This window comes from Canis aureus, chromosome 19, assembly GCF_053574225.1.
Source record: "Canis aureus isolate CA01 chromosome 19, VMU_Caureus_v.1.0, whole genome shotgun sequence".
In the NCBI taxonomy this organism is placed as follows: Eukaryota; Metazoa; Chordata; class Mammalia; order Carnivora; family Canidae; genus Canis; species Canis aureus.
The window spans coordinates 20840482-20910917 of NC_135629.1; the positions used below are offsets into that span (position 1 = coordinate 20840482).

Sequence of the window (70436 nt, forward strand, 5' to 3'; positions counted from 1 at the left end):
ATAAAGTACATAAAGGGAGGAGTAGAGAATCGACTCTTGGGGCTGAGTCTTTATTTTTTGGGGGGGGGGCTGAGTCTTTTTGGCCTGAGCTCCTCCCCTTGTAGCTGATTCTGTGCCTAGTTGTTGGGTGATGTGACAAAGGCCACTTGGCTGGCGAGGGGGTCTGGGGGGGTCAGTGAGGAGGATGGGCGGCTGTGTAGCTTGGCAGTTGGGGCAAGGGTCAGCGGACTCGAGATTCCCACAGACCTTGCTGAGATCCTGGCTTCGTTACCTCTTTGTCGTGTCACCTTGGAAAAACACGTACCCTCCCTGAGGGTTCACTTCCCTGTCTGAAAAAGGAGGCTAAACAGAGCCACTTCACTGGGTGGTTGTGGTGTGATAGAAGAGGTGCCTGTGGAGGGTCTCTGCTTGGGGCCTGGCACAGGGGACACGCTCGGGGAAGGTTTCTGGGTTTATTTGTATCTGTTGCCTCCCAGACACCTGAGGTGGCACTGGTGTCAGAGGCCGGGCCTACGGAGGTGCCCCATGAGTGTTTTTTTAACTGAATGACAATTCCCGTTTTCAGAGGCTTAAGGGAAATGACTTTAATGCTCATAAAATGGCAGACGTTCTGTCGCATGAATGAATGAATGTTTTTGGTGGTGAGGCTGACTCCCTCAGAAGCAGACTCTGAGGTAAAGGTTTGAGGGGAGCCCCAGAAACACTGGCAGAGGTGTAGGGAAATGAGATAGGGAAGGGAAAGCAGCCAAGAGAAGACACGGTAATGAGCAGGTTGTTGCCACGGGCAACTGGCCTCCGTGCCAGCGGGTCCCCTGGGAGACCGTGTGGAACACACCTCAGAATCGTCCCACTTGAGGTGCGAGGCAGCAGCATTTGATCCCTACCTCCCCACTGTCATTGCTTGAGGCTGCTCCTGGGGGGCATGACCTGCATATTCTTTGCGTGGCCAAGCTTGCTCCTGAGACCAGAGGTTCTCATGGACAGAGGGTCACAGGTGCTTGCCTGAGAAGCCTTTGGATGTCAGCAGACGTGAGGGCCCAGGGGACAGAGGTGAGGCAGCAGCTAACTCAATTGATTCAATTTCGGTCCCTTGATCCTGGATGCCCTTCAAGGCCAATATGATTCTCTGTATTGTCCGGTCCTCCTGTCCTCCCCTCTGAAGTCCCCATCTTTCCCAAAGAAAGATGGGTCCAGGGCACCTGGGTGGCTCAGTGGTTGAGCATCTACCTTCGGCCCAGGGCGTGATCCTGGGGTCCTGGGATCGAGTCCCACATCGGGCTCCCTGCATGGAGCCTGCTTCTCCCTCTGCCTGTGCCTCTGCGTCTCTCTCTCTGTGTCTCTCATGAATAAATAAAATCTTTTAAAAAAGAAAGAAAAAAGGTGGGTCCTTCATGAGGAATCCTGCCACAACTGGTGCCTTTTCCAGCTCTTTCTCCTCAGTGCTTCTAGAGTAGGACATCCTTCCCGAGGCTCTGAACAGTTGGGGCTGGCTGGAAAATTGGTGTGCTGGTCTGGGAGGAGCTAGTTTGCACAAGGACATTGAAAATGTGTTTTGGCTAAAGGGGCAAGGAGGAGGTTCCTTGTGTGGGTGTCTGGAGGCTGGGCATGAGGCCACTGGCTTTTGGCTTGCCTACCCTACCTTTCCCCAAAGGCTCAGAGTCCTTTGGAAGAAGGGGCTGCCTTGGGAACTGAGGTCACTGTTCTGGGTGAGATGAGGGGATACGCTGTCCGCTCAGTATAGGACGGGACCCCTGACATTCACCCTGGATTTGCAGTTAGGCTTGGGTTCTGATCCTGCCTGTGTCACTCTCTGGCTGTGACCTTGAACACATTACTGACTTCTCCAAGCGTCATCCTTCTGCATCTATGAAGGGGTCCAGTTGGGCTTACCTACCTCACAGGAGAAGGCTTGGAAAGGAGAAGCAGATTCTGGGGAGCGCATAGCCAGTAAGTGGTCCACCTGGGATGGGAATGCCTGTCTGGGTGACTCTGGGATTTGGGGTTCACCAGGAACACAATAAAAAGAAAGTCCTCCTTTATTCTGAATAGGAGGAAGAAAAAACTAAGCCGAGAAACTCATCTAGCGTGCACGTCAGAGCGGTATGTGAAGAGGGCAGGAGAACTCTCTAGTGGGACAGGCAGTGTGATTTGCTAGACCCTGTGCAAAATGGAAATACAGGGCCCCTTGTTTAAGAGTGACTGGGATTTCAAGGCAGGAACAGCGCTTATTAAACTGACCTTGGGGCCCTTCTAAGTGCTGACCCCATAAGACTGCTTGGGTGGCATGGCCTTGCAACTGGCCCCATTTCCCTGCTTCCAGCAGCTAGTGGGTACAGATAGGGCTCCCTCTGGTAGGATGGGTGAGGGGCAAGCTCCAGCATCAGGTGAGCTGGGTTCCAATCCAGGATTCCAGGCTTCCTAGAAAATGACCTCACACAACTTCTTAAAACCCTCTGAACCTCAGTTTGTTCCTCTGCAGAATGGGACCGGCTTCTTTCCTAGGAGCATCGTCAGGCAGAGACAAAACCATGCAGATAGAATGCTGAGCACAGTGCCTGGCGCAGAGACCCAGCAATACCGAGAGCTGGGGTAGTCCCTTCCCCCTTCCCCCTACCCCCACCCCCGCCCCAGGCACAGACCCAGGGGGCATGCCAGGTCCCAGTGGTCATTACTTGTGTCCTGCTCAGCCTGGGCTGGAATCGTGGAGGCTGCAGTCGCCTGCTCTGGCAGCCCTACCTCCCCTCCCCATCCCCCAGGCTTTTAATGAGTTTAGTATTTTCATCAAATCATTCTTCCTACAACACAGGGCTGGGGGAGGCTAAAAATAGCTCCCTGAGTCACATGATGGTTCCAAATGCGGAGGCTCCCAGCAAAGGTACAAGTGCGACTCCTTGTTTCCTAGGAAATGAGAGTCATTGTGATGCCTGACGCCGGGCCGCTGCCAAAGCCGGGGCTGCTTGCAAAGGCACATTGTTTCCTGTGACATCCCTGCGTGCCTGCGACAGCAGAAGGCAGGGGCACGGGGTGGGGGGTAGTAGAGCCCCAGAACTGGCTGAGCCCTGGCCTGGTGCCCTCAGACCGGAGCCAGAAGCTTCCCGTGCCTTCAGGAGTAGGAGCCCCCAAGGCAAGTGCTTCATCACACCTGGACCCCCCTTCCATGGGGAGCTGGCAGGGAATTGCTTTGCCAGCAGGAGAGCTGGGTTTTCTCTGCTACCTACATTCCCTGCCCCTCACTCCCCTGGTCAACAACTCGCAACTAAAGGTGTCTTATTGTTTGGTGGGGGCGGGGGACACCTAGCTGGTTCTGTCCCAAGAGCACGTTTTAAGTTCAAGCCACATGTTGGGTGTCAAGATTATTAAATAAATAAATCAACTTTTTAAAAGGGTATTTTATTGTTTGGTAAGGAAAGCAAATCTGTTGACAAACACTCCCCCGGGGAGCCTTGCCAGGCTCCTCCCTACCCTCTCCTCCCACTATCAATCCAAGATAACCCCTCGCCCCCTATCTCAGGCTCAAGTGCATCACGGGCACCTGGAGGGCTTGTGAACATATGGGATGCTGGGCCTCCACCCGGAGTTTCTCATCCAGTAGGTCTGGAGTCTGGCCCAACGATGTGCATTTCTCGTTCCCACATGATGCTGATGCTGTGCTCCACAGACTTTGAGAACCTTGTCCTAAATGCTGCGGTCCATGTTTTTCCCAGTCCCTCCTCCTCTTCCTATTCCTCTCTCACCACTTCGTAGCAACCCGAAAGCACATTTAGTCCCCAGTGCCCTGGCCCTGCACTCAACAAGACTTTCTGGCCTCTGGGCCTCGGCTTTGGGCCTCGCTGCCTGGAGCACCCTCCGTCCCCCTTCTCAATGGCTAACTGCTACAAAGTGCTTTAAGTATAAGTACTGAGAGCGACCGCTTCTTGAACAGGAACCATACATGCTTCCCTCTTCAAGATTCTACGGAGATAAACACTATTATCTTCATTTCACCCACCATTATTACCTCCATTCTACGGTGAGAAAAGTGACATTCAGATGGCCAGTCACAACCCTAAGTCACAGAGCTAGAAGACAGAGCTGGCATTCCTGGTGGCCTGAGTTTCAAGCCCACAGGTGAGTCACAGCTCCCATGACTCCCTCAGGAAGGCTTTTCTAGATCTTTCAGACTAGATAGATCTTGTACACCGCCTTGGAGACTTTGTACATGGGTGTCTTTGTCAATGTGCTGACAGCCTTGCAGAACAACTCCAGCTGTTGATGGGCCTGTCTTCTTGCTTAGACTATTTGTTGTTTAAAGACATGGGCTTTGTCCTATTCATCCCTAGTCATTGGAACAGGCTCTGGCATTAGTAAATGCTCAATAAACGCTCACCTCTTTGCTGAGTTACTGAATAACGGTTGCTAAAATGTTCGTTGAGTAGGTGAATAGGTGGTTGGTGCCTCAACGCTATTAAGTGAGTATGTAAATAGTGGGTGCTCATTGCTGAGTAAATAAATGAGATATTAAGTTCTCTACATATGTTGCTTGAATGAATGCATACATGAATAAATAGTAGTTGCTACTAAATGTTTGCTGGAGAAATGAATGAGTATAAGCGTCTGTTGCCTGGCTGGATGAGTAGATGGGTTGCCTGGTAGATGGATGGGATGGGTTGGGTTGGAGGTGGTTGGATGGTAGATTGGATCAATAGGTAGCTTGATATATAGATGGATGGATGGGTGAATAAATGAAAGGATGGGTGGGTAGATGGATAGGTTGGTGTAAGGATGGATGAATAGATGAAAAAAATGGGTGGGTGGGTTGGTGAGAAGATGGATATTTATCCAAACAAGTTGGTGGTTGGGTTGGATGGGAGGCAAGGGCCAGATTTTGGTATTTTTGGCATGGGGGCACTCTTTGTGTAATGCCACTTTTGCCAGATAGATGACAAAGAGTGAGTTATTCATGGAACACCAGGGCAGGTGAAGTTGCAGCCAGCAGGGCAGCCTGAGGGTCCTCTGGGCCATGACTTGGAAAGCCAAATGGATGATGCATCATGAATGTTGCAAGGGGGCTGTGGAACTAACTGTTTTAAATGTCAGGATGTCGCCCAGCTGTGAGATGGGGGCTTGACGTTTGTCATGTTCCCGAAGCACTCGTTTTAATGACTAATTATTTTCCCTCTTCTGACATGGCTCCTTGGGAGGGGAGCAGGGAGCTTGGCTGGAAGCCTCAGACTTGTGCTCCGAAACTGAATTCACTAATAAGCCAGAATGAATTAACCCCTACCTGCCAGGTGGGAAGCAGAAACTCGAAGGCCCCAGGCCCAGGCCCAGCCAGATGCTGCTCAGCTGGAAGTCCCTTCTGGGCTGGCTGGCAGCTTCGAAGAATCCAGAGCATCTAAGCCAAAACCCTGGTGGATGTCCAAAGATCTGGAAGAAATGCAGGTTGTTGGCTTCAAAGTTATTTGAGTTTGATCTAAATGAAATGATCAATGATTTGTTTTAAAAAAAACAACAACAGTACTTACTGGGGTGCTTGGCTGGCGCAGCCAGTGGGGTGTGTGACTTGTGATTTCAGCTCAGTCGTGATCTCAGGGTTGTGAGATGCAACCCGTTGTTGGGCTCAGCACTCAGCATGGAATCTGCTTGGGATTCTCTCTCCCTCTGCCCCTCCTGCTTGTGTGCTTCTCTCTCCCTAAAAATATATAAATAAATCTTTTTTAAAAAGCAGTACTTCCTATGTATGGGACATTGTAAAAATGCTTTACCTAATTATTTCATCCTTTGAGGCAGAGGTTTTTCTCATAACCTTCCCCATTTTACAGACGGGGAAACTGAGGGACAGTTTTCACAATGGTTTTAAAATGTGCCTGCAAGTTCTTTGCTCCCTTCAGGAGGCAGAGTCTAATTCCCTTCCCCTTAAATATAGGCTGGATTAGGACCTCGATTCTGAGGAGTGGAGTAGAATAGGGATGACCGTGTGACTTCTGAGACCAGATCACGATGCCGGAGCAGCTTCCTCCTGGCTCTGTCTCTTTTGAGATGTGCATCTTTGGAGCCTTAGACCTTCATTAAAGAAGTTGGGGAGCCTTAAAGCTCGTGTATTCTAGAGAGTGGCCGAACCGGAAGGTGAGCCAGGCAGGCTGGCTGAAGAGCCACAGCTCCAGCGGTGAGGAGCTCCTGCCCTGCTCCTGTCTTTCCTGTATAATCCACCCATGCACGAACTGGCAGGGCACTCATCCCAACCGTGTAGGTCTGCAGGAGGATTCAATTAGACACTTCTAGTAAAGCACAGGGTTCAGCGGTTAGAACGTAATAAATTCACTAATGGCAACCCTGTCCTTGTAGATACTTAGCTGTAACCTTGCCATTACCTTCAAATTGCTCTTGCGCGCACATCCCCACTCTAACATGTCTGCAGATGGATTTGGTGCTGCTACTCTGGGTCCAGAAAGCCACTGCTTCTCTCTCCCTGCCTCCACTCTACTTACCCGTGCCAGCCCACCACCTCCTGCCTGCCCCGCTGGAGCAGCCTTGCCACTGGTCTCCCTGCATCAGTCCTGGCCGCTTTGGCTTCTGCTCAGCGCCTTCGCCAGAGAGATCCTGATGAAACTTGGCACCTCACTTCTCTCGTCTGCCTAGGACCTTCTGAGAACAGCCCATCTCTCCCAGCATGGCAAACAAAGTGCTTTCGATGGCCTACAAGGTTCTATACAATTTCCCCATCAAACACCTCCTTGATTCGGTAAATCAAGTAAATTCACCATTTACTTAGTCCAGCCACGCGAGCTACCTGCGGTTCCTAGACCAAGCCGCGCTGGCGCATCCTGCCTCGAGGCTTTGCATTTGCTGTTCCCTCTGCCGGAATTGCTTTGCCTGCTGGTATCCACACGGTTCACTTCTTCACCTCTTTCAGGTCTTGGCTGAAATGTCGCTCTCTTACTGAGGCCTCTCCTTACCACCTATGTAAAATGACAAGTCCCCTTCGCTACCCTCCTTCCCCTTCTAGTTTTTCTCCATGGCACCTACCACCATCTTACACACGCATATCTTTTCTTACTCTTTTTTTTTTTTTTTTTTAACTATTACTCCCTCCACTAGGACATAGCACATAAGGACAGAGATTTTTGTCTGTTTTGGTCACTGCCCCTGGGGAGAGCCGCCTCGGGCTCATGGTTGGTGCTTAGTGCATCCTTGTCAAATGAATGAATGAATGGCTGTTGGCTGCCATCAGGGAGGCCAGGGAGGAAGTTACTGAGCTACTCGAGGTCAGGTCAGACTGTGCAGCAGAGGCTGAGATGGCTGGGCTATGCAGTCTGCGGGTGGCCCCTGGTGTTCTGGCCTGTGCAGGGAGCTCCCGACCCTGGAGATGCGGTGGGAGATATGCCTGTGGAGGAAGGGGAGATGGCATATTGGTACTCGATAAAGTGGGTGGCCAAGTGATGTCTAGATTAGTGGTGGATGTGAGGACAGGAGAGGAGGTGGGAAGTCCAGCATGAGAAAATCCTGGGAACTCCCAGGGAGCAAGTGAGAGTAGGTCCTTTGGGGGAGTGAACGGGGGGTGGGGGAACAGAGTCCTTTATTCTAATGCCCATGGGGGTCAGGCGGGAGCACCAGGGAGGCAAATAGAAGTGCCCACAACCCTGCTGGGTTCCATTGGCTTATTGCCATGTGGAAAGACAGGCCTGGGCTTGTAAGAGCTTCTAGTTTGTTGAAGGGAGCCAGAAATCTGGGTTTTTTATGTGAAATTTCTTGATTTTTGAGGCTGTTTATTTCAACTATGCTAAAGGGTTGTATGGACCCAATAATCCCCATCTGTGAGCCTGACTCAGCCCATGGCAATCTGTTGACAACCTCTGGGGTATGATAGTGAGGGGAAGGTCTAGGGGCAGAACCTGGGGAGAATGGGTCCCAGGGGGTGCTCTCTGGCCAAAGGCACAGAAGGTAGGAGTTCTAAGCAGGCAGTGTGTTGGGAGCACTGAACATCATTGAGAGGACCACGGCGTGAGACTGGAAACTTGATCTTCAGGGGATTGCATGGGGGTTTTAACAGAGTAGGTTTGTGTAATGATACAGGCAGAAGTCAGTTTTCTCTGGGTGTGGAGCTGTCCTTTCTGTTCCAAAAGGTGTCCATTTTCCTTATGTGCAACGATGAAGGGGAGACAGATGGAAATTTCTTTGTTTCAGGCCAGGGCTGCAGGGACAAATGAGCCAGTGGGAGGGAGTCCAGGTCCCCCAGACCCTGGGAGGGAGACTGCACTGCTGACCTCCGGCTGAGGCCTCCTGGGGGGTTACCTATGGGGACATTGTGACATTCCTGTTGATATCCAGAACAAAATAGTGAGGTTGACTGCTCCCACCCCCACCTCTTGTACCGAATGCTCACCCGCACACCTCAGTCCCTGAACCTGCATGTGGCTGTCAAAGCCTGCAACAGCACCACCCAGCAAAACTTCCCATGTCATTGCCAGCACTCTCCACCTGGGCCGCTCAAGATGGAAACCACCAGCCACCTGTGGCTACTGCACAGGTGATGTGTGTTTAGTGTGCCTCAGCAGCTGGATCTTTGATTTAAAGTAATTTCAGTTTAAGTAGCCTTATGGGGCCATTGGCTGCCATAGTGGACGTGCAAGTCTAGAGATTTGGAAGAAACCATCGTGATTATAGAGACAATACTCCTCCCTGCCTCCTTGCTTATTCTTCTCCAAAAGCAGGGAATGCCAACGGGGAACTGAGTTTCCTGGTGGGCATGGGTGTGATTGCCTCCTCTCAAGGCCTGGATGGCCAGTGGAGGCCTGGCCTACGTCCTCAGAGCCTGTGTGGCAGTCTTGGCTCTTCTCCAGGCCTCATGGGCATCTCTGACACTCGGGTCTTATCAGGCCAAGCAGACAGCAGAACATGAGGCCAGGGCTCAGTGGGCTGGAGCAACCCACGTGGGTTCTGGGCCTGCCTCTCATGCTTCAGCTCAGTTACCGCCCAAGGCCTCCGCCTGCCTGGGCATTCAGCCCAGCTCATAATAAAAGGGCCACTTTTAGTTTCCTTCCCTGATCGCTCATGGGAGTTTGTCTCCCAAAGGGACTTTGTGGGGCAGGAGGGTGTATGGCAGAGGGGAAGGAGGGTGACTCTGGTTTGGCAGGATCCAAACATTCCCGAGTTTCTACAAAATTTGCATCTAATAAGGTCTCAAGCCCCTCACAATGGTTATTTTAAAATTTGTCTTCTGGTATTCTAGTTTTAAAAAAAGAACTTTGCACATAGTATATAAACGTATCCCCTTTGTAAAAGATTAAAATAATTCAGAAGTTCTTCCCTATACATAGAATTAACTATGGCCTTCCTCCCAGTCTTCCTTCCATTTACACACACACACACACACACACACATGCACACCAGTGGGATGTTCTTTCCCTCAGAGGAATCCTACTGTACACAATCACTTGTTCTATGACTTGGGGTATCTTCCCATATCTGTTCATGGAGGTAAGCCCCATTCCTTGTTGACTGCCACATAGTATCCATCTGCTTATGTGTAGTGTGGTTTAGGTAATCCCTCCCTATTGATGAATATTTTGGTTTTTAGAGGCTTCATTTTTTTTTAAAGATTTTATTTATTTATGAGAGACACACAGAGAGAGGCAGAGACACAGGCAGAGGGAGAAGCAGGCTCCATGCAGGGACCCTGATGCAGGACTCAAGCCCAGGACCCCAGGATCACACCCTGAGCCCAAGGCAGATGCTCAACCACTAAGCCACTCAGGTGCTCCTCCTTGAGGTCTCAATAGCATCACTATGTTGCAGTGGACATTCTTGCCCGTAAGCATTAGCACACACACACACACACACACACACACGTGACAGGGAGTGGGGTAGACTGGATTATGGTTCAGCAAGCATTCCCTCCTCCCCTACTCCTAACTTCATGGTGGGGAGTATGTCTCCGTCCCGTGGTCAGGCTTGGCCACAGGGCTTGCTCTGCCCAATGAGATGGGGGTGGGAGCAATGATGGCCAGGTCTGAGCTTAGGCCTTAAGAGGCCTTGAATGTTTTCTGTTTGTCCCTCTTGTGCTTCTGCCGGGAGAACCTCATTCCCTGGGGAGCTGCTGGCAGGGGGAGGAGGATGGGAGACACAGCTTGGAGCCCGGCCCAGCCCTGCCCTGCCCTGCCCAGCCTGGCTCAGCCCAACCCACCCCTCCCTGGCTGCACTGCAGACAAGTAAGCCAGAAAATAAATGTTTGTTGTTTTGCGCAGCTGAAATTTCAAGGTTGTTACACAGGAAAAGTTGCCTGACATGGGGGCGAAAACTGGGAGAGCTTTTAGCATCTATCAAAATGTTTAATGAAACGCCCTTTGACCCAGTGTTCTACTTCCAGGTGTCTAGCCTACCGAAACACTCCATATCGAGACACAAGAACAATGATATTTAGAGCAACTCCCGCTTTGTAAGGGAGGGTGTCCTCCCTGTCCCGTTTGATGGATGGGGCTGTCCAGGCATTGAGCTGTGAAATCACTTAGTGGCTCTTCCAGGGTGCCCGGGAGGGAGGGGGGGTGGGGGAGAACCGGGAAGCCTCTGTGCTGGGCCTCCCCTCCACGCAGAGAGGCAGCCCCCGGGGTCAGCAGCCCGCACAGCTGCACGTGTGTGGGCACCACCTGGCCCGGCTGCAGCCACAGGTCACAGGCTTGAGAGCCTGACAGTTTTATCATCTTGGGAGCCTTTCCCGAGCTGGACCTGCAAAACCCCCCTCACCCTTCCCCCGCCCCCAGCAGTTCCAATTCCTAGAGGGCTATGGGGGGTGCAAGATTGGCTGGCAATACTCCTAAGATAGAATGCCTGGGGAAACAAGAATTTGTCCTGGGGTTGATGTTGACCGTTTACCATTCACCCCCAGACAGTCAATCCCTTTTCCCGAAGAGCTGCATTTCTCAGATGCTTTTGTCCCTGGTCCTCCAGGGGCCCCTTGGACGGGATCTCGGGAGAGCTCCCTGGGTACCAGGATGCTCAGGGCCGCGGCAAGGGGCTTGCCTCCTGGGCGCCTGCCTCCTTCCTCGGCCACTGGCAAAAGGCCGAGGGGAGGAAAAGTCACTCCGACACAAGGACCTGCGGACACCTCTGCAGAGAAATTCGTCTTTTGTTGGGGGAAGCCCAGATGGAATCTCGGAGCTGGGAAATAGACCTGTTTGCCTGCTGTCCCCACTCGCCTCTCGGGTCATCTGTCACTGTTAACTCAGTGCTGATAATTCTGTCGAGTTGGAGCACTCGCCCGGCTTGGCAGCGAATTGAGTTGAGAAGGAGTTTTTCCCCAGCAGAAATGTGCTGTGTCCATGGTTATCTGTGCGAGATGCTGTTGTGGGAACGTGGAGGCTGTATCTAGGGGGTTGGGGCCATCAGGGGCTTTGTGCCCAGCTGAGATTATAGGCCTCAGCCTGCAGGGCCCGCCAACCCACGGGGGAGAGATGAACCAAGAAAATTGTGCTCATCAACCATCCCTGGGTGTCCGTTAGCCCATCCAGAGGGAGCTGCTCCATCTCTCCATAGAAGGCAATGGGGGGGGGGGGTGCTCAGTCCTCTTTAGATGGCTGCATACTATTCCCCTGTGTACCTGTGGTATGGCAGCAGGGATGCTGGAGTAGATGACTGTTGGTCGAATCACCGTGAGCACAGGGCTGACTGTCCACAAGCTGGTTTGTGGTTTAGGAGGTGCCGGGTACGAGGTCCTGCTCGACTGGTACACCAGCATTCACCTCAAGGTCAGGCATGGGGAGGGGGAGTAGCTCCTTTCATCCTAGGAGGTAGGTCCCATTATCACTAATTTACAACTTTTGCTCATTTGTAAATTGGTGATAATGGGACCTACCTCCTCAAATTGAGGCATAGAGAAGTTAGGAGTCTTGACAAAGATCACACAGCTACTAAGTGGCAGAGCTGGGATGCAAACCCAGGCCTGACTGACCCCAAAGGCCACCATTCCTGTAACTACCTCTGCCGACCCCCAACCACCTGTCAGATGTACTTGGGAAGTTTGCTGAAGTCCTGCTGCTGATGGGGAAGCTGAGAGAACACAACTGTTCTTTAGTCCCTAAATCGCTTGGGGTCCCAGGTATGACAATAACCCTTGCTGTCCACACTTGACCACTTTACGTGGCCAGGGTGGGTTTCTGGTTTTGGGCAGCAGTCAATCCAAAGCCCCTGACTTTTAGTTTGCATCCTTTTTCCTTAAAATAAGCAGATAATTGAAGCTGAAGCAAGACGCTCAGCTTGACCTGCATAATCCAGTTGCCTCCTAACTGGACTTGCTCTGCCCAAGGGAAGCCTTTGCCCTTCTGTCACCTGCTTGGAGGTGGTCCCTGTCAAAGCCAGAACCCTGGACACCAGCAGCAGCTCTTACTCCACTATAGTCAGAGACCGCAGGCCTGGTGGGAAGCTACCCTTCTTGGTCATGGGACACTCGTGGGGGTGCAAATGTTGCCAGCTGAGTTTTCATTGGCCCCAACCTCCTGTAAGCAACCTGGAGCACAGGAGGGCCAGGCTGGGGTGGTCCTTCTGCCTGGCAGCTCCTGGCAGACGTGCTGCATGGGGCTCCAGCACACTTGCTCTTCTGCATTCAGCACGCCCAGGCTGGGCCAACACTAATATTTACTTTTGCAGGCAAGGCTGTGGCTCTGGGCTGTTTCCCGTCCCCGTGGTTCCCCTGGGCCCAGGGGATGGATTTGCAGGGTGGGGTGTTGGGACACAGCTTGTGTGGGCTGAGCGGGAGCCATGGGAGATGTCAGGCAGGGAATTAGATCCAAGGCCCCAGATCGCAAAAATAACTGTAATGGTAACAATAACAATTATTTATAAAGTACTTGCCATATGCCAGATGCTGGGATAAGTCTCTCCTATGTATTTTGGTTTCCATCTCACCCCACTGCTCTAAGGCAGGTGTATTAGAGTTTTACGGGCTAGAAACCAGAAGCAGTGGACAGTAAGGAGCTGGTCCTGGTTCACACAGGTACTAAATGAAGGACCTCGGTGGCCAGCTGAGCCAATGAGCCTTGGGAATTCTAAAATCAAAGGCCTCCACGGGGTGGGCAGTTTAATGCAATGAGCGAAGCCTGGGAAGCTTAGGGCAACAGTGAGAGGTGGGGCCTAGAACACACTGGAGAGGAGAGCCCAGTGACACGGTCAGTTGTAGCCACTTGTTGCCACCAGGACAGGTGGCCCCAGTGGCCCCGGCTTGTCTGATTTTCAAGAGGAAATCTTAGCATGTTTGTTTCTGTAATCAGGGAAAATACATATTTAAATATCTACAGGTTTTTGTTTGAAGTTTTCCAGTTTCTAAATGTTGGCAACACATTTCTTAAAAAAAAAAAAAAAAAAGAGAGAGAGAGAGACCATACGAGGAGCCAAGTCAAACATGGCTTGGGGTGATAACTCTGCTCTCACTGCAAAGCCCTGCTTGTTCACCCCTGCACTCTGCTTCCTCCACACATGAGGTAAGAGGGAGACGGGCTCAGAGGCCCCCAGTCTGGACCATCACCTCTGAGCCACTCTGGGGGTGCATGCCTGGGGACATGGCCACCCTTGGGTCCAGACCCTCGGAGGGCCGAGCTCTGGCTCACCTCCATCTGTCTGGGAGCCATGAAGAGGAGGGCCTCCTGGCCAAGGGGACATGCCTGCCCAGAGCTCACAGCCCTGCTCCTTGAGGGGCCTCTGAGGACCCCAGAATGCCCTGCCCCCAGGGCCTTAAGCCCACTTGGAGGACCAGTGTATCCATTCCCCACTGCTGTAAAAGAAACCACGTCAACGTCATGGTGGGAAGCAACGATCCTGTGGGTACTACAGTCGCCCATGGCTCGCAGGCTGGGTCAGTGCAGCGGCTCTCTCGGGTCTCCTGACACCCGGTCAGAGGGCAGCCTGCTGGAGCCCCGGGCGCGTCACCCGCATGTCTGCAGGCCTCTGACCGTCGGCTGAGGCCTCAGCTGGGGCTGCCGCACAGGACACCTGCACACAGCCTCACCTTACCGTGAGGTGACGGGTTCTGGGGGTGGGCTCCCCATGACGGAAACTGAACGGAGGCTGAATGGCCTACGTGACCCAGCCTTAGAGTCACATCTGCCATTATTTGCTGGTGGCAGAGGAAACAACAGGCCGCCCAGGTGGAGGGGAGGGACGTGAACTCTCCCCCAGGTGGCAGTGGGGCCAGATTACGCGGTAAGAGGGGCCTATGGAGGGAGAGATGTTTCCATGGCCACTCTGGGGAATATTTTCCGTGCTAGCCAGCTCGTTTCCCTTCCCTGCGGTCCCCCTGAGGACAGAGCTGCGGGGCAGGAGGCAGAGGGGGCGCTGCAGGATGGCAGTGACGGCCCGGGGGACAGCCGGCTGCGCACACGCCGGCACACCAGGCCCTCTGACCCGGGCAGCGTCGAGGGCAGGCTGCGTGAGGGTAGGGCAGGCCCTCGGCGTTTGCTTTGAGGCGTTCCCCACCGAGAGCCACATATGGACCAAGCAGAGGTCAGCTCCTAGGGGGCCGGCGTGACGGCCACCACTGAGCAGGAAGGGCCACAGGGAGGAGAAGAGAGACGGAGATAAATGACTCGCTGTGTGTCCCTCAGCCTCCTGGAGAACACATCTTGACTGAGGTGTGGAAAGGAGGGTTTAGCACTTGCCCGGTGCTGTGAAGGATACCACAGGAACTTTCCTTGGGGGACGGGACAGATACACACAAGCCAGCCATCAAATGATGAAAGTTGCAGGGGAAATTTGGGTCAAATGGAAAGGCTTTGGGTAGCCCGGGTGGCTCAGCGGTTTAGCACTGCCTTTGGCCCAGGGTGTGATCCTGGAGACCCGGGATCCAGTCCCACGCTGGACTCCCTGCATGGAGCCTGCTTCTCCCTCTGCCTGTGTCTCTGCCTCTCTCTCTGTGTGTCTCTCATGAATAAATAAATAACATATTTTTGTTTAAAAATGGGAAGGCTTTATAGAAGGGAGAAGTTAGAACACAGTCTCCATCCCGCCTGCAAGTCCAAACTGCCTGGGTGAGCTTGCAGAAATACCAATGCCTGGTGCCCACTCAGCTCCATGCTGATGCAGGGCATCCCTTGGTGGCCAGTGTGCGGGGCTTTACAAAGTCTCCCCAGTGATTCTACTATGCAGCCAAGTTTGAGGTCCACTGAGCCAAAGGCAAAGGAACTCCCAGGTCTTACTGCAAGAATGGCCTCAATGCACAGGGAGGCCAAGGAAGCAGGCCAGGTGGACAAAACAGCTGGAGCACAAGAGGGGGGTGCATTGCAGCAGCAGGGAGCAGTGTAACATAAGGTCAGACACTCTAAGATGTGAGTATTGGTAATAGAAAGAGTAAATGTTGTCAGGCACGTACATCTCTTAGGATAGAGCCATGCTGGGAAGTAGAGCTTTCCAAAGGCAGCAGTATCAAAGCAGTTCTTTGTCCGCCTCCCCCTGCAGACTGTAGGCTCCCTGAGGGCAGAGGCCAGGTCTGGCTTCCCCTGGAACCCCATGTGCAGCATGATGCTCCACATGATATGGTCCTGGGAGTGTTGGGGTAAACGTGAATAATTCTGGGCCTACTCTAGAGCCAACCAGACTCAGGTGTGGTAGAGATTGTTTGATGGTCACCTCCATAGGAGCCTCTTCTCTCTCCTTTCAGCAGAAACCCAGCGTTAATGGGAGCAGAATTTCCAGACTCTTGCAGCCCTGGGAAGCCATGGGATGCAGTCTCACCAGCCACGCTGTCTCAGGCTGGGTTCCCCGAAGCACAGTCTTTGAGATAAAGGGCTAAGAGCCAGTTTATGTGGAAGGTGATTCCAGGAAGGGTGTGTATGGAAGTGCGGAAATGAGACAAGGGAGAAGCCAAACGTGGAGTGGGTAAGGGAGAGGTTATTGCTAGTGACAATGGGGTTCCATCCCACTGGTGGCCTCTAGGAAGAACAGCCCCAGCTGTTTCCACCAAGGGAAAGAATGCTTGGGTATCTGTCCATTGTTGATCGAGGCCACCCCTGGGCACCATTAACTCTGACACTTCTAGCCTGCTCTGTGTGTTGATCTGAGTAAGCTTCTGGGGCCAAAGGAAGGTGTCTATAGAAGGAGATTCTATGGTGACTGGGTGATGGCTGTCAAGGGGATATGGGAGGGGCAGGGACAGAAAGCATCAGTTGTGGCAAAGGACTTCCAGAATAGCCTCACAGAAGAAAGGTTGACTCAGCTGGTAGGAACCCTTTTGTTCATGACCTTCTCACTTTCCTCTTGTTTAGAATATAGATTTAATGGCTGGAACTGTGGCAGCCATCTCATGTCCAGGTGGCAAAGGCCAACAGAACCATCAAGATTTCATTCTGTTCTGACATGTTTTAGTTAAAACAATTTCCTACTAGACATTGTTATCTAAGAAAAACCAACCTAGGGATGCCTGGAAGGCTCAGTGGTTGAGCGTCTGCTTTCGGCTCAGGGTGTGATCCCGAGGTCCTGGGACCCAGTCCTGCATCGGACTCCCCACAGGAAGCCTTTTACTCCCTCTGCCTATGTCTCTGCCTCTCTCTCTCTCTCTCTGTCTCTCATGAATAAAAACAATCTTTTAAAAAGACCCAAAAAAACAAAACAAAAAAACTCCCAATCTCTTTATAGTTTAAAGCAACCATTAATACTTGGATTTCATGTTACTTGCAGCCTAACTCAATCTCACTTCAATAAATCATAAAAATTGAAGAATGAATAAATTGAATTCTGGGCAGAAGGTGGGGGCGGGGCGGAGAGCACTTTTGCTTACAGAGATATCCAGCAGGTTTGACTGAATTCTCAGACGGTAAGCTCCTGAGGGCTACATGATGATTATTTGTGCTTATTATTTCATCCTCAGCTTGTACAGAGGAGACTTGCAATAATTATTTCCTGAATAAGTAAATGGCCAGTGATCCTGAGGGAGGTGAGAGAGTTGAGGATGCTCTAGACCGATTTGAGTTTATGTTTGTGGAGCGTCTTTTCATCTATCAGATTGTGTTTCTCTGTAGCTAGGGAGGTGGGATGAAGCAGGAAAGAGAAGAAACAGCAAATGAGCTAGGATTCAAGTATTAAAAATTGAGTAGGCTAAACTCCCTCTCTCTGAACCTTAGTTTCCTTATTTGGAAAATGGGGATAATAACCATAGCAAACTGAAATTTGTTGTAAGGACTAAATGAGATAATGTATGACCAGGGATTAGCAGCGTTCCTCGCTAGAACTGGGTAGGTTCTCAATAAAAATGTAGTATATTGGGGCACCTGGGTGGATCAATGGTTGAGCATCTGAGTTGGCTTAGGGTGTGATCCCGGGGTCTTGGGATCGAGTCCTGCATCGAGCTTCTCCCTCTATTTATGTCTCTGCCTCTCTCTATGTGTCTCTCATAAACAAACAAACAAACATTTAAAAAAAAGAGTACTATATTATTGTTGTTTTTGTACCTGTACCGGGCCCTGTGGGAAGTAAATAAGACATGGTCCTTGTCCCCAGAGAGCTGATGATCTGATAGGAGGGACTTGCCGTATAATGAGAAAGGACAAAGACGATTCTTCTCATTTTATGGCTGGGGTCATAGACTCTGATGGGGTCATAACATGCACCCAGGATCAGCTGATGGGTTTGTGCTGGGATCTCAGCCAGCAGCCGCAGGAACTCCCGAGGAACGCTAGAAGCATTGAGAACTTCGGGAAAAACTCTGTGATTTGGTCTTGTACTCAGAGCCAGGGGTAGACAAGGGTCCCAGTGGACTCTGTGGTGGCAGCTCTGGGCTCCTTCTCACCTTACCCCGTTCCTTCAGAAACCTCCTCCACAGGCCCATCCCAGCTCTGAACTTGAAAATGCATTCATTGGAAGGAGCTGATTTGACCAAAAGAGGTGCCATTTGGCAGAGCAATGGGTGAAAACATTTTCAAAATGAGGATGATGCACGTTATTTTCCAGATTCGTCCCTGAGCAAACTGCTTCTCGGGACCATCTTGGCACTGCTGACTGCAGAGTTATTCTCCCTGAGATTGGAGACTATGGTGAACATGGTGGCCGGGCCTGCTCTCTGAGGGGAGAAGTGAAGAAGTCCCCCTTGGCATGTGGCCGGGAGCCCTCCCCAACTGGGCAAGCATGTTTGCAAACTACTTTCATGGTACTTTTTTTTTTTTTAAGATTTTATTTATTTATTCATGAGAGACACAGAGAGAGAGAGGTGGGGGGAGGGCAGAGACACAGGCAGAGGAGAAGCAGGCTCCATGCAGGGAGCCGGACCTGGGACTCCATCCCGGGACTCCAGGATCACACCCTGGGCCGAAGGCGGTGCTAAACTGCTGAGCCCTCGGGGCTGCCCTACTTCATGGTATTTGATGGCGTTATGGAGATGCATTGGGTAAATCATGCTCCTGTTCAAAAGAAGCTCAGGTTCAAAGCCGATCTAACCTCCCCATCAGTCCTGACCGCGACTACCACCCCATCTCACAGATACAGCGACTCTCCAAAGGGTGGAGGATGGTCGCCCTCAGAGGGAGAAGGTCAGGAGCATGGGGCTGAGAAGGCTTGCTTAGTCTCAGCATTGAGACATTGGTATCAAAGCAGGCGATATTGGGCTTTGGGCTTTATCCAGCACCCTCTTTGATAGTTGGATGTCTTAGGGCACAAAGCAGGAGTACGACTCCTTCCTCCGGCATCTTGTCACCCAAGAGATGGTTCTGCTAGGGTGACATATGCCCACAGGCATAGCTCTACTTCTTGTGAAACAAATAAACAAAAATCATCATCATAAGCCTTGACATAACCGTGTGAGAACAGGTGGTAGGACATGATATGTTCTCTGCTCCCTGTGTTTCCACCTTGCTCTCTCCTCCATTCCGCCAGCTTTGAGCTTTGTACTCCTTGCCTCCGGGACAGGATGACTCAGCAGGAGCTCTGAGAGAAAAGAGTGTCAGCTCTTGGCTTTGGAGTTTCAAAAGCCTAGGCCCCTGTGCATGACAGAGACTGAGGGCATAAATAATACATGTAGGAGGAGAGCTGGGGAAGACGGAAGCTTCTGGACCTGGAGATGGAAGGACTCTAGGGCTAGGGGGAGGGAGAGAGGTGGAGGTGCTGTAAGAAAAGAGTCCCCTGTGAAGGGAGACTGGGGATGCCCAGTGGGGCTCCATCAGCACCTCCATATGCTGCAGTCTCTTCTTGTGGCCCCCGACACAGGAGCTACAGACGTTGTCCTCCCTGTGGGCGGCTACTGAGGTCCATTTTGGGGTGCTCAGCGTACCGGCCCAGAAGGGCACCTGCCACAGTGTCTGTCCTAAGACCTTGAGTTCTATCATCCCATGTGCATGCTCCCATTTTAACGTGCCAGGACACGCATAAACTGTAGGGGTGGGTTGGGACCTGGACCCCTCCTGGGGTAATAGTGATGGAAGGCACAGAGCCCTCTCATGACTCCCATTCCCCTGAACCCCTCCAAGAGGTCCTCGCTGAGATAGGGCAGGGTGAACCACGAGGCTCTTAGCTCCCCACATGCTGAGGGTCGGGTAAGAAGGGCCGGGCGTTCATGCGCATCCCTTAGGATCAGCTCTAATTCCATCTTTTCTGTCCCTCTTTGGAAAACTTAACGGGTGCAAATGTGAACAAGAGGCCTGCTCTTCCTTCCTCCCCTGCAGAAGCTCTGGGGACGCGGTCTGTTTCCTCAGCTCTGCTCACTGCCCCTGGGGACACTGCTCCTCAGCCCCGAGGCCCCGGGGGTGGAGTCTCCCAACTGCCCCCTGCCTGGCCCGCTCCCCATCCCCCCCACACGTCCACAGGCCTTTCATTTAAAAGAGTTCACTGCTGCAGGAAACAGATGGGAGTAACAAACATAATAAACAGTGAGAATTTCAAAGGTTCCGGAAACTTCGAGTCATGGTCTCAGGACTGCAGTTAAAGACTTCCTTCTGAGATGGGTTCTGAAAGCGATTGCAGCCACTGTTTATTTGAGCTGCTGGGATGGCCACGCAGGTACGGGCGGTGCTGGGTGAGCATCGTCAGCCCCCGGGTGGGTCTGTAACCCTCGCGGGGCCCTGCGGACCGAGGGTGCTGCTACTGCCGGTTTACAGATGCGAAAATGGAGTTGAGAGAGCAGGATGGGGCCTCGTGACTTATGGGGCCCAGTGCAGAATGAAAATACAGTGCCCTTGTTCTGAACAGATGAAGCATTTCACCACGGCCACAGCAGAGCTTCCACCCAAGGGGGGGCCCGTCTGGGCACAGGGCGCGTGTGACAGCACAGGACACGGGCCCCGTCAGGAGGACACAGCTTGTCCAAGGACCTCGACCTAGGGAGAGGCAAACCCACGTTTCGGCACAAGGTCTCGAACAGTCTTCAACTGAATTTGGTTGTCTTGTGTTTACCTGTAGGCGCCCGGACTCCCTCCTTCCCACTGACCACGGCTGATGAAATCTTGGCTGTGACCGGAATTTCTATGACTTAACAAAGAATAGTAGAAAGCAGGGCATGACTTTAAGACGCCAACACGACACAAATCCTGATGTTGTTTCAAGAAGCCCTTTGGCTTTTGCCACAATGGGAGCTGAAAGACGATTGGGCACTGCCCATCCCCTAGCCTTCTCCATTCAATTAACTTGACATGTAAACATTTTTGAGACAGATGATTCTCATTTTCAATGCAGTTTGAAAGTCCCTAGGGGCAGGAAGACTACTCAGGCTTACTTAGCTTCAGAAGTGGTGTCTTCACTCCAATTTATGTGGACTTCAAGGGACCGCAGTGGGCTCAGCCCAGCTGAGCAAGCTGCCTCCCCAGTGGGACATGGAGAATATAGGGTTTTCCATATACATTTGATGCAGTAGCTTAAAACATGTTTATATGAGTATATATTTGTATTTTATTCTTTTATCATAGTTGTTCTCGGGGGAGGGAGTCACTTTCCCCCAACCAGGGGACATTTGGCAGTGTCTGGGGACATTTTTGTGGTCTTGGCTGGGTGTGGGGAGCCGCTCAACATCCTGTAATGCACGGGACAGCACCCCCCCCCCCCAGAGCAAAGAACTATCCAGCCTCAAATATCAGTAGTGCTGAGGCTGAGAAGTCCTGACTGACCATTAATTATCATTCATTTTGGCTTTTTTAGGGATTGAAATAAACCTTTAGCACTGGAACCCCACCTAGGAAACGTCTACCTCTAGGAAATGAAGTTTTGAGAGATGCCGACTGAATTTGTGATCACTGAATAAGAGCCAACTGGGCATCAAATCAGGGGTTAGGTGAACCTCAGGTGGGCCTCAAAACCACCCCAAGAAGTCTGCTTTGTTACCTTCATTTTGCTGGTGGGGAACCCGAAGCTTAGCGAGGTAATTAGGGAAGGGTTTCCTGGATGTGGGATCATCCAAAGATGCCTTAGCAGAGCCAGGCACAATCATGGGGTCTCTTTGGCCCTAAGAGGCCTCACACCTGCTCTGGTTATCCCAGCTGGGGGCCACCCAGCTCTCTGCCTCTGGCTCAGTGGCTCCTAGTTTCCTTGCCTTACACCCACCCCCATCTCTGTTTCTTGCAGGCATTGAATTCGTAACACCTGGACTTTGAGGGACCCAATCTCCTAGGAGCTTGGGATAAACTCACTCCACGCTCAGAGTCTAAAGGAAGGGACAAGTAAACCAGGTAGTAAGTCCCCTGGGACACAGTAATGGATTTGAGAGAGTCCCATGACCTAATCAGAGCCAGTGAGAAGCTATGAGAGGCTTGCTGTCCATTGCTACCCCAGGAGACTGAGGGGCTGCCAGATAAAATAGGGGGAGCCTGGTTAAATTAGAATTTCAGATAAACAATGCATTAAAAAAATTGTAAGGCATAAGTATGTCTCACTAAATATTTGGTGGTATTTAACTTATACTTAAAAATTTAGTGGGGCATACTTACACTATAAAGGTATTTCTTGTTTATCTTAAATTCAAATTAAACTGACATCCTGTGTTTCTGTTTGCTAAATCTGGCAATCCATCAGAGGAAGTTAAGAGGACAGATGGCTCCTGGTGACATCATCTGAGCCCTGAATCAACTGTACCTGAAGCCAAACTACCCATGCACTTGTAGCTGAAGGACTGCTAAGGAATATTCAGGACTTTCTCAAAATCTTGGCCTTAGGAAGCTTGGAAAGAGAGCCTCTTAGGGGTGTCCTACACCTGCTCCTTCTCAGTGCTCAGTGTCCAGGGATGATAAGGCTTGTTGAACAACAGGCACTGCACCTCACTCCCTTTACAGTTTTGAGCATCCACTGTGTGCCAGATGCTGTACTGGAGCTCCAACTTCAGTTACTTCTCCCCACCCTTCATATGTGTTTGAGTTAGGTTCTATCACACCCATTTCCCAGATGAGAAAACAGAGGTCTGGAAAGGTGACATCCTTTACTTTAGAGCACAGGCTGAAAAAGTGAGAAACGGAGACCATGGAACAGGCTCTCTCATTCCCGCAGAGCCAAGGCCCTTCCTTTCCAGTTTACTGTCTCCCGGCCCCCACACCCTGCCTGCCAGTCAGCCCCTTGGAAGAACCCCAGTGTCATCCATGACCTTGGCTTCCTCTCTCAGCCCCCAAAAGACCCCCATTAGCTACCCACCTCCTGCTTGAAACAAGCCGCTGAACATCTGGAAGCCCTAGGAGGCCGTTTCTTTGACAACCTTTCAGGGCTCATGGAAATTCTTGCCTCAACTGCTGTGACGCGAGCAGCCCAGGTACACAGGCCCCTGGAGGCCAGACGGCTGGCAACATCTGCTTCCAATTACCCCAGGGAGGGACCTCACCGCCAGCCGCTGGTAACAGGAGCCCCTGGCCTCTGATTTATGGCCCATTTGGAATGAAGCCTCAGGAGCAATTACTTGCTGGATGGAGCCAGGCGAGGGGCGAGAGCTTTGCAGAGCAGAAAGCAGATCTGACTTGCTGGGCTCCCTCCCCAGGCAGAGAAGAATCATCTAGTGAGTACTATCTTATTTATTTAAATTACCAAACTTTTATGGACCTGCCTATGTGCCAGGCGCCCATCTCAGAGCTTCATGAATATTCACTCCATGAACTCCAGTGAGGGAGGTGCTATTATCATCCCATTTTACGGGTGAGAAACAGAGGACACAGATGACATAACTGGCAGTAGTAGGCAGCTGGGACCATGGGCTCAGCTGGAATCCAGACACCAGGATCCATGGTGAACATCAGGCTGCTCTGCAAAGGAATGATCTTTCAAACATGAAAACAGGACCACCAGGGACACCTGGGTGGCTCAGTGGTTGAGTGTCTGCCTTCGGCTCAGGGTGTGATCCTGGGGTCCTGGGATCCTCCCCTGCAGGGAGCCTGCTTCTGCCTCTGCCTGTGTCTCTGCTTCTCTCTCTGTGTCTGTCCTAAATACATAAATCTTAAAAAAAAAAAAAAAAAAAAAAAAAGAAAACAGGGACCGCCAGATTTGCCACCCAAACCCCCAGTGGCTTCCAAACACAGAATGAAACCCAGAGCTCTGAATCTGTGAGGACCTCCCTGCCCTGCCTGGTTCTCTCTTCCCGCTCACCCTGCTCCAGCCACCTGCCCCTTCTCTCTTCTTCTGGTTGCTTGTTTCTTGTCTTTTTAACAGCTTTATTGACATATAATTAACATATCATAAAACTCACCCACTGAAAGTGAGCAGTTCGCCGATGGTGATGTTTTTCACAGAATTGGGCAATGATCGCCACAATCTGACATAGAACGTTCTCATCAACCCCCAGAGAAATTGCATCCTCATTACCAGCGCCTCCCACCCCACTTCTCACCAGCCCTCAGCAACCAAGCATGCGTCCACTTTCTCCCTCCACAGATTTACCTACTCGGGGCAGTCCGTACGCGTGGAATCCTACAGTACATGGGCTTTGTGTCTGGCTTCTTTCCCTCAGCGTCATGTTTCCAGATTCACCTAGGTTGTGTTGCTGGTTCTTCACTCCTTTGTGTGACCAAGTAATATTCTGTGGTGTGGACATACCGCATTTCAGGTATCCATTCACCAGGTGACGGACACGGGGTTGCTCTCGCTGTTTGGCTTATGAATAATGCCGCTGCAAACATACGTGCCATTTGTGTGGACCATTCTGGTTTCCTGACATACTGAGCATGCTCTCCTAGCAGAGTCTTTATTTTAGCTATTCTCTCTTGCTGGGGGGGTGGGGGGTGGGGGGCGTTTCTCCTCCAGATCTTCCTGGGACTCAACGCTCTCACTTCACTTCTCTGCTCACATGTAACGTCAGAGGTCCTCCTCGACCACCCTCTCTGCTCATCATCCCCTCTTCCCTTATTCTGCTTTAGTTCTCTTTGACTGTCTCCCTATCAGAAATCACTATTTTTTATTTCTCCTCCTCCTCCTCCTCCTTCTTCTTCTTCCTCCTCCTCCTCTTCTTCTTTTTGAGAGAGAGAGAACAGTGGGGAGGAGGAGAGGGAGAGAGAGTGTGAATCTTAAGCAGGCTCCATCCCCAGTGTAGAGCCGGATGTAGGGCTCTATCTTATGACCCTGAGATCTTGACTTAAGCCAAAATCAAGAGTCAGACACTTAACTGACTGCGCCACCCAGGTGCCCTGACAGAAATCACTTTATATTGTTATCTGCATATTTGATTTTTCTCCCCCTGCATGGAAGCTCCATGAGGACAGGAACCCAGGTGGTCTTGTGCCCTGCCGGGCCCTCAGTGCTGGGCACATGGACAGTGCTCAATCAGTAGACAGTCGACGATGACATGGATCACCCAGGCCATGCTCCATGCCAGCGCTGGGCTTCTAGGTGGTGAGCAAGACATGCCCAGGGGCTCTGGTTACCAGGGCTGCTCTGATCATTGCTCTACTAGCAGCATCTCGACTCGGCCTTTCTAATTTCTTCCTAAGACAGCAGGGAAGACAGAGGAGTCGGCCGGTAATCCACCAGGGTGCTGTGTAGGATGGTAAGGCTTTTCAGAGGGAGCACTCCGGCTGGAAACGAATGGGTTGTGACTACTTAGGAACTCTGTGATGCGAGCAGTTCACTGTGTTTCTTTGCCTCAGTTTTCCCAACTGTCAAATAGAAAATCTCTTTACTGGCTGGCTGTGAGGGTTGTGTTAGTTAGGGTTCTTCAGAGAAACAGGACCAGTCGAATATATAAGATTTAGTGCAAGGAACTGGCCCCGGGGCTGGTGGGGGTGGAGGAGTCCAGGGGTCTGCTCTCTGGAGTTCGGAGACCTGGGAAAGCCGGGGGGTGTTCTGAGAACTGGAGGGCAGATGGTGTGAGTCCCATGTGAGGACGGGAGACCCGTCTCAGCTCGAGGAGTCACAAATTTCCCCTTCCTTGGCTTTTTTGTCCTGTTACAGCCTTCCAGGGATTGGATGAGGCCCACCTCCACTGGGGAGGAGGACAAGCTGCTTTACTCAGGCTGATGTTTTTAAATGCTAATCTCTTCTGGAAACATCCTCACAGACATGCCCAGAAATAATGTTTAATCTGGATACCCCAAGTCCCAATTAAATTGACACAGAAAATTAATTACCACCAGGGTAAAGTGAAGTAACGTGGGTGAAACATTCAACGCATGTTAGCTATCTGTATGTGGATAAATAGAACCATCAGGAGAGCGGGGGAAGTGAGGAGGATGCCAGGAAACGAGGCTGGAAGGCAAGGGGAGAGAATCAATGAGGGCTTTCTGGGGGAGGTGGCACCTAAGCTGGGCAAGTAGGAGGTAGCCCGGGGAACATGACATCCCTCCTCCTGCCTCACCTCCAGCTCAGGGCTGCCACATGTAAGACGGAGACTGTAGGCAGACATCCTGCCACCTCGGCTTCCCTGCTGGCAAGTCTGACATTTGCCGGAAGGTTCCTGGGAGAAGAGGCAACATGACATGGTGGGTAAGCTCAGGGCTCAGGGCAGCCCTGGTGACCTGGTGTTCAAATCCCCTGGCTTCCCAGCTGCCTCCCTGGGTGTCCCTGGGCAACATGCTGAACCTTTCTGAGCCTTCACGTCCTCATCCATAAATGGGGATGGTAGTAATGGGGCAGGAGTGTCCTGAGAATATCCACCGAGGGGATACACGGAAGCAGGTGCCACAGGGCGAGCGTCGTGGTCAGCCTTGGCCAAAGCCCCTCGAGGCTCCGTGCTGTTGCCTCCAACTCTTCCCAGAGCGATGGTAAAGCAGGCAACTATTTTTGAACCCAGGCTCTCTACTTAAGGAGCCGGAGCAGACTAGGACAGGGGTGTCCAATTCTGCTCTGAGCCCGCTGTGTGGTCTTGGGAAAGTGAACCACTCCTGCTGAGCCTGGGGGGGGGGGGCGCTGCCCCTGGGGGGAAATGAGATAAAGGCGGCCCAACCCTCGCTGCTTCCCGTCTGCTGCAATCCCTAGGAGCGGTCCCCAGCCCCTCCTCCACCCTCATCCCTCTCCCGGGGCTTAATTGGGCAGCTGCAGGCACTTGGCACTTAACCTTCTCCCCATCTGCCCTCCCGGGAAAGAATGAACGCTAATCCCCGGAGCTGCTTCCCGCGCCCTCAGGGAAGTGTGCTGAGTGCAGGGAGCGGGGAGCCGCGCGGGAGCCAGCGGGCCTCCCAAGTAGCCCAGCCCTTGCCCAGAGTCCTGCCCCCTTCCTGGAGCCGCGGGGGCTCAGCACCGCGAGCAAGCCTGTGAATCACCCCCCTTCCAGCCCGGCCCTGTCCCCCTAAACCAGCGCGGCCTGATGGAAATAGGATGGAGCCACCTCTGTAACTCCCATTTCCGAGGAGCCACATTCAAGAAATAAAAAAGAGATGAAATTTTAATAACGCACTCTATTTAACCCAATATATTCCAAATAGGATCTTTTTTTTTTTTTTTTTTTGCTTACTTATTCATGAGAGAGAGAGAGAGAGAGAGAAGAGAGAGGCAGAGACACAGGCAGAGGGAGAAGCAGGTTCCATGCAGGGAGCCTGACATGGGACTCGATCCCGGTCTCCATCCCTGGTCTCCATCCCAGGTCTCCATGCCAGGTCTCCAGGATCATGCCCTGGGCCCAAGGCAGACGCTCAACCGCTGAGCCATCCAGGCGTCCCCCAAATAGGATCTTTTTAACGTAAAACCAATATGCACAGTTACCGGTGAGTGAGCTCCTTTGTATTCTTCTAAGCATACAAAACCTTCCACATGCAGAGTGTGTTTTATGCTTTTACAGCGCATTTCAATTTGGAAGCTAAATTTTCATGGGAATACTTGATGTGTATTTTGATTTCATAAAATTTATAGTTGAAAGAGTAGATTCACCTACTCAAGTTGCTCCAGACCCACAGAAAAGTTTTCAAATAAGGAGACGGCAGGATCTGTTTTTAAATTTAAATGTACGTTAATTAAGGTGACATAACATGAATGATTCAGCTCATCAGTCACCTGCAACCACCCTGCAAGGAAGGGCTCAGCGTGTGGCTGCTGGTTAGTTTAGGGTCCCGGAGGCCCTGCTCTGGTCTCTGCGCCTGAGCCCCCAGGCTGCCCCTCACCTCCCGCCCTGGAAGGTGTATGGCACAGTAGCACAAGAAGAGGTGGGAGCTCTGCCTCCAGAGTCACTCTGAGTGACTGGGTGGCTCAGCAGTCACTGGGCCTCTCTAGGCCTTTCTCTTCCTAGCTGTCAAAACTTTTCATTCAAAGAAACCAAGTGCTTGCAACTCACTACGGTCTGTTCTAGGCTCTGGGAACGCGCAGTGAGCGCGCTGGGAAGAGAAACAAAGCAGGAAAAAGGGAGGAGGGCTGTTATTTGAGAGCAAGAGGACAGAGGTCACTCTGTCTTCCTGGCTGACCAGACACTCCCTACCATCCCTGGCAGCCTTATCAAAGGCCTATCACGTGCTTGGCTTTGCAAGGCAGAGGGAGGCCCCAAGGCAGAGGGTGAAGAGCAGGAGTCTGGAGGGTGGTTCCTGGCTCACATTTGCCCCGCAGCAAGAAGAGGCTGGGCACCTGAGCTGCCAAACACAGCCAGGCCCTGCCAGACAGGTGTGTCACGAGGGCTGGGAGCCAGTGAATCACAGCTGCTGGGCTGAGCCAGGCCCACGCCAGGGTCTGGTGGAGCAGCTGGCCCCAAGCCTGTCCTGAGCACTCCCTTCCTCTCCTGTGTCTCTCATCTTTCCCCCTTTGCAGCCTCTTTCCTAGGGTCTCCCATCCCCTTCTTCCTCTCCGGCCTCACTCCCCTTCACCCACCCACCCCATGTTTACTGAGGACTTACTATGTGACAGACACTGTGGGAAGCTCTGGGATGCTGCAGGGACTAAGAGGTGCCTGTCCTCCAGGAGCTGTATGTATGACTGGGTGGCCCCATAAATAAGACTGTAATGTTGGCTTAGGAAAGAGAGATGTGTGCCCCTTGAGATTAATGCTGAGACGCACTGGGGGAATTTGATAGACAGATACTATGGTCAGAATTAAAAGACCAAGAATCAGGGAGCTTTGCACCTTCTGGAACACAGAAGGAGCCCACTCGAGGGCATACAACACGTGGTTCGAGGCCTGGAGCTGAGCACCCTCCCTTCAGGGCTGAGCCTGCTCTTACTATTTGCTTTCTTTTCTTTTTTGCTTGCCTTCTATTTGACATAAAATAACAGTGCTCTGTGAGTAGATAAGGGCACTGACTTCCTGACTCAATGATTCCAACAGGAGGTCAATCAAGAACAAAAATGTCATGGGATCCATCCATGCATCCATCCACGGACAAGTTACTAGGCACCTAGCACTTTCTATGGATTGAAGCTCCAGCATGGAACAAGACAGAATTCTTAACCTCAGGGATTTTGAGTCCCAGGTGACAGGGCATTAAAAAAAAAGGCCCTTTGAGGTCATGAGTGCAAACAGGCAGGAGAGTTGCTAGGGGCGGTGGGGGGGTGGGGGACTCATGGAGGTCACCACAGTGTAGACATTTGGCGACTGGGAGGGACACTGCTAAATGATACAGCTAAGGACAGCCTCGAAGCATGGGGAATGATTAGCTAGGAAAAACGGGAGAAATTGTTCTGGGCAGGGGGAACTGCTTGGAAAAGTTTAGACCTTGATCTATACACACACACGTACACAAAGACACAGTGTGGACACAAAGTAGTTCCACCTTGTAGGAGTCTGGATCAAGGAGTCCCAAAAGATGGGTCTGAAGAGGTAAATGGGTCAGCTTACAAAGGATGTAGTAAAAGATGCCAGGGAGATTGGACCAGAGAGTAACTTTCAAATTTGTGTTTTAGAAAGATGATGTGGGCCAGATCCTGAATAATGGAGGGGGAGAAACCTGGAGCCAGAGAGACTGGTTAAGGGGCTGTTGCCAAAATCCAGGGGGGAACTGACAATGGCTTAAGATAAGGAAATGGCAGTGGGGATGGAGAGAAGTGGATGGAGGTCAGGTCAGAATTAAGGTGAAAGGCCACAGTGACTACATATTGGGGGAGGGAGGAATCAAGGGCGACCCCAACTTCATGGCTTGAGCAATCGCAGGGGCTGATGGGGCTGTTGGGCAGTGGGAATGCTGGGTGGGACCTGATTGGGGGGGGAAGTTGGGATGTTCAGATTCATGGATGATGAGTTTGGGGTCCTTGTGAACCTCACTGTGGAGTTATTTATGAAGCAGTTTGATGAATCGGAACATGAGATGAAGAATTAGGCTGCTGATCTAGAAATGGGAGATACTGGCTGCCAGACAAGATGAAAACTGGGGAGCAGGGGCAGAAACTCAGGGGGACTATATCATGTGAGGAAAGAAGGGACCAAACATTAGACACTGAGTTGGTTAGTTGGATCAGGAGCCAAGAGGCTCATGGTTTCTTGTGTCTGCCCCTCACTGGCCAAGTGAGTTTTGCCCAATTGCAACTGCTCTCTGGGCCCGTTTCCCCATCTGTGAAACACTGAGGCATGGAGAAGATCATTGATCTTCTGCCCCATGGGAAGTTGCCCCAGGGTTCCCAGGAAGCCCTCCAGTGGTCAAGGCCAGAGCCGAGGTGGCACTGGGCAGCTATGGCTTGGGATGATCACCTCCTCCTAAAGCACAGTAGTTCCACTACGATTTGCTAATTTGAACTTCTGACTCTGTTTTGGCTTGGTGAAAAGGCTCCATGACTCAGAAGAAGGTGATGAGAAGATGACCTCTCCTGTGCCATCTGGCAGAGGGTAGAGCCACACCCAGCTGGGAGTGTCTCTGATGCTAGAAAGAATGATGCCTCCAAGAGCTGGAGGGAGTTAACGACAACACTGACCCTACAGCACCTTTTGGCCCACGTTCCAGAGTCAGGGGAATCTCGTGATCACTGCATTCGAGGGGTCCCAGTGGACTCATCTGGACTGTTAGCATCACCAGCCCAAGTACTGCAGGGATGACAAATGAGATTCAGCTCTAGTGACACTTGTAGTTGATGGGAAGGTGGCCTAGAGCAGCACTGAGGATTCCGAGGCTGAATCTCAGTGAGGATAAAGTGCTGTGATTGATTGACAATGTCTGCCCTGGGCAGCAGATGAGTGGTAGCGGTACGTGTGCCATGGATCTGCTAGCTTTGATCTAATCTTTGTTCTTAACAAGGACATGAACTTTTCATCCCTGTCAGCGTCCCTGGCTGCTCTATTGTGCTTTCTCTTCTTTCTCCTCCTCTTGCCATTGAGCACTTCAAAGGTTCATCCTGGCCCACTTCCCAGTGGACCAGTCACTTCAGGAAACAAATGGGCTGCTCTCTGGAGGAAGCCAGATCACTCAATGAGTTCCCATTTCTCCAGAATTAGATGGTTAGTCATGCCGACCAGGGGCAGTCGGTAGGCTTGTGGCCAGGGAAGCACAATGCCTTTCTGCCGAAACCCTGGGTGTGGGCCTGGTTTCTGAAGATATGCAAGGCTGTGTTCAGGAGGCTCCTGACACCACCCTCAAGTCTGCTTGCTGTATCGTAAGGAGGGCCTGCCGGTACTAACAGTGAAGAAACAGAAGGGGACTCTGCTTCATCTCGGGACACTTCAATCTGCCTGTTATCTTTCATGTTTTAAAAGAAATACTTTTCGGGATCCCTGGGTGGCGCAGCGGTTTGGCGCCTGCCTTTCGATCCTGGAGACCCGGGATCGAATCCCACGTCGGGCTCCCGGTGCATGGAGCCTGCTTCTCCCTCTGCCTGTGTCTCTGCCTCTCTCTCTGTGTGTGACTATCATAAATACATATTAAAAAAAATTAAAAAAAATAAAAGAAATACTTTTCATTACTTAAGCAAACCCATGTTTGCTGTAGAAAAGTTGAAACTATGGATAAGCAACAAGAAGGAATTAAAAATGGTCTGCCGTCCCAATACCTAGGAAAGAAGCACTATCTCAACAAGTTGGTGTGCATCTTTCTAGATCTTAGCAGTGTGGGCACTAGTCCATTAGTGGAGACAAGGGCCACAGCCCTGGCGTAGGTGAGGGCCCCTTGCTGGGTCAGGCATTAACCCTCTAGCTGCCAGGTCATGGGGTGAGGCCAGGGCAGGCGGGGTGGCATGCATGGGGTATAGGAGGTAACTTCTATCAGCCAGACCGGAAATACCTGAGTATTTAATGACTTGAGCTGGTCCTCTATGGATGATCCTCAGTGTCCTCTCCCAGTTCCTCTGGAGGGTGTAACTGGATGTATTGGCTGGATACGGGCCTGGGTTTAGGAATAAGATTGGTGGGTGGAATTGGAAGGCCTCACTTCCCAGCCAAAGATTCTATCTGCATTTGGAGCTTCGTTGCTTCTGGAGGGTGAACTGGGCCACTCCCCTTTATCTTCTTTAACTAGCAAACCACTTCCCTGCCTCCCCTACTCCCTCCCCCTACCCCCACTGGTCCGGGGACCAAGGAGTTTCCTAGAAGTAAAGAATCTAGGATTCTGGCCTACATCTTGGAATTCAAAGTTAAAAATAACCTTGTCTTTGGGATTTGGCTGCCTTCAGTCAAGGCCAGATTAGAAAGGACCACAGGATTTTAGAGCAGACACTTATGAGGGAAGGGACAACCTGGATAGGAACAAGGACTTGGCACTCATGCCCAGCCCAAGGGGAGTGGGAGACAAGGGATCCTTCTGTGTAGGTTCAAGGCTGATCCTAGAACCTTCCTGACTGTGCCAGCCTCGCTGAGTGGGTACCCTCCTCTTCGAAGGCCCTAATGCTTTGAGGCTCAGGTAGCATTGCTGTAGGACCCTTCTCAACTACAGGAGCCTCTGCACTCCAATCTGAAGGTCAAGGAGATCTCCCCAGATGGGGGAATCCAGGCACCAATGACAGATCTCACACAGTAGCGTCAGGTCAGGGAGGGACCCAGTCACCAAGACTGGAGCTCTGCATCTCTCCCAGCTCACAAAGATACTCAGGACTTATTTCACAAGTGGTTTAACTTTGTGGTTCAAAGCACAGGTTCTAGAGTTAGACTACTTGGGTTTGCATCCCATCTTGAGCACTTATTAGCTGTGTGACTTTGGGCAACTAATTTAACCTCTCTATGCCTCAGTTTTCTCATCAGCAGGGGGTACATCATACCTATGTTATAGAGATGTTATGAGAATTCAATTAATTAACATACACAAAAATTATATATAACTGATTGTTAGAATTACTTGCTGACATACACATACATCCCTGGGTGGTCTTGAACATGTAGCATTTGAGAAGGAGAACCTAGGGAAAAGCTGGAAGTTCTTGTTAATGGGGACGGTGGGGCCTTGAGCTATTGCGCTTCAGGGAGTGGTTCTCAGACTTGAGACGGCATTAGAATCATCTGGAAGTCTTGTTAAAACAGATTGCTGGGCCCCACTCCCCAGGGGCCTGGACCGAAGCTGAGAATCTGCATTTCTCACCAGCTCCCAGGTGATGCCCATGCTGGAGGTCCCCACAACACACTTGGAGCGGCACTGGTTTCCAGCTGTTGTAAGTGTGCCCTGAGCTGTCTCATGCTGGTGACACATCTTTTTTTTTTTTTTTTTTTTTTAAACTGAAGTGGGATCTTACCTGACATTTTGTAATCAGACTGTAAGCTTGACAGGAGCTGGGGTGGTGACGTTTCTCCCCAGTGTGTATGTAGCATCTGATGCATAGGAGGTGCTCAGTAAATATTTGTTGGAGGAAGGAAAGAAGCATGCTTGCTGCATTCAGCAATATTCTTGTGTACATTTTTCCTGTTAATAAATACTCTTCCACAACATTGTTTGGTTGGCTGCATAGTTTTCCCTTGTATGGATGTCAGGCAGAGAACTTGAGCTTGCTGGAACAAAAAGGGGCAATGTACTTGGAGAGGCAGAGTGCCTCAGCAACTGGAACCACCGATGGTGGGAAGCCACGAACCCGTGGAAGGACCCTTCCCCATGTCTCTCCTCAATGATGCCACTTCACTGTGATAGGTTTGTTCCCTTTCCTTGGCTTTTGTTACTACTTTGTCCACGTGGCATCCAAGGTGACTGCCCACACGTCCCAGTTCTCTCTCTCGGTATGGATCCTGCCGCATGACCAGTCAAGTCTGTCTGCCCCTCACATTCTCTCTCTCTCCTAGTCACTCCAGCTGGGACTCTGCTCGGCCCTTCTGGGGTCAGGTGCTTACTCCTCATCCAATCAGAGAGGAGGGCTGCATTTTCACACTACGGATGCCAGGTGCCCTTGTGGTGGGGGTACCGTCAAGTGGGTGGTGGTGATGCCCAAGAGATCCATTGGAATTGCTTTTTATTCATCTCTCCATCTCTGTACTTAAACCTGATTTCAATTTCAATCTGGTGACCAGGATTTGGTTTCTGTGGACTTTTCTGGGCTCAGAGCAGGGATTTGACTGACTTAACCCCATCTCCCATCCATTAGCGATAATGGCCCATGGCGGCGTCGTAGGTTTGTCTGATGTCTTTGAACATTTAATCCGCGCAACGTGATTTTGAGGGAGGCAGGAGGTTTCACCCAATGATGCCTGTTTAGCACCAGCAAGTCTGTTCATGATCCGAAATGCAGCTGAAAAAATAAATATAATTAAAAAGATAACTCAGGCCAGCGTTGCCGGAGACTGTTTTACATGGGTGCATAATGAATGCTAAGCTCAGTGCAGCAGCGCCAAAAAGCAAAATAAATTCTTGGAGTTGGTCTGTTTCCTGCCTGCAATACATTTGCTTGTTCCAAACAAATATATTTGTCAATACAACACAATTAGGAAGGCTGAGCCAATCAGACCATCAAATATCCAGAGAAGCAGAACGTGGCTTCCATACGCCCTGCTAGATGGAGCCAAGGTCTGAGCATATTATGACCAAATCAATTATAGCCCAGGCAAGCCTTGCGTTCCCGGCCAGGACAAGCTTTCTCATCTCTCCTGGTTGCTTAGAGAGTTCAATCTCTTTTTTTCTTCTTTCTCAATGTTACTCATAACCCTTGAGGCAGGCCTTCCCCTGACCCCTCCCAATCTTTGAGGTTGATTTGCTTTCTTTCTTTTCTTTTTTTTCTTTCTTTTCTTTTTTTTTTTTTTTTTTTTTGCTAACAGCTAGAAACAATTGCTGACATACACAGCTTTTAGAATGAGAGCTTGCTGAATTGGGACTAATAATTAGTGTTGATGATAGTAGCTACTACTTCTTCCATAGATGCCAAGCTTTTGACATTCATGGTTTTTCCTGATCCTTGCAACAAGGAAAGGCCTATCCTTGCCTAGGATAGGCATTACTAGTTCCATATTACGTATAAGGAAACTGAGGCTCCCAGAGGCCAAATGGCTTGCCAAAGAGGCCACTTCGTTAGTGAGTGCCTGAGCTGAGATTCAAACTCTAGTCTCTGATGCCAGAGCTTATATTAGGACTATAGATGTTAGGAGACATAGAATTCAACTCAATTTGGCTTTAAACAATAATGGGGTTAAATGGCCTTTGGGACTTGATAGCTCTGAGGGGAGCTTCAGGCAATGCTTAATCCAGCCACTCCAGTGATGTCACCAAGGGCCAAGTTTCTGCTCTGGCTGCCTTCATTGTCAGGCTTCATGCTACTGGGTTTGCAGCCCACCTCTTTGAGCTCTCCCCTCCTGGAAGGAAATAACTGCTATATCCTTTAAATCCTCAAGTTATGGGGAAGGAAGAACTTACCCTCTGGGGGCTCCTGTGGAAGAGAAATGAACTATTCTCAAAATCTTGGTATCCCATTTGCTTGACTTGAGTTAGGAGCCCATCCCTGATCTACGGCACCTGGTAGAGGGATTCCACGTGCTGTCTGCCTTAGGCTGGAGCCAGGGGGTAGGGTTAGGATCACCCCAGCCACCAGGCTGAGCACTGGAGGAGAGGAGGGGTCTGTGATTCTAGAACAAAACTGCATCAGAATAGAGGGAAATGACCTAGTTAACCAACTGGCCAGAGGCACAGGCACTGACCAATCAGAACTGACACCACCCCCAAAGACTCAGTTAACCCTTTGCTACTCAAAGTGGCCTCTGCTGACTGCTGCATTGGCCGACTTTGGGAGCCCTATGGAGATGCGGAATCTCAGAACGTACCTCTGCGATTACTGAATTAGAATCAGCATTTTCAACAAGATCTTTAAACCTTCACCCAGGTTTAGCAAATTTGAGCAGCATTCGTTTAGCAGAGTGGCACAGCAGGAAGGACAGTGTTTTTGTGCCAAATAGGTGGGGTTCCATGGCTTACTAGCTGGGTGAGATTGAGCCGGGGCGTAATACCACCTGCCACCCCCACAAAACTGCTGGAGGAGTAAAGGAAGAAACTTGTGCTTGGCATGTGGTGAGTGCTTGATAAACATAGCTCCCTTCTACCCATCCCGGATGTTTATAAATGAGGAAACTGACCCAGAGAGGTCTCTACTTGCCCAGGACACGGGACGGGACCTCGGGTGCCCTGAGCCCTGGCCTGGGGCTTTGCTTTACTCAGTACCCTGGAGATTCTCAGCCCTGGCTGCACATTAGAAGTCGGTGGAGAGTTTAAAATATCTCGATGCTCCTGTGTCACCCCAAGTCAACTTAGAAACTCGGGGAGGGAGACCAGGCATCAGCAACGTTTAATTCCTACGGGTGGTTCCTAGGGGCGGCCAAGGTAGAGAACCAGTGCCTTCCACTTTCCAGGCACCTTAATGAATTTGGCTGTAAGAAGGCTCAGCTTTGAACAATGCTTCCGGGTGGCTAGCTGCAAACCCGGTGCTGGGTGGGGGTTCTTGCCTTCAGACACCTGTGCTCTGCTTTGGCTTTATGGGGGAACGTGGAGGAATTTGGTTCTCACTTGCACTTCTCAGACATTCAGCTAAATTTCAGCTTTCGAGCCGGGGGATTAGCGGGCTTGAGCCCACGCCCTTGGTACCGGAGATTCAGTGGAGCAGGTGGGGACCTGGTGCGGAACCATCTCTGCACCTGAGTGAGAAGGAATAGACCAGAAATTCTAAACTTTTGTGTGTTACGGATCCCTTGGCATCCAGTGAAGCTCCTTGACCCTTCTCAGAAAATGCTTTTATTTTATAGAATGGGACTAAGGAAAGCAGTTGTTTTGAAATACAATGATCAAAATAGAAAAAAAAAAAACAATTTGGAATATATGTGCTTCTTTATTAACACTAAATAGTAATATCTAGCAGTGAGTTTATTAACTACCAGAAGCTTGAAATAGTGATGAATATACTGAATATTTTATCAGTATCTGCAACAGCTGTCCTGTGATATTAAAGAATTGGTTGATTTCTATTGGTGACAAAGTCACAGGCACTGCTAATCCTACTGGAGGTTTTTGGTTAGAAGCTGAGTTGCGGTTAGAGGTTAGTGAAAATGATCTGATTTTTTTCCACCCATGTCCGCTGACCCCCTGAAATCTATCCAGAGACTCCTTGGGTTCTGTGGCCCCATGTTAAGGACCCTGGGGACAGAGAAACGGGCTGAGGGCAAGGCTCTGGCTGCAGCGGTGCTGTGGAAGATGGGTGCTTCACCCAGCATAGCGCTGTGCATCTCCTTCAGGACATTCAGCCTGTAGTTTCCTAGATGCTGAGGTCCTGGCTGCAGAGCTGTGTGCCCTGGAGTTAGGGGTGTGCAAGACAGAGCTTCAGAGAAAAGCACACCAAGGTCCTCATCCCAGGTGTCCTCCTCATGGACCCAGGCATGCTGCTTTACATCTTTAGACCTCGTTATCTTTATGTATGGGGTCCTCATACTCCCTCCAAGGGTTTCTGTGATAATGAATGAAAAAGACACAGTAGTAGTGGACCTACTGGTTAAGGGTGCTGGCTGGGTGACCTAGAACAGGTCCCTGACCTCTCCGGGTCTTGCTTTCCACATCTGTAAAATAGGCTGCTACGAAGTGCCTGTCTTACCATGAGGGTGCCATGCATGACGGCAGGGGAGCATTTAATGACCTTGACCTTGAGCGGGGCCTGGCACCCACACAGCCCACCCGTACATGGTGAGCTGAGGCATCCCGTGGGGGTGCCAAGCACAGTGACTTTGGAGACTGCTTCTTCAGACAGGCCCCATGGCTTGTTTCCTGGGCTGGACCACACAGGTGGCTGCCAGCAGCAGGGGTAGCCTTGGAGGATGCTTGGTAACCTCCTGTCCTCAGGCACACCAGCCTGCCCCTGAGGTGGGGAGGAATCTGATTGGAACCTTGCAGGGGGATGACAAGCCCCTGCTGCTGGGCCCCGCTGCCAGCCCTCCCAGCTGCCGACCCCGACACCGTTGAGCTGGGCCCTGGTGTCTCCCCAAGGCCTGTTCCTGGCTCAGCCATGGGTACACCTGGGGCCGGGCCCGGGGGAGCCAGTCGGCAGCCAGCACAGCCTGGGGCCTGCTTTTCTTAGGAAAGAACTCCTCTGCAGGCCTTTCAGCCAGTCACTCCCCGTCTGGAGTCTCTCATTCTCTTTCTCTGTTTCTGTGGATGGTCTTCTTTGTGCCTTGCTTCTGTTTCTCTCTCTCGATCTCTCTACCTGCCTATCTCTGTCTCCACCTCCCTACTTTTCTCTGTTTCGCTCACCAGCCTGCCTTGCTTCTGCCTTCCCTTTCTTCCTCCTTCTCTCTCTTTCTCTTTCCCCACACCTGTCTGGCTCTCTCCATCTTTCTTTCTCTTCTGCTCCTCTCCCTGTCTCTCCCTCCGTCTGTCTATCAGCCTCTCTGTCTCTTCCTTTCTCTCCAGTCCCGCCACCCCCCATGCTTGCATCCCCAGCATCTCATAAACCCCACGGCATTCTGCTGACCCGTGGGGACTCCACTCATCTGACATGGTGAGCAGTGTCACTGTAGAGGGTACACGCTTCCTGAAGTTTTAATTCCCCAACTCCAGAGGCAGTGTCCTGGGAGGAAGAAGTGGCCCAGAGGATGGGCCGTGCCTGAGGCTTGTGAGCAGGCCATAGATCTTTGTGCTTAGAAGTGGGCAACAAGATTGTGTCTGTACTACCTTCAAATCGGTAACTAGCCCTGCTGCAGAGTGAGGGTCAGTAACTGCACAAGTAAGCGATAGAACAAGAGAGCGCACTTAACAGTTGTCTTCTCAAAGTCCAAGATACCCATAATGATGTTTGCCTGTTGGTACTCCTTTATGGTTTTAGGTGATAAAATCCATAGGTAATTCCTTAAATAGTTAATTCTTTTTTTTTTTAAAGTTTGTGTTTATTTTTTTTAATATTTTATTTATTAATGAGAGACAGAAAGAGAGAGAGGCAGGGACACAGGCAGAGGGAGAAGCAGGCTCCATGCAGGGAGCCTGACGCGGGACTCGATCCCGGGTCTCCAGGATCACACCCTGGGCTGAAGGCGGCACTAAACCGCCTAGCCACCCGGGCTACCCAAATAGTTAATTCTTATTTGCTCCTTTAATTCTAAGTCTCCTGCCACCACCCTGCAACCTCACATTCCAGAATATTCCAGAATGTTTCTTCCCTCTTACTCCTATTCCTTCTCCCCATTTCCTCTCGGATGTCCTGTTCTCCGGGAAGCTTCCCTGGTCGCCAGGCTGGGTTAGGCTTTCTGCTTCCGTGCTCCCACAGTAAGCCATGCACACCCATACTTTATCCTCCTCTGTTGACTTGCCCCTCTCCCCACTCACTGGACTGTAAGTTGCTTGAGGGAAGGGAGCAGGCCTTTCCTAACCAGGTGCTGGGCCTGGCGGGGCCCACGTGCTCACCGAATGCATCCGAGCACAGGAGCACGTGAGGGGTTGCCGGGGAGTGTCCGGTAGCACAACTCCACTCCTCAGCCCTATCTCTAGTCTTCAGCTGTTAAAAAGACCATCCCGTCCAAGAACGAGAAGACCACACAGAGTGCAGGCCGAGGCCAGTCGGGGGAGGCCACTCCCAGGAACACCAAGCTGGCTGTTGCCTGCACAATGGTTACCTGGCCATCAGACTTCCACTTTTGACATGTTGGTTCTTAGCCAGGCTGAGCCCCAGGCAGAGAAATAACTACCTGTTCAGACCAGTGGGGCCGCCACCATCCCCCACACCCCCCCTCCCGCCCGTGCAATGTTTTTTCAATAGGAGGAGGTGAAATGAATTAATTATGAGCCATGTGCGCTCACAGGCATGCATTCTGTCCCCCGAGCTCCCGTTCTTAAAATGTGCAGTCCCAGTTGCAAATGAAATGCTCCCGTCCTTCCCCCCCCCCCCCCGTGCTCCAGAGGGTTCTCATAACAGCCCCTTTGTGGGCTCCCTTGAATGTCTGCCATGCCAGGGAGGCCGCACATTCCTCCGGCGGCCTCGCCGGGCTTTGAGGAAATCTGCTGGCGGAGGCCCCACTTTGCAGGAGGTGGGAGGGCATGTCGGAAACGCTGCTCTTAATCTGCCCATCTCCCCCCCAGCCCCAGCAGCCCAGGGAGGGGGGCCGAGATAAAGCCACATGCAGCAGGCAGGAGATTAAGACTGCTGTTTTGACCGCGGCCCTCACAGTCTCCTGTAACCAGGGCGTTAGCCAGCTGGGCAGGGTGGCCGGGGCTGGGGTGTGCGTGCAGGGCCGGCGGGGGAGGGCGGGTGCCACCGCCAGGCAGCCCACCATGTCCCTGCTGGGAAGCGCGCGTGGGCAGCTGTAGCAAGGAGTAAAAGACACACGTGGTCCTGGATGGTGGGCTGGCGGTGGGAGCTCCCTACGGCCGTTGGATTGTTGGTGGCTCGCGTTCAAGAGAGTTAAATGTTAGTGGGAGGATACAGCAGCAGCTCACATTCACTGTGCACTTGCCACCTGCCCGACACTCAACCGGGCATTTTTCACCTGTTACTCTAATTAATTCTCACAATAAATCAGAGCTGTAGGTGCTGTTCTGATTCACATTTTTTCAGAGTAGGAAACTGAGCCTCACGGGGGTGGGGGGCTCAGGAATGTGCAGAAGGTCTCCCCGGTGGTCAGCAGTGGAGGTGGGATTTATACTGGTGGGATCTGCCTTGAGCGCATACGCCTCTGCCCCCCAGTTCCTTCAAGGGAGCATAGGTGAGGACAGACTCTGCTGTCCAGAGGAAAGCAGGGGAGTGTCTTCAGCTGAAGGTACAACCTTCTCACCCTCCAGCTCTGCAGCTTCCCAGCTGGGTAACCTCAGTGGGGGGCAGGGGGTGTCCCTTCACCCCTCAGAGTCTCCACATCCTCATCTGTGACACTGAGACCATCACCCCTTCCCTGCAGGCTACTGTCAGGCTTAGAAGATACAACATGTATCAAGGGTCTGTTATGGGCTGAATTGTGTGCCCCCCCAAATGATATATTGAAGCCCTAACCCTCCCTGCACCCCCCCGCAGAGGTCCTCAGAATGGGCAGAATGGGACCTTGTTTGGAAATAGGGTTGTTGCAGATTTAATTAGTTGAGGTCATATGGCGTCGCTGGGTCCTTAATCCACTGTGACTGGTGTCCTTAGTGAAGGAGGTCATTTAGACACAGAGGCAGACGCACACACAGCGCAGACAGGGAAGATGGCCCCGTGAAGACAGAGGTGGGATCCTGCTGCCGCGGGCCAAGGAATGCCCAGGGTTGCGGAGGGCTCCCAGAGCTGGGGGGAGGCAAGGAAGGGCTTTCCCCAGAGCCTGAAGAGGGAACTAGGCTTGGCCAACCCCTCTATTTGGGATTTCTAGCTCCCAGAATTGTGAGAGGATACATTTCCATTGTTTTAGCTGCCTGGTTTTTGGAACTTTGTCGCAGTAGGGACAGAAATGAAGAATACAGCGCCTCACCACAGCAGGTGCTGCGGGTGCCTGTCTGCCTTCTCCGGGCTACCCTGGAGGTCACCTGCCGTCCAGTGTGTGCAGCACGTCTCTAACCTCAAGTGCCAGTGTCTCTGTGCCTGCAGGCTTTCCCTAAATGCAAGAGCAAGCCCAGCCGGGCACAGAGCAGGCTGCAAGCACCAAGAATTAATGCCCCAGGAATCTGCCTGTAGCCAGTGAGGGGCAGGAGCGGTTGGATAAAACAATCCAGCTAATTCAGCCCTGATGGAATGGTTCTGAGGCATGTGCCACACAGCATCTCTGAGGTGCCCAGTGGCATTGAGGCCAGGTTCCCAGAGCGGTAACCCAGTTGTTAACAGCCTCCTCCCATCCCCTTCCCTTCCTTACTCTCTTCCTGGTACTTCCTGGGACCAGCTCCTCAATAGACTACTTGTATCCAAAGCCTCATCTCAAGTCTGCTTTGGGGGAGACCCAAGAGACTGAAAGACATGGAATGATACTCAAATGGCAACCACTTTTCTCTTCCAGATCACAGATGGAATGTCAGATGTTGGCATTAAGTGGACCAGTAGCTAGTCCCCTATGGGGTGGGGAACTCTGAGGGACCTCAAAGACAAAGATGACATCCATGACAATGAGGATGGAGAAAATAGTGTTAATCAAGATTCTTGGGCTCAGTGCAGCCCGGGTGACTCAGCGGTTTAGCGCCGCCTTCAGCCCAGGACCTGATCCTGGAGACCCAGGATCGAGTCCCACGTTGGGCTCCCTGCATGAAGCCTGCTTCTCCCTCTGCCTGTGTTTCTGCCTCTCTCTCTGTCTCTCATGAATAAATAAAATCTTTAAAAAAAAAAGTAAATAAAAAAAAGATTCTTGGGCTCAGGCCTGGAGAAGGCCGTCTGATGAAACTGCTCCCATAAAATAAGAGTGAAGACCAGCCTGTTACCCCCCAGGGGCCACTTGGTCAGGGGTGGCAGTTGGGGGTGGGGCAGTTCCGTGTTGGGAGCCTGGATTCTTAGAAGGTGGCAGAGGGTAGAGCTGAGATGCTGACAGGCTGGGTTATGGGCTCCATGATCCCCGTAGGGACTCCTCTTCAAGTCTTCCCCCAAATTATTAAACTATGAAATCCATGCATGTGACAGGATTGCTTGTGAGATGAGTGGCAGGGCCAGGATCTGAATACAAACCAACCCGAGCCGGCATAGTAGACTCAGGGAGTGCAGAAATGAGATGGTCAGCCTGCTGGAATTGTGGAGAGGAGCCCGGAGCCACACAGGCTGGGATATCAGGGTCTAAGCCAAGCTCACCCAAATCCCAAGAGACAGAGAATCAAGGAGCAGACATGATCATTTGTGGTTGCCCATCACCCAAGAACCCTCTCCCTACATTTCAGATAATTTCCCCCACTTTCAGTCCTGCTTTAAGGACTGAATACACATTGCTAGATTCCCTTGCCCTCTGGAACATAACCTGCAAAGTTCTGCAAATTCGAAGCATCCCCCTGTGCCTACTGTTCAGAACTCAGTGCCTTGAGGGACTCACAAAGGGAGCCTGATTTCTGGCAAGATAGCCCTTGGGTTCTTGCCCTCCAGGGGCAGAGGTGTGGTGCTCCTGCCTCTGGTTCTGTATGTCTGAGGAGCCCCCAGGAATGACAGGGGAGCCTTGTTTTCTCAGGGAAGTCCCCACGGTGTGGTGTGTGGCCAGTCAGCGTTTCCCTGCAGAGCTTCAGAGTGGCCTTCCACAGCCCTCCCAGGGATTATGCACACTGTCAGAATTCCTTGAATGAATTCTGCAAACCCAAGTGGATTTTCTTAGTGCCCCTAAAAACCCCCATCCAATACGGGCCTGAGTGACTTCTGGGTTCTGACAGCAACAGCTGACCTTTCCTGGGGGCTTATTATGGAGCTGACTGTGCCCAGTGCACCTGACACGTATAACACCCCAACGGCCATGTGGGACAGAACTGGCGGGAAGCTGAGTGGCAGGCTCAGGTCTGTCCGGACCCACACTTATGCTTTTCACTTTCTCTTGGATCCATCAGACCTACGACAACCTTCTTCATGGGCCTTGCTGAGTGGTGACCGCCTACCTTATTTTGTGTACAAGAGCCCAGATGAAAACTACCTTCCCTGTTTTGCTCTCCTTTCCGCTGCCCTAATGATGGACCCCTGCTGCTACAAGTAAAAGAAGCCTGTGTCCTGAGCTTAGCACTTCAATTGCTGGAAGGAGCAAAGTTGGAAGTCGGGAGGGGGTTGTTCCCACAGAATCTTCTCGTTTCTGCGTTTAGCTGAGTGGAAATGATATAAAATTAAGTCCTACTCTCCATTGTGACTCTCCCTTACCCACTACACCAGAAATAGGCCATCGTCAATACTCCGGTGGTCGTCATAGAGTGAGCTCAAAAGTAATTGCTTTTGAGCTCTTTCTGAAGCCGACACGACTATAGGCACATTGAAGGTGATGTCACCTTTTAGATACACCGGCAATTTAATATCAGCCTGCAGAGAATAAACAAAAAGAAATAATAGCTACCGTATGTTGAGAGCTCACTACCTGCCAGGCACTACACTCCCACTCTCTTTCATTTATTAGCAACTGGGTACGATTATCAGTAGCTTCAATTTACAGAGGAGGCAACGCCGGCCTATAGAGGGGATGTGGTTTGCTTAGGGCCGCACGGGCGAGAGAGACAGAGCCCAGAGTGGGAGTCCAGAGCCTGGCTCTTGACCGTCGTTCTGGAACATCTCCCGAGAAATCCCACCTTAAATCCTCTGATTGATTTTAAGTCACATCTTGATTTTCGAAATGTTACAAAATGAAGAAGCACGTGTCTTGGAGGTGAGGAAATATAGAAGCACTCGGCTAGTGGAGGAGCCCCGGGAAGGTCTCCATAACTCACCGCTGCCTCCCCTGCCTCCTTCCCAGGAGGAAGGATGCAAAGGTGGGACGTCTCAGGGGTTGATGGCTCAGCAGGGCCGAATCTGTCTCTGCCTCCATTTCCCTCTGAGGCTACCATTCATTTGGGCTCTTGTTACTCTAGTGATGCGTGCTGGCATCGTGACTCTTGACAGGGTTGGACCCTGCCACTCAATGCAGAACTTTTCCCTGGGTGACACGGTCTCTGGTTCTGTGCTGCATCTAAAACCCCAGAAAGCCCCGTCGAGGGGCTGAATCACGCTCCCCTTCTCTTTTAATTATTCAAGAACCGACACGCTGACTGGGAATACATCACTCAGAGTACATGACTGGTAAGATTAAATATTAGAGGAAACTCTTTTAATTAATTTTTAATGCATTCTTTAGAACAATTCTTCATACCTAACCACACACTGAAACAGAGTACTTAAAAGAGAAATTAACGTTTCGAATTTCAGGGGCTTGCCAGTCTGGACAGCCCCTCGATGTTGGTTATCTCTGAGCTACACATCAGGATGTATGAGGGATGACATCCATGCCGTGGAAGCTGGGTGACCACACGCCCTGCTTTTACTGGACAGTCTCAGTGAATGCGTGTTGTCTCGGTGTACTTATTAATAGTGCCCCCTTTTACTTTCCAGAATGTTCCAGTTTAGATGCTAAATTATATGCTCACTCCACACATTAAGGCCACCACCTTCCCTTCCCTTGCCAGTGACAGACATCACTAATTGATCACAGCATTCTTTCTGTGGTGATTTCACGTGCATTCTCCAAGGCATTCTCAATACAGTCCTCTGGGCAACCACTCTAAGTGATTAAAGTTGCCATCACAATGAACCCTATTTGTTTTTCCTAAGAAAGCAGTTTATATCAAATCCTTAGATTTTAATTTCATCTTTATCTTTAAACCACTTTTCCGTTCAGCCCCTTAAGTTTGTGACTTACTGTTTCTCAGGGGGAGCACTGCTCTCATTTTGTTGTGGATGACTATCTCGAACATTATAGGATATTTAACACATTTGATATCGTTGGCCCCATGGGCATTAAATTCTAGTAGCACAATGTCTTCCACTCCCTAAGCCTGGAAATTGTGACAAACGACATTATGTCCCTTCTCCCCGACATTTCCACAACACCCTCAGGGAAGTAGTAGTTTCCCTGAGTTGGAAATAAGTGCAAGCATTAAGAATGACACTGGTCCAAAGAATGTTGCTTTGGTTATCTATTGCTGTGTACTAATGCCCTTTGCTGGGTTAAAACAACAATTTTTAAAACATTTGCTCACAGTTTTGCAATTCCGGCAGGACTTGATGGGGCAACTTAATTGGTTCTTCGCAAATGGTTTACTCAGATAACAGACACATTGCAGGCTGTCAGCTGCAGGACCAGCTGGGACTCGAGGCATAGTTCAGTTCTCTTTCCTGTGGCCTCTCTACTTGGCTGCTTGGGCTTCCTCACAGCATGGTGGCCAGGCTTCAGAAGGGAGGGAGTGGAAGCTGCGGATCCTCTTAAAGATTTGGTCTGGAACTGCCGTGTCATCACTTCTTCCATATTGTGTGGGTTAAAGCCATCAGAGATTCAAGGGATGAAGGAAATAGACCCATTTCTCAGTGGGGGGAATGACAAAGAATTCTATTTTAGCACATGTTCCTTCACATGACCTCATCTTGAGAATCATGATGATCTTGAGAAGTATCATGGGCAGATCCCATGAATTTTCTCACTTTCTGGCAGTGAAACCGAGTCTCGGAGGGCTGATGGGGCTGGCCCATCGAAGATAGTGGTCAGGAAGCTGTGGACTTGGAGCAGTAGGAAGGGTGGTGGCAAGCCCTGAAGAGTTCTTGTGGGTTTCCTTGGAAGTAGCATAGTGAGAACCAAACCAGAGAGTCAGAGAATGTGTCACTTGGATGAGAGCACATTTCCTGGTAGCTCCACCCAGTGCTTTGCTGTGTTAGACCTATTAATTGTGCCAGGTTCCTTATGGCCTCCGAGCTTCTGTCACTTCCTCGGTCATCAAATATTTATTGAGCATCACCAGGGACCAGATGCTGTACTTGACCTAGGGGATGGCAAGGGGAATGAGACAGCAGTGGCCCTGGTGGCCTACAGGGGAGGCGATAGGGACTTCAGTGCATACGCTGAGGGACAGCTGCAGCTGTGAGGAGAAAGCACTGGGTGCCACGGGCATGCATAAGAGGGTATCCAGGAGGTGTCCCTGAGGAGGTGACGCTTCAGCTAAGGTCTGAAGCACAGGGGAGCAGATAAAGAGACAAAGGGAGAGGTGTGGGAAGGATAGGCCAAGTAATGCAACACCGTATGTCATGATGGGGGTGTGCAAAGGAGGCCAAGTGGTGACATCTCAGAGAGAGGCTTATGGGGGAAGGAAGGGACTGCAGGGGGCAGGACCTAGTGTGCCCATGAAAACTGCTCCTCTGTTTACTATTTTCGTGTGTTATTCTGAGAACAATGGGAACACATCTCCTTTTGGAGATTTGGCTCCAGCTGTGTCTTGGAGAATGGATTGAGAGGCAGAGCTTATGTGGGGAGAGCAGGCCCTCAGCCCCTGCTGAGAAAGCAGCCCCCCCCCCCCCCCCCCCCCCCCCCCCCCCCCCCCCGCACAGTATAAGACATGGCCATCCAAGTGACCCAGCGGGTCCTTCCGCTGCTCTCCCCAGTGGCCAGCACCCGCCCCCTCCTCAGCCTAACTATTTGAGCTGCCGTGATTGAGACAAAGGCTCTGCTCCATGATGTTAGCAGGGTGGGGGGCTCCCCATTCCTAGCCTGTGCCCTTGTCCGCAGGGCCTGGGATGCAGGCTGGGACCAGGGTGAGATGAGCAAGCACTCTGGGAAGTGAAATGGAACAAGACTTTGGTCTTGGTCTGCACGGTGCAACCTTCTGGCCCGAGCGCCTGCTTACATTTTGCCCCCTAGATACTTCCCTCCTTCTTGCCCTGGCTTTTCTCCAGACTCACATGGTGTTGGCAGGAAGAGGAGAAGGGGGAAGGGGAGGCGGGCCCCTTCCTTGTAAGGCCATGGCCAGTGGTCGCCAATGAGGCTTCTTCACCCCTCCTGTCAGCCAGAACCCCAGAACCGAGTCACTGGCTCACGCAGCTGCTGGGGACCTGGGGACGCAGCACTGTCATCTGGATCCGGGGCTGCCATGTGCGGGGCTCAGGGAGGGAGTGCTCTAACTGCAGGACAGGAATTTGCCCCGGAGCGCAGGGCAGATGAGGTTTTAGAGTGTGGTGCTGGGGAAGGGAGGTGAGCTTCAAGGCTGCAGGGGCTGGATTCAAATCCCAGTTCCACCAGCTTCTGGCTGAATGGCCTTGGGCAAGATATTTAAGTTCTAAACCCCACCTCCCCCCACCCCCGCTGTGGAGAAATGGGATTACAATAGGACTTCTTGCACAGAATACTAGGAGAGGTTGATTCTGGACACTGCGTGTTGATCGGGTTCCAAAGTCTGGGCTGAGAGAGAGCCAAGAGGTCACTTAGTCGCTGACCTCACTGTAAAAGTGAGAACACTGAGCTCAGAGAGACAGAGGGCTTGCCAGGATTACACATGAATAGAGCTTGGGGGCTGGATCCCAGCTCCAGGGGAAGCCCAATTTCCTGAAAGCTCATTTTCTTAGCAGCCCCTGTATGGAGCAACTCTGATAGACTCCTCCTGAGGGGCAGGATGCTCTGGCAGGTGGGCTGCAGCGGGCGATGAGTGGGCTTCCCATTACCCCTTACAGGTGGGTGTGGACAGGCCGGGGTGGGGCCAGAAGGGACACTTGGACACTCTAGTCTCTGGCTGAATTCAGAAGTGGCTCTTCCTCCTCTTCCCCTCCCCTCCCTCCTCTTCCCCTCTCCTCCCTCCTCCCCTCTTTCTTAGGCCTTCCTCCCTTCCTTGCTGCTTGCCCTCCTCCCCTCCGCCCTCCTGCTCCCTCTCCCCATCCCCCATTCTCTCATTCCTGCTGCCCTCTGCCTCCCTCCCTGCCATTGTTGACATCTCACTGTGGAAAGTCCCCAGTTCATGCTTTAGGCAAAAAGAGCCCCATGACTCCTGTACTGTGGCTCTCTCCTGGCCTGTTTGGGGGCCTACCAGGTGGGTGAAGGCTCCTACCTCCCCGTAGCAGCATCCTGGACCACAGGGCCTGCTTCTCCAGGCAGCCCTCCCCTCTTTTCCTCACTACCATGCCCCTTCCCCCTCCCAGCCCAGGTCCTCTGTCCAGCTTCTATGGCTCTTCCAGACCCTCACTGGTGAGAATTGCCCATAGGGAAACTCGGGGTCCTGGGGCATTTAATACAGAGCAGCATCACCCTCTAGCCTGGACCTGCTTTATGTTCTTTGTGTGAGTGAATATTGCAAATATTTCACGTTCTCCTGGGATTTTGCTCTGCAAGCAGTCTCTGGGGTAGCGAACCTGGTTTCAGTGGGAAGATCTCCCTCCCTCTTTCCCTTATTTTCCTTTCCACTCCCTGCCACTCACCCCTCCATTCTCTTCTTACCTCTTCCCAGAGGTAAAAAACCTTTAGTTTTCTTCTTTCCCTTCCTTTTAAAAAAATAATAAATTCACAGCAAACATTGTGCCACATGCACTGTGCTAAGCACCTTGAATGAATTAACACATCTAAGCTTCCTAAGAATCCTAGAATGTGGGTACTATTAATATGCCCATTTTATGGATGAGGAAACTGAGGGCCAGGAAGCTTAGGTCTCTCGCCAGGAGTCGTACAACAAATAACTAACAGCTGGCATCTGAGCCCAGGCTAGCTGCCTTTCCTGCTAACCCCCTGCCCACGCTGCCTTCCATCTGTGAGGAAGGTGCAGAGCATGCCGTTTTACCTCTCTCTTCCTCATTGCCCCCTCCCCTTGCTGTCTCCCTGTGGCATCTTCACATGGTAGGGATTTCTGGCCCCAGCCCCTTGCTGCCCCTGCCTGACTAGATGTTCTTTATGGGCCGAGACAGGGCCAGCTGTCTCTGCATCAGCTCCTAGTGCTTTGGGCGGAGCAAGTGGGCCATTTGGAGCCCCAGTAAAGAGCCTAGGGAATCCAGCCTTCACTGAGGCCTTGAGTGATAGAGGTTTCAGGTCAGAGTCAACCCTAGGGTGCTCCATGGAAAGATAAAAAGAAGAAAAAAGAACTGGAGAAATATGGCACAGAGTAGCACTTAGGGCAGGTAGCCATTCACCAGTATGGCTATTAGGCATTTGAAATGTGGCTCGTCCAAACTGAGATGCAAGTGGGGGATACACAGTGATTTCAAAGTCTGGGGAGGAAAAAAGAATGTCACATAATTCTAAGTCATTAGTAGCTTTTTGTATTGATTATATGTAGAAGAACATTTTGGAGATACTGCGTTAAATAAAATATATTAAATTGAATTCCAGCTGTTTCTTTTTACTTTTTATTTATGGCTACTAGAAAATTAAACATTACCTGCATGGCTTGCATTTGTGGCTCGTTATATTTCCATGGAATGACATGGGCCTGGGGTGTTTGGGCTGTGAGAAAGACAAAAAGCTTGGTTCAAGTGCTTTAAATAATAAGGAACTAATTATTTCATAAAAGCAGAAGTCTGGAGGTAGGGTGGTGTTGAGCTGGTTAATTCAGCAGCAAGACTGGTTCTTTCCATCTTTCTGCTTTGCCACCATCACCGTGTTGATTTCCTCTCCCCCTTGGTCACAAAGTGGCTGCCAAAGCTCCAGGAAGCTAATAAAGACACGACAACAGCCTGTGGAAGAAAGAGAGGGGCTCTTCCCATGTATTTCTTTCTGTTTATCTGATACCCAACAGCAGACTTGCCCTGTCACATCTCATCAGCCTGAATTGAATCAAAGGCTCATGGTTAAACTGATCCCTGGCAAGGGGATGGAACCACCAATGAATACTTTACAGATATCATCGCCCACTCCTTCCTGCTGGGGCTCCAGATCTGTGTCAGTGAATACTTGTTCTTTGGGAGGAAGGCAAAGACCTGAACATGGTGCCTGTAAACTAGAGAAAGGAGGGCCTGGATGTGGAATAACCATCAACAATATCTTCTCTACCAGAGATGTTTCAGGCATTTGGGAGAAGTATCTCATTGCTTCTGCCAGGTTGAATGTTTTTTGAAGGCAGCAAAGGGTGCTCTTATACTATGTGGTGTTGATATAGATGACCCTATGGCACTGGTGGCATAAAAAAAATACATATTTGGTTTTTGTCCCTGGTTCCTGGCACACAGCTCCTAAAATCCTTAGAATCTCTAGGGTGATGAGTATTTTTTGTATGCTGATAAGATGACAGATGGTTGGGACCCCTAAGTATCTGCAGGATTGGGGCTGTCTCTAGAAAGACCAAGGCAGGAGTAGAGGACTGGAACTCTCAGCCGTAACCCCAACCTCCAGGGAGGGAGACGGGCTGTAGATTGTGTTCAATCACCAACAATTTAATCAACCATGCCTACATAATGGAACTTCACCTCAAACCCCTAAATGATAGAGTTTGAAGAGCTCCCCCATTGGTACACACATTGGGATGACCGGACAGTGGCATCTGGAGAGGGCATGGAATGTCTGTGTACACCCCACACCCCCATACCTTGCCCTGTGCACTTCTGCCATCTGGCTATTCCTGAGTGGTGTCCTTTTTGACAAGCCAGTATTAGTAAGTAAAGTGCTTTTCTGAGCTCTTAAAGTCACTCTAGTGAGTTATCAAACTGAGGAGGGGGTTATGGGAACCACTTGAATTTGCAGCTGACCAGTGAGAAGCACCATTGACCTGGGCCTTGTGAGTGGCATCTGAGGGGAGTGGGGGCCGTCTTGTGGGACCCTGCCTTCGCTTGTGGGATCTGACACTGACTCCAGGTACTTTGTGTCAGAGTTAGGGGTAATAGGATACCCAGCAGGTCCTGGAGAGGCAGGGAAGTGCTATGGGAAAGACACCGCATATTCAGTGACACAACATTGTGAGGAAGAACAGCACAGAGCACTTCTCTTATCTCTGTTGTCCAGCATCTTTTCCTTTTTGAAAAGGAAGAAGTCCTTGTGGCTCCTGGCAGGGCTGTGGATGACAGAGCCTCTGAGATGGGGAACTGACCCTGAATCACCAGTAAGAGTACGGGTCAGCCAAAAGAGCGGGCCTATTTCCTAAAGGGGCCAGCCGGAGCCTCAGGGAAGGCTCTGAGTGCCCGGGGCGAGTCCACGGGGAGAGCCTAGGTCGAACGTGTTCCCATATGGTCATCATGGAAGCTGTGATTTGGGGAGAATCCAGAAAGCTGCCCCGTATCTAGAATAGCTGCTGGCATACAGTCACTTCTCAATAAATACGTGGCTACTGAATGTCTTTTTACTGTCCATCTCGGCAGGAGCCGAAGGCCTGGTCTAGAAGCTTCACCTGATGACCTCCTACCCCACCCCCTACCCTCTCTGTATCCCTGCAACTCACAGAGTTTTCTAAGAACAAGTCAACGAAAAGTAAAAATAGAGCCTGGATTTTGAGACGCTTGACAGATGTTTTCTTCTCTGCTGGTGAAATCTGAGGCTCCGTTTTGGCATTTCTGCTCAGGACCAGCTAGTTTGGGGGAACAAAGGCAGACTTAAGAGCTTAAGGTGTGTGTATGAGGCTCATACTCTCAGTCTCTGGAACCTGGTGGCCTGGGTTCAAATTCCCATTTTGCCACTTGCTAGCTGGGGGGAGGCGTGGTGGTGGTGGTGGCGGAGGCCCTCTGAAGGTTTGCTCAGCCTTCTTGCCTTAGTTTCTTCTTCTATGAAATGGGGATGATGGCCAAGGTGCCTGTCTCACAAGGAGATGGTGAGGAATCAGTTACTAAATATCTGGGGCTGAGCGCACTTGCCTGCCTCCCTACCCCCCCACCCGTGGGCTCTTGTTAGATCTGTGACCTTAGATACATCACATAACACCTGCCACGTGTCTGGGGATCTGGCCTCAGGGACTGTCCATGAGCGGGCGCTGGGACAAAGGTGGGAGAGTGGAGAGGTCACCGATGTCAGCACGGGGCCGTGTTCCAGGGCAGCAGATCCACTTCCTCAGGCTCTTGCTGGAGCAGAGCCACCCTGGGGTCCCTCGTCCCACGTCCCATTCGCTTCTTGTTCATCTGAGACAATGAGCCCCCTGCTCCCAGGGCTTGACTCTGCCATCACGTGACAGCGTCCCATTAACAATCTCTGTGCATCGGCCACACAGTGAGGGTCGATTGTGCAGGCTTCGGGTAGGGGTGGGGGCAGGCACCGAGTTTTGAAAGGAAAAGGAAACAAAGTGCTTTTATTCCCTGTTGCATGAAAAAAAAAAAAAAACTTCCAAGTTCTCTGATGTCAAATCGTTTCCTCACTTTCTCCCTCCGCGATTTGCCAGAGACCCTGGCTGTGAACCTCGCTCCCCCAGCTAATTGTTCTCCTATTTGACTTGCATTTAGACTGTGGCTCCCGTCAAGTGGAGGCGCGTTGATCTGGGCCGCTTTGTGCTTTGCTGGCCTGGCGCACCTGCTTTGGGTGAGCGAAGTCTCATTCACTCAAGAGTCCCCCTTGGAAATACCAGAAAGGGAGACAGAACATGAGAGACTCCTAACTCTGGGAAACGAACTACGGGTGCTGGAAGGGGAGGAGGGCGGGGGGTGGGGGTGACTGGGTGACGGGCACTGAGGGGGGCACTGAGGGATGAGCACTGGGTGTTATTCTGTATGTTGGCAAATTGAACACCAATAAAAAATAAATTAAAAAAAAAAAAGGGTCCCCCTTGGAGACTCAGAGGCAGAGAAGGAAATTCTCTCTGGAAGGGCCCTTTGGGGGAGGTGAGAGGGGCTGCTCCCCTGGGCACTTTGCAGCTCCCCCGCCTTGCCCCCACCGCCTGACCCTCCGTGTAGGAGAGATAGGCACTGTTTCCACTGCCATAGAACCAAGAGATGGGAGATTGGGACTCGAAGCCAGCCCGGGCTGTGTTCCCTTGGCCAAATTGCTTTCCCTCTCTGGTTTCCACCTCTGTAAGAAAAAGTTAGGATTTTTCATTTTTCACCCAAAACTTGGAAAGAAGGCAAAAGGATGACTCTGTGTCCTTTGAATGTCACACCAGGGCACCGGCTGACAGGCCCGCCCTTGGGTTATCTAATTCTTCGGGGACCAGGCCAAATCTGGCCGCTGCCTGTTTGTGTAAATAAAGTTCTATCAGAACACAGCCACGCCCGTTCATTTGCGTATTGTCTCCACCCCTCCCACTTTACAACCAGGCTGAGTCCCTTAGTTGCAACAGAGACCAGATGGCCCACAAAGCTGAAAATTATTTACTGTCTGTCCCTTTATAGAGGTTTACTGACCCCTGCTCTAGGGGAGTGTAGCGTTCTCTGATTTACTATTTACTGCTGATTTGGGCCCAGACCCTGGAAAGTGTGATGCTAATTTGTGGAAGATTGATAACTTGCAAATGATTTTGGTCCAGTAGCTCTGAAAATGATTTCTGTCCAGTATAAAAGACAACCCCAAAGTATACGATTTTATTGACCTGCAGGATATTCATCATTTCCGTGTCTAACTTGGCAACGCTATTCTGGCATTCTTTCTGTCTTTAGCTATATTGACTTTGGTCTCTCTCATAAGCCTTTGGGTCGGCTTTCCCATCCTGCTGGTTCCCCTATTAATCAATTAATAAATCTCTCTTTAAAAGCTCAAAGAAATCCCCACCATGTGCTTGTTTTCTATTTGTGTGAGAGTCATGTTCTTAACTTTTTGGAAACTGTTCTTTGACACACACAATGGCCCAGATTGGCGGTTAACAAACGGTGCTCTGGGGAACCATCGGAAGTCCCTGAGGTGGACACTAACGCAATAAGGGAGAAATGAAATCAGGGTCCCTCCTTGCCTCTTTACCAACCCGAGAAGCTTCCATTTATAAACCTGCCTTGTCTTGTGAGATATCAAAAGTAAAATTCCTTGAGAAAAAGAAAAAGCATTTTGTTGCAAAAAAAAAAAAAAATATATATATATATATATATATATAAAAAGAAAGAAATATTGCATGCGCCAGATCAGGTGATGGGGAAGTTTTCAAGCTCCCCAGACCTCTGCATGGAGCAGACAGGGCCTGGTAGTTGCTTGGGGGCCGTGCATTCCTGGGCTGGATCTGTAACAGGCTCCTGGTCGGCCTGTGGCCCGCTGGAATGCTGTGTATTTATGCTCCTTCAGAGGAGAGCGAGGCCTCCAGAGAGCTGTCTTGAATACCAACAATTCCCCCAGGTCTTAACAAGGGAAAAAAAAAAGTGTGCCTTTCCTTCCTAATTGTGTTTCTTAAGAAAACCTATCTGGAGTTGCACAAAGCCTAGTTTGTGACGCCCAGTTATTGACAATTTCTCATGAGAACATTCTGGAAAAGCAGCACGACTTCATGCCCTCCAGAGAGCTGTGGGGCTCACCGAGTCCTGGGAGGGTGTCAGGAGGACCCTGTGGGCCTGCTGGAGGCAAGGTGGGGGTAGGAGGAGAGGAAACTCAGAGCACTCTGTGTGTGTGTTTCCCCTTTTATTTTGGGGGCTTAGTTATTAATTGCGGCTCTAGGGGAGGTGAGACATACAGGCCTCAGTTCAGCTACTGCGTTTCTGGGAGCAAGCCTGCCTTCTCCCTCATTGGGGCTTCCTGATAGTGGGGCCTGGGTGGGATAAATTAGAACAGCTCTTGGAATCTAAGCCATACTTGTTGGTATTAGCTTGGATGAGCCTGTCATATGGGTCTTTCCATTCTTGCTGGATTGATCTTTTCTTTTTTTTTTCAATTGAAGTAAAATTCACATAACAGAAAACAATTTTAAAGTGCAGTTCGTGGCATTTAGTGCATCCACATTGTTGTGAAACTATCACATTTAGCTAGTCCCAGAACATTCCCATGACCTTAAAAGTAAATACCCATGAAGCAGTCATGCCCTATTCCACACACCCCCAGTTCCTGGTGTGTCATCTGCTTCTCCTGTCTGCAGATTTATCTACTCTGGATAGCTCATGGGAGTGGAATCCCATAGTATACAACCTTTTCGGTCTGGTTTCCTTTGGAGAACAATGTTTTTGGAGGTTCCCCCACATTGGAGCATGTATCAGTACCTTGTTCCTTTTGATGACTGAGTAATACTGCTTGTGTGGTTAGACCCCATTTTATCCGTTCATCTGAAAGATGGGCATTTACTTTGTTTCTACCCATTGGCCATTATGAAGAGAGCCACCATGCAACCCAGAGTCCCTCAGCTGCCCGACTGCTCACACAGTGACAAGCCCCACCGCAAAGAATCCCCCAGGTATTTCTGGGTGTCCCTGGGGATGTTTCGCATGACTGATGTTCTGTTCCAGGTGCCTGCTTGCAGCCTCTGAGCTCAGTGCCCTCTGTGGGCGGACAGCACCACCTGAAGCCCTGAGCCCCAGTCCAGCAAGTTCATCCTATCAGATATGCTGTGTGCAAGGTGTGCCTGGGGGGCAGGACCTGGCGACGCTGCTTTCAGTACAAGATGGGGACCTTACTGGCTAATGAGGGCATTTCCTTCCTCCCTTGAAGCCTAAGGTCTTTTTTCCTGGGCTGATCACTTTTCCCAGAAAGGAATCTTCTGCCCTTGGAGAGATATAGGCAGGGTAAGACCTTATCTTGGTTTACCTAGGACTTTCCTGGTCTTAATACTCAAAGGCCATCTTTTTGGGATACCCCTGAATCCCAGGCAGATGGAGACAGCTGGTCACCCAGATTTCAGCCGGTTGGGGAGAGCCTCATCATTCAATGTGTTGAGTTTCACCTAATCCCCCTGTTTTGAATCTGATGGCTGGGCTTGGCCCTCCATTGTGCCCCTAAGCCCCAAATCCGGAGGCTCTTTGCCCAAAGCTGGCTAGAGGCTAAGCCTCTTTTCCTTACTGAACTGGTTAGTTATTTTACTGCCTGGGGTTAGAGAAGGAACCTGGAGATCTAAATTCTCTTTTTAAAGCTTTTTTTTTTTTTTTTTTTTTTTTTTGCCTCTCTTCTTGTGTTCAGCTCCACTTGCTTTCAGAGCTCCCCAGTGCCTCTGATTGTTGATGCTTTCTGGGATTCTGGGGACATAGATCACCTTCCTTCATGGTGTTTTCCCTTAGGCTTGGCTTTAGCTTCCTTAGTTCTGATGCATTAGTTAGCATTCATCTACCTGCTTTTCAGTACCCCCATTCCCACTCCCATGGAAAAAAAAAATCTTTTTGCACATCCTTCGCTTGCTCTTCCCTTCTGCTTCCTTTTCCTTGCTGGCTTTTTTATGACTTAAAAAAATGTTCCTTTATTCTCATGTTAGCAATTTTCAGAAAGGAGCATAGTAAAACATGTGTTTTTTTTCTGACATTTTTAACAGGAAGTCTCATTTCCTCAGTATGTGAGGCCAGTTTGGGTTTCCTTCTTGGCTTAGCCTCTCAGCTAAGTGGCCTTGGACAAGTACATTGACCTCTCTGAGCTCCATTTCCTTCAAAGCCTGGGCCTCCTTCAGAATAAGAAGAGTGGAGTGGTATAATAAAAGCAAGCCAGAGAACACGTGGGCAGGGTGTGGGTGGCCAGCACGAGGAGGGTGCCTGAAGAAACGTGCTCTGGCCCCACATCTCCTGGGGTCTTAGATACATGTCCTTGGCACATGTCTCTTCTCCCCACCTCTGCCCCATAGAAGCTCAGAACCCAATGACACTCTGAAAGGAACATACTCATCCTGCCCCCATTTTTCAAATGCATTTTTTCTAGGACTTCAAAGCAAAACCTTCCTCTTTCTTCTGCCAAGGGCATCATCAGCCCACCCTTTCCTCCAGAATCCTGGATTGAGCTCTGCATGGACACCTGTCCCCAGCTCTCCAGCCTTACTTCCACCCCACAACATGTTATTGTCTCCCCATGGCCAAAGTCAAAGCCATCTTCCCTCCAACAAGCCTTTCCTCCACAGACAGCCCCTCCCACACTTACAAGGGAGTAGACACAGGGCTAAGTGTTCATGTTCTTGAGTTATTCCCCCAACCTCGGGTTTAAGTCTCAGCTCTACGCTTATCAGCTGTGCTGCCCTGGGCAAGTTGCCACCCTGCTCCCAGCCTCAGTTTCCTCTGGTCCACTGGGGGTTAATAATAGTGCCTGACAATTACACGGAGGATTGCTTACTCCCAAGAGGAAATGATGTGGCATCAGTAAAGAGCATACTTCGTGGCCGGTGTGTATGTGTAAATACTCTATGGAAGTTTGTTGTGATTTCTGCTTCTGCCACACTTTGAGTTTGATGTAGCTCAACTGTCAGGTTGTCTCTAGAGGTGGGAACTTGTCTTCTTCCTCTTTCTACACTTTGCAGGCCGTCTCCAGTGACCCAGGATGTAGTAAAGTGCTGCACCAAGAATCTGAAGTCCGGTTTGCCTTCCATCATGGGCAGAGTAACCTTGGGCAGGTCACATCACTTCTCTGAGTCATTGTTTTTGGAGGCAGCTGGGAGAGAAATTCCTGCTGAGGCATGCAGAAAAGAAAGGGAAAAAGAGACTGTAGCTTTTAATGTGTGTTTCTCTTCTAGTGAGTTCATTCCCCACCAGCTCAGCCAGAGAGCCTTGTTATCTCACAGTTGGATGAACCTTGGGGTCCCTGCATCTCTGGCTCTCACTCTCGGCTTTATGTGAGAATAAACTGGAGGGATTTCAAAAGCATAAATGCCAGAGCCTGACCTTGGATGAAGGAAACTGGAATTTTGGAGGATGGGGTCCATTCAAAGAGGTTTTTCAAAGCTCTTAAATAGTGCTGATGCTTCTGGACCATGGCCCAAACTGAGTATGGAGGCTTTACTCAATCCTCCTGTTGCTCCAGGAAGCATCTAAGCACCTTTGTGCCGGACAGAAGGGGCTATCTCCCTTTACAGAGCTCATCCTTTGAGCTTTGGCTTGAGTTCCTCTATGGAAGCAGAACCCTCTCTTGTCCGAGGCCCCTTGCATTGCTGGACAGCAGCTCTGATGATTAGCAAGTCCTTCCTTTCATTGAGCAGAAGCCAGCATCCGTGGAAGCCCATCCCGTCGTCTTTGTTGAGTGTGGCTCAGCCTAACTCAGGGAAGCCACCGTGCTCTGAGCTGCCTCTCATCTGAATGGCTCTGGCAGGGGTCACACATCAGGGGCACTTGGAGAGCAGGATTCCAAAGGCAACTTGGTGGATTTCAAATGGCCTTGGATCCGGAAGAGAGGCCTTCCTCATCTCTCTCTCTCTCTCTCTCTCTTTTTTAAAAAAAGATGTTATTTATTTATTCATGAGCGACACACACACAGAGAGGCAGAGACACAGGCAGAGGGAGAAGCAGGCTCCCTGCAGGGAGCCCAACGTGGGACTCGATCCTGGGACTCCAACGTGGGACTCGATCCTGGGACTCCAGGATTAGGCCCTGAGCTGAAGGCAGAGCTAAAACCCTGAGCCACCCGGACTGCCGGGTGGCTCCTCCTCTCTTAACTTGGCATTAGTCTGCTGCTTTCCCGATATGCCTCCACTAGAATTTTCTGGGCAACAAACTCCAAATATAACTCACTGAATCAGAATCTGCAGGGGAGGGTCGAGGGAAGCTGTTTATTTAATAGTTGCCCCAGGTGAGGGCTCTGATCAGGCCACCTGAGAAATACCTTCTAAGTTGATTTGATTAGCTAGTTCTGGCTACAGAAGGTTCTAGGAGACAAACTCTGAGATGGAAAAGGGCCTGGGGCTGAGTGGGGGGTGGGTAGAGATGAGCAGGCTGAGGCTTAGGGAACCTGGGCCTGGATGGGCTCCCACCTGGTGGTCTCCCTGGGACCATGTTGGTCTCCCGTTGTTGTACCAGAATCCCTCGCTCCTTTGCCTGAAGGGGTCCTTCCCTTTCATCCTCAGTTCTCAGAAAGATGAAGGAAATAGCAAGGACCATTTATGTCTCACTCATGCCTACAGCGTTCTGTTTTCTGAGAAAAGATTCACTATTTTAGGGATCAGTTGCCTGTTTGTGTTTTTTGGTTTTTCTTCTCAGCTCTTGGAATAAGAACATTAGTTTTAATTAAACAATTCAATTTTTTTTTTTTTTTTTTTTTTGGTCATGGCTGCCATAACAAAATATGACAGACTGGGCAGCTGAAACCAAAGCAACTTATTTCTCACAGTGGTGTAGACTCAAAGTGCGTGGTGAGGATGTTGGCAGGGTTGGTTTCTCCTGAGGCCTTCCTCCTTGGCTTGCAGATGGGCCCTCCCCCAGTCTTCACCTGGCCTCTCCTAGGTGCTCGGGCATCCCTCGTGTGTCTGTGTCTGAATTTCCTCTTCTTCCCCCCACCTTTTTTTTTTAAGATTTATTCACTGATTTGAGAGAGAAAGAGCACAAGCAGAAGGGGCAGAGGGAGAGGGAGAGAGAGAATCTCAAGCAGATTCCACTCTGAGGATAGAACCAGACACCCTGGGATCATGACCTGAGTGGAAACCAAGAGTCAGATGTGCAACCAGCTGAATTTTCCTGGCACCCCCTGAATTTCTTCTTCTTATAGGACACCAGTCACCTTGGACTAGGGCCACCCTAAGGGCCTCACTTTAACTTAATCATCCCCTTTAAGGCCTGACCTCGAAATGCGTCACATTCTAAGGCACTGGGGGCTTGGACTCCCACATATGAATTTGTGGGGACACAGCTCAGCCCATCTTATTCTTCTTGGGCTATTTAGGTGGGTGGCTGAGTACGGTGTGCAAAGGAGGCCCTGCGGGAGCACTTTTTCAACAGGACGGGGAGGAAGCAGAGAAACCAGGGCTAGAAAGCACAACCACATCAGGTGTCTCACTGTGGTTACCCGCCCCTTCTGCTATCCTGTTTTCAGTTCCCACAAACCCTTATTTTCTATACATTGCTGAGAGTATCCCATTCTTGCTTAAAGGGTATATTATCTGCTCTTTGTTCGGCTGTTTTTAAAACATTCTTCTGCCTCTTGCATCCTCTCAATTAGAATTTCCCCCCTTCATCTGTTTTGGTTTCTAAGTGTCTAAGTGTCAAGGTACAAGTGTAGGGTGTACAGCCATCTGATTAGAAAACCAGGGGGTGGACATTTTTTTTTTCCCCGCAGAGCCCCAGATATTGAATCTTCTAGGTCTTTGCTTTTGGCTCAATCAACTTCCCTGAAGAATAAACGTGCGTAAGGTGCTGTGTGTGTATGTGTGTATGTTGGAGGTGGGTGCAGGATGCCGATGAGCTAGACAGCAGGCATTCTGGAGCTGAGTTGGTAGAAAAGGACCGAGCCATACTCTTTGATGGACATTCGCTGACTCACTGTTTTCAGTACAGCTCCTCAATCTTACCCCAAGTGGGACCCGGTGGCCCCCAAGCCAAAGTCTCTGGCATAGCTTCTCTTGAGACTTGACTTCCCACTGGCAGCTGCAGATCTGGGCACTTGCCTGGCAACGTGGGCCTAGGGAGGAGGCTGGTGCTCTAAGCTTGCACCCACTTTCAACCCACCCTCCTGTTTCAGTGCCATCCCATATGCCCACCTCCAGAGGTACCTGGTACTTCAGATTCTTGAACCTTCCAAGGTTCTGCAGCGCCTCACCTCTGCTTATTATTGGCTTCCTTCCTGCAGGCACTTAGCAGAGAGGAGAAAGCTGAGATCCACATCCATTGTCACTTGTCGGTCCATTCTTCTGTCTTCCTACATTGGGTTGATGTTTCCCATTTGCTGGTGTTCCCTTTCCTTTTTCCTTTCTTTTTGTTTATGGCTTTGTCCTTTCTTGATCCTACCTCTAGGGAGTTTTGGGGCCTGAGCAAAGACCAACATCTGCATGATTAGCTGGAAATCAAACTCCCCTCTAAGCTTTAGGCTCCTCATCTGTGAAACTAGTAATAGTTTCAACCTCAAAGTTGGTAGGAATTAAGTAAGGTAGTGCTTATAGAATGCTGAGTGTGGGATCTGACAACAATATCTGATGAATACTAGGAATATAACTAAAACTATTGACCCAATCCAAGGGCCTTTGGAAATCCCTGGAAACAATGAAATAGTTAGGACTCTACCAAAGAGCATCTAGCTTAACATTCTGTCCGCTAGCCTTTGGTGCTTCCCTTTTCCTCCGCTTACTGAAAAAAGAACCAAAACTTGACGTTGACCCACAAAAAGAGGTCAGCCAGAGTGATGCTTCTTTTTTTCTTTTTAAAAATATTATTATATTTGACAGAGAGAGAGAGAGAGAGAGAGAGAACGCGCACACACAGGGGGAGCGGCAGGCAGAGGGAGAGGGAGAAGCAGATTCCCCGCTGAGCAAGAAGCCTGATGTAGGGCTCAATCCCAGGACTCCAAGATCAAGACCTGGGCCAAAGGCAGAAGCTTAACCGACTGAGCCACCCAGGCACCCCTGGAACGATGTTCTTTAAACTTTGCTGTGTACACCAGTCCCCAGGGATCTTATTAAAATGCTGATTCTGACTCTGATGCTCTGTGGTGGCCTGGGAATATGCATTGCTATCGGTCCTGCTGGTCTGAGGGTCACACTTTGAATAGCAAGACACTGAATGATAGAAATGGACCCAGTTGGCCAAGGACATCCTCCAAGGACTCCTTTGGGTGGTGACCTTTAAGTGGGTCTTCTCTCCTTCAGGACTGAAACCCAGAGGGAATAGTGTGGGTTCCTCTAAATGGCCACAAGATGTCATAATGTCATTATACGAATTCTCCCAGAAAGGTTCAAGTTTGGGTGTCAAATTACATCCCTTAAAGCAAGAGATGGAAAGTGGTGGTGATCCAATCAGTGCTGCTCAGGGACCAGCCCCACTTAACCTCTCTTCTGGGTCCAGGACAGATGTCGGGCAAATGGTTGAATCTCTATCTTATCCACCTTCTTCCACTCATCTTGTTCTTAGCATCACAGGAGAGTCACATGGCCACTAGGAATGAGATCTGTCTGGAGGGGAGGCTGGTCTTCTTAGAAACTTCAAGTATGTATCGCCACAGGGTAGTTCCCAGAACCACAGTTTGGAGGGATGCTTTGCACATACAAAGATCTTCCTGAACAAATCACTCAGGGAGCTGCTTCTTGCTGCATCCCCATCAGGAGACTTCAAGAAGCCCATTAGGATGTCAAAGGCTCTGATAAGCCCTGCAGGTTTCCCACCTCCTCAACAACAGTCACTCCTATGCTTCTCAAGCATCCTCGAAGGAGTCAATCCTTCTCCCTTCTGTGAATGCTAGTAAAACCCATAAAGCCCCAACCCTAGGACTGCACATTTCATATTAGAAATGGAGGTTGATTTAGCACATTTTGGGTTTTAGGCAGGGTAGTGAAGAGTGATGAGTGTGGGGTCACCTGGCTAGAATCGTTAGCAATCTATAAAAGCAGAGTATTTACTACCTAGTCTTTTGCAGGGAAAGTTGTTGACCTCAGTCTAAGTGGTAAGTCCTGAGAGAGAATCCACAGATAAGCCGTTTTTTGCAGCTTCCCTGCTCTGCACCCCCAATACTGTATCCTGTAGTTCTAGATGCTTACTAAATACTGGATATGGAAAATAGCTGTGAGCCTCCTTTCTGGAGAAGGATGATATCTGACCCTTCATCTTCTTCTCCAGACCTTTGGCTTCTGTATTTGGTTCACTCTCAGACATCTGGCCGGCAAGCTCCTGCTGCTGCCAGCGAAGGCAGCTTTCTCTTTTTTGAGGGGGAAAAAAAATCCTTCAGAAAGTCTTGAGGGCCTTAAGCCATCAATCAGCTGGCTCTTAGATCTGTGTGGACGAGGATGTATAAATGAAGCAAACATATGGATTATATTTCCATCAAAATACACAGAGGCTCCGAAATTAAGTGGGAAAGGGCTTTGCAGGGTCACTCCATTGCTTAGTCGTCTCCAAAACTGTTTGGGAAAAGTTTGATATGTTTGATAAACCTCAAGTGCAGTGTGGAATTAACCTTTTTCTCCCCAGACTGTGCAGTGGGCTCAGAGGGGGTGGGTTGAGGTCTACCAAATGGAACTACTCATCTGAAAGGTTTTTTGAGTCTGCCTCGACAAATGATTGGCAGCTGCGTATGGGGTTATATTTTTTCAGTCCCCCTTAGAGGGGCAAAATGGAAGCAAAGGTATAATTTGCCAAAAGGGTATTTTCATTTCCTTTCTGATATATGCCTGATGTCATTAAAAAGAAAAATAAACAAAACTAACTGAAAAAAATATGATTACCCACCATACGTGTTCACTGTCAGGAAAATGAGAAGAGACAGATGAGCATAAAGGAGAAAGTAACAACTGGTCTGGTGTCATTTTACGGTGATGTGATGGCCAAATGGTCCTATGCTTAGATATCCGAGCCGAGTGCCAAGGGAAGACAGAGTTGCAGGAAAAAATCGGGAAGAAGTATCATCTTGCTTATAATACAGGATACATTTGAAGGTTGAGAAGACACAAGAGCATTCTCATGGGGATGAGGAGCTAGGAGGGTGACAGCCTGGTTTTCGTCCCATTTTCAGTCCCTCAAATAAGGTAATCCAGAACATTCTGCCCTTAGCCTCAAACCTCTGTGCCATGCAACCACTGGGGAAGCTTGGAATGTGACTCTGAGTACCAGGAAAACATGAATCGCTCTAACTTTCTTGTGGGCCTATTAGGCTTTCAAAATACTCAGAAGTTTTGGCAGCATTCTTGAAGGGACAAGGTCGCTAGCTGAGCAGCATCAGTTACTGCCTCGACCAGCAAAAGTCTCACTTGCTCTGGGAAATACAGGGAACGGGAGGTGATAGAGACTGGCTTGGCCCATAGTCATGTTCCTCGTTGCAAGTTGTACTGGTGTTATTTTTTGGTGCATCCCAAAGATCCACTTAGTCTCCAGCCTGCTTTCCCCTGGCTCTCTCCCTGTACAGAGTAGAGAATCCCAGATAATTCCTTTCTTTGCCTCTCTTGCCACTATGGACATTGGCTACAGAGGTCCAGGCTGAGAGTGAGAAAATGCTGGGCGGGGTCTCTATGAAATTTTCCTCTTTCCTACCCAGAAGTGACGGATGATCACTTTTTCCAGTGGTCAACTGATTTCTGGCCTGGGCTGGATGGGTCACCTGGAGCTGAAGTAGCCGTCTTGTGTCACAAGACAAAGGCCAGGAGAAAAACGGAGGTTGGTCCCCAAATCATTAAAATCCATGTTGGCAACTGTCTACCTCCAGTCTTTCTGTTGTTTGAGAAAATAAACCCCTCTCTGTTTAAGCCAGTGTGAATCCAGTTTTCTATTATTTGCAGCCAAATGGCCTTTCAGCAGATGCACCGCATGACCCGCTCAGCTGGGCGTTGAGACAGGTGTATATCACTGCGACAGTGCATAAGCTTTGTTGTGGCAAAGATAAACTTTGCACCATGTTACAAATTTGGTGGCTGTGTCTCGGTCTCAGCAGGGAACTGATGATACACTCAAACAGGTTAATTGAAGAGAGTTTAATGCCGGGGCCATTTACAAAGCTGTCTAGAGGGTCTAGGGAAACATCAAGAGCTTGATCAGTGCCCCAGGGCCACCAGCCAGGGGCTGAGACACCCCTAGGCTATAAGGACAAGAGAGTAACTGATTACCTGCTACCAGGGAGAGCTGCCAGGTGAAGAAGGGCCTGACGGTGGTGTAGCTTGAGGTAGCAGAACACTGCTAGCCTGTGGAGACCCAGCAGGAGGATATATTCCCCTCCCCACCCCCCCCCCCCCCCCCCCCCCGCCCTTCCCTCCTTCCTCCCTCCAGTCTTGACAGCACTCACAGGAAGCCAGAGGGCAGAGGAGCCTGTGGATACACTCTGTATGGGGCAGCCTCCCAGGACACGGAGTGGGGGTGGGGGTCAATCTGGAGGGGCCAATAGGAGGTCTCTAGCTCAGGGGCTCCCTAAGGAAAGGTCTGAGGCATTGCAGGGAGCCACACTCTGCCGGTGGAGAACCACTGCTCAGCTATCCAAAAGCTCTCCTTAACCTTTGAGGGCTCTTTGATGTATGTCCTCTTTCTAAGAAGAAGTGGTCTCCAGGTTTCTGGGCAGTGACCCCCCCCCCTCCCCACCGGGCCTCCAGCTCTGGGCTTTGGAGGCCTTTTGTAGAAGCTGAGCATTTCTGGAACCCCTGTGGGGCTGGCTCCCTGGCACAATTTGGAATGTTAATTGGGCACCAGGAGTCTCCATGGAGTGTTCTGGAATCAAGTTGGTTTTTAAAGTGCTGTTATTATTTAAATGTCCTCAGGGGCTCAGGTCAACCTGGTTACCCAGGAAGTTTTAGAAGACAAGAAAGGAAGGAGAGCTCTTGACCCTGAATCAGGACCCCTGGCCAGTGCCTCACCTTCATGTTCTCATCTCATCCACGTGAAAAGACACACCCCAATGGTTCACAAGTGGGAGGGAAAGCTTAAGAAGGCAAGTGAGCCGCAGGCTGAGGCTGGTTTCTATGCTGCCACATGCCCTCCTCTTTCTCACTTAGAATCTCCATCTTACCAGGTAGCCACCGTAGCCTCCCTTATGGAGGAGGCTTGGAGAGGTTAAGGGACTTGCCCACAGCCGTAAAACTCCCATATGGCACCTCCAAGAGGAAAACCAGGTCTCCTGATGGACGCCAAAGTCTGTCTTCTTAACCAGTCAGGCCCAGATCCAGTCTCCCGGAGGAGACTCCAGACACACATGCCAGAAACAGCTTTCAATGGAGGAGGGCATCCTTTGGGGTTTTTCTGGCCTGAACTGACCTTGACTTGGCTCCCAAAGGATTCAGCAAAAATCATAGTGATTGTAGCAAAGAATAGTCATTCAGAGCCTTTCTGAATCAGGCAGGCTTAGGTGGGCTGTTGAGAGCTTCCACTCTCAGCTATCTTGCCTATAAAATGGAGCTATAACCCTCTTATGTTGGAATCCCCCAGGAGCCAACCTTGGGGAAAGGATCCTGTTCATTTGGCTAGGTGATCCCGGTGGAGTGATGTGAGGTGGAGGCGGGGGGTGGGGGGTGAGATACGGAGGGAAGGCAGGTATGCTGAGTGTGTTATCAAGCAATGATCACATTGGGCCACCAGAGCTTAATTCCATTGGGATTTAGCCCACTTGGGGGCCCATGAAGACCCCACCCAGGGGGTTAGCCCACTAAAGGAGCAGAGGAGCTGGGTACTGATCCTCCCACATCCTTCCCTCACCGGTGGGGTTGCTCTAAGGTGGGCTTGTTAATCCCCGGGCCCTTCCAGCCTGCGGGTGAGTGAGCAGACTCCTTTGACACGGAGACCCTGGGAGCTGGTGGTCCATGTTGGGCCTCACTGTCCGTGAGGGGACAGGTGGAGGGCACTACCGTTGTCTCCCACACCCAGCCCAGTGAGCCGTTCTGAGGAGGCAGTAAAACAGTGCCTGGCACCTAGTACGTGCTCATTAAACGGTGCCCAGCCTTATTACTCTGATCATCCTCGCCATCACCACTGCTCTGACTGCTACTGACTCATAGCAAATTGAGCAGCCATTTAGTGCTTGTTCTTTGTCTCCTGCCAGCGATTTTTGACATCAAAGTGTTTCGTGTCGGCCAAGCGTTTTATTTCCCCTAGGGACCATCCACTGGGCAGAAAGCTCGGAGCTCCTGGCCCAGGGCATGCGAATTCTAGCCAGGTGTGTTTCCCAAGCACAGGAAAGAATTCGCCTTGTGGGAGGAAATTGGGCCTGGCCAGGTTCATGGGGCTGAGCTCTGTTCTCTCCAACTCTTGAGAGAAAAGCAGAGAGCACCGGCCCTCTCCCTTCCAGAGCCAGGCCAGCCTGTTTTCCCTCCAGCTGGCGGCCCCCCGTGCCACTGTGCCCAGCCGGACCTGCGTGCAGCTGTCTCCTGAGAGGGCCGTTTGCTCTCCTGTCTTGCCCCGAAGGCCCTGCAGAGAAAGGCCTGCTTTGAAGCTACTCGAGGGTGGAGTTATTCCTTCTGCTTGCCCTCCTTCCTTCCTTTGTATTTTTGGCTGCTTCCTCTTGCTACCCTCCACCCCCAACCATCCTGTTTCTTTGTGGTCTTTTCTCCTCCAGGATCCTTGGGAAGGAGTAGCCTTTAGATCGGGACTATTGCCACATCTTTTCCCCCTTAGGAGCCCTGGCCACGTCTGGAGTGGGTTGAGGGGGGCTTTTCTCCCCTTCTTTCTTTTGGGTCTGCTCCATCCTGTGTGCGCTTTGATCTTCAACTGATGCCGACAAGTGGACAGGCCCACCCACCGATCCCATTTAGTGGGGCTGAAAAGACACGTTTTCATGTTCTCGGGGGCCACTGCCTTTGCGGCTTGCAGAAGAGAAGGAGGCCGGCTGGCATGGGAGCCGCTTGAACCTCGAAAACTGAGAGCTGGCAGTGCCAGCTGGCTTATTACTGGTAGTTGGTATGTGGCTTTGCTGCCCACTGAGGGTTGGAGGCAAGGCAGGGAGGTGACGTGGCAGCAGGTGAAATAGGATATATCACCAAGAAAACATAGCAGGCTCTCTCAGGAGAGACTCCTAAGGGCTGCCGTCCAGAAGCTTCTCCAGCATTTACCACTCTGGAGGAAATGCAAATGAGAAAATAAACCAGCGGGACAGCGCGATTCAAATTCTCAATCTATTACTAACTGACCTTCCAGTCTTGAATAAAACATCGAGTCCTGTGCCAGAACTTTTTGACTTCTAAACTGGTTAAAATGATACCTGCCCCACTGAGTTGGGGAGCTCATGGCATCAGGCCTTGGCTGCACGAAAAGAACCTCCCTAACCTAGTGGGTCATAACAACAACGGCTTATGGAGCCCACGATTCTGGGTTCAGCTAGGCAGTTCCTCGGTTTTGGCTAGATTCACGCATGCACCAGGGGTCAGGGCCGGTCAGCTAGGGGCTGGTCTAGGCTGGCCCAGCTGAGACAGTCTCTGTCCATGGGTCTGTCATTCTCTAGCAGGCTAGCCCCAGGGCTCTGTGGAATACAAGACAGAAAGCCCAAGCAGACAGCCTCTCGAAGCGTAGACTTAGGCGGGTCACATCCTCACTGCTGCTGCATTATTTTGGTCATAGCAAGTGACAAGGCTAACCCAGCTTCAAGGGGCAGAGAGATGGACTCCATCTCTTAATGGGAGAGGCTGCAAAATCACACTGCAAAGGGATGTGGATACAGGGAGGGAGATAGTTTGGGCCCTTTTCGCCAGTGATCTGCTACACCCATGAAATAATAGATTTGAAGTCACTCGGATGTGCATAAATACCTCACAGGGCAAAGAAACAGGCCAAAGACAGAAAATCAGTTTAATTCCACCCCGCAGAGGGGTGCACTGCTGTTACGTGGGTCTGCATAATCCCGTCAGGTTCTAAGCTCATGTAATGGTGTTTTGGCTGAGTAGGAAGCAGACTTTGAATGACCAGGTGAAAAGAATTAGATGAGAATTCTTTCTCTGGTGGTCTGTTTGCAACCTTTGAAAAATCCAAGTCTTCTGTCTTTTCCACCTTTGGGCTTGAAATATACTGATAGGCCTGATGAATTTTGATAGCTCCAAGGGTGGTCTGGTTTCAGGGACCCTCCTCACAGGGGATGGAGTATGGTGTCATAAACCAGATGTCTCTCTCAAAGAGAGAAGGGGTTCTGGGTACTGTGTGGTTAAGGCCAGCACCTGCCCCAGCTCATGCTGGCATGTGCGTTTTCTGGAGGAAAGAGACCATAACTGTCACCTGAAGAGGAGCTTTCTCTAAACGAATGCTTTGAGGGCTGAAGCCACCTTGTGGTGTGACCTTTCCAAGTGAGTGTAACACAGAGAACATTCCATTTATTTCTCCCAGGTGATGGTGGGAATTGCTAGCTACCCAGGGGCTGGTGCCAGTAGAGGTTTGGGACTCTGGAGGGTGGTGGCTTTTCAGCTCCACCAGCACCGGCAGTGAGAGCAAATTTTCACTGCAAAAGGTACTCCAAGGCCGCAAAATCTCCCAGACTTCTAGCCCCATCGTGACTGCACCTCATGCATACACACAGGGAGCCCACCCGGACCCCCAGAAATGTCTGCCAAGCATCGTCCTCACGGGCAATCTCCTAGTGTGTATATTTCTCCTCTGCTTTTGCCAGCTCTGAACATTTTCATTAAAAAAATAATAATAATAAAAAACAAACCTAAATTCCGCATGGTTTTAAGTGAAATCTCTTTATGCATACCTACATGGAAGCTGAAGTGTCCAGAAGCAGAAGCCATTCAGGCCCAGAAACAATTTAGAAGACAAATGATAGCAGCCACACGGTGGGACATTGCCAGCCGACTGCCGTCCTGCTCAAGAGGGTCATTCAGTCCGCACACGTTTTAATGCTCACTTGGGAGAGTCCTCGCCTCTTCCTCTCCAATTACCCCGCATGGGTACCCAGCACTGCACTGGCCGCGGCCTGTTGGACCCGCTCGTTAATGACTCGGCGCCGCACTTGTACCAGCAGGAGGTGTGCCTTGGCAGTCGGTCCGTCCCTGCTGCAGACTGCCCAGCTGGGTGGCCCGCCGGGCTGCTTTGTTTTTGTTTATGTTGGCTCTGTTTCAACGCGGCCCACAGATGTGGTCAAAGTGGGGAGGGATGGGGGAAGAAGGGAGCCAATCATTGCTGATAGAATTCTATCTGACTAGAACTTTCTGGGGGTGCGGGGGTTGGGGTGGGTAGTGAGAAAAGCCAGGCTCCGTCTGAGCCCTTGCTGGCCTCTCTTCTGGGCCTTTCTCCATCCCACCCAGACAGCGGGGAGTGCGGGCCCTTGGGAGTGCTGGAGGAGCTCACCTAAGGAGCCCTGCCAAACTCAGTGGCAGTGGCTCCAATTTCCAGGCCACAGGGGGAACGGCTGGGCTCATTTGCCTCTTCCCCTCTTGGGGCTGTGTGGGAAGGGCTCAGCTCTAATGAGAGGAGACAGATGAGAGAAGGAGCTGGTTTGACAGAGAACGGGCTCCCCGTGGCTCGCTCAGACTTCTCACCTGTCAGGTGAAAAGGATCCCAATTAACCGCCTCAGCAATGCAGAGCCCGGCAGCCTCTGAGCCAGTCCTGTCACCTGCCTCCCAAAGTAGTGGAAGCAGGAGCAAGACCCTGGGGGCTGCAGGGGTGTGTGGGAGCAGCCAGTCCCAGTTTGCCCCTCACTGGGGTTTGCTGTCCTATGGTACATTATCCTGAATGCACAAAGCCTGGGACCCTGCCTGGAACTCACCGCTAGCTCATCTCTGGCCCCAGCAGGCTGGGGGGGGGGGGCGTGAAAGAGTTAGGGGCTCCCCTCCCTCAATTAGCTACCACCTGCCCCTGAATGGGCTGGCTCCCATTCCTTCTGAGGTTTTCCTCCCTGCTGTGTCTCTTCCACAGGGAGCCACACCAGGCCCTGCCCCTGGCTGCATCTGCGAAATGTAAATAGTTGCTAAAGTTATTTAGTGTGTCCTCACGTCTCCTTTATGTCACTGGTGTTCCCTAGGCAACCACTGCCGGAATGCAGGCAACTTGGGGAGGATCTGCACACAGGAATAGGAAATGCCTCTTGCTCACTTCTTGTTTGGGGACATCTCGGAGTGGGCTTCTTGCACTGGGAGTTACCAGGCTCGTTTCTTATTTGAAAAGAGGGCAGCAAAGGAAATATCACTGAACTGCCCCTGGAAGTCGACGAGGTGGA

At 50.8% G+C, this 70436-nt stretch overlaps 2 long non-coding RNA genes across 25 annotated transcripts; one reads left to right on the forward strand and one right to left on the reverse strand.

Annotated features, from left to right (window-relative positions):
* Positions 1 to 536: 536 nt before the first annotated feature.
* On the forward strand, positions 537 to 26695 carry LOC144289734 (uncharacterized). 9 transcript variants are annotated; one of them, XR_013357665.1, is made up of 11 exons: positions 537 to 1050; positions 1849 to 1947; positions 2050 to 2100; positions 2480 to 3124; positions 3923 to 4107; positions 17905 to 18100; positions 20131 to 20291; positions 21073 to 21216; positions 21496 to 22906; positions 23776 to 25814; positions 26606 to 26695. It is a non-coding gene; the product is annotated as an uncharacterized LOC144289734 (long non-coding RNA). The 9 variants fall into 9 exon arrangements; XR_013357666.1 differs by lacking the exon at positions 20131 to 20291 and having other exon boundaries at positions 707 to 1050; XR_013357667.1 differs by lacking the exons at positions 17905 to 18100; positions 20131 to 20291 and having other exon boundaries at positions 713 to 1050; positions 21496 to 21599; positions 21943 to 22906.
* LOC144289732 (uncharacterized) lies at positions 19714 to 35198 on the reverse strand. 16 transcript variants are annotated; one of them, XR_013357649.1, is made up of 8 exons: positions 34986 to 35198; positions 31452 to 31553; positions 25691 to 25789; positions 25464 to 25581; positions 23591 to 24010; positions 22552 to 23150; positions 20335 to 20409; positions 19714 to 20258 (listed from the first exon to the last, which is right to left on the reverse strand). It is a non-coding gene; the product is annotated as an uncharacterized LOC144289732 (long non-coding RNA). The 16 variants fall into 16 exon arrangements; XR_013357654.1 differs by having other exon boundaries at positions 23782 to 24010; positions 25464 to 25616; XR_013357653.1 differs by having other exon boundaries at positions 19715 to 20258; positions 23782 to 24010; positions 25464 to 25612.
* Positions 35199 to 70436: the final 35238 nt, after the last annotated feature.